Here is a 57,772-nt window from a genome sequence, read left to right as displayed (position 1 = left end):
AGACATAAAGGGTTGCAAGTGGGAAAGGTCTAAGAAGTGCTATTTTATTTTTTGTTTGTATTTGAGCTAAGGTCTCATTCTAGCTCAGGCTGACTTGGAACTCACTCTATAGCTTAGGCTGGCCTCAAACTTACAGTGATCCTCCTACCTCAGCCTCTCCAGTGCTGGAAAGAAGCCATTTTACTTTTAAAAATTTATTTATTTGTGTGGGGGAAGGAGATATGAGTACACCAGAAGGCATTCCAGACATGCCATTTTTTAGGGCTGGAGAGATGGTTTAGTGGTTAAGCGCTTGCCTGTGAAGCCTAAGGACCCTGGTTCAAGGCTCAATTCCCCAGGTCCCATGTTAGTCAGATGCACAAAGGGGCGCATGCGTCTGGAGTTCCTTTGCAGTGGCTGGAGGCCCTGGTGTGCCCATTCTCTCTCTCTCTCTCTCTAAGTGCCTCTTTCTCTCTGTCACTCTCAAATAAATAAAAATACGCAAAAAAAATTTTTTTAATTTTTTTAAATGTTTTCTTTGGACTGGAGAGATAGCTCAGAGGTTAAGGCACTTGCCTGCAAAGCCTAAGACCCAGGTTCGATTACCCAGTACCCACATAAGCCAGATGCACAAGGCGGCACATGTGTCTAGAGTTAGTTTACAGTGGCTGGATGCCCTGGTGTGCCTATTCTCTCCCTGCCCCCTCCCTCACTCTCTTTCTGCCTCTTTCTCTCTCAAATAAATAAGTAAAATATTTTAAATGTTTTATTTATTTATATGTGAGAGAGGCAGAGAGAAAGAGGCAGAGAAAGAGAATGGGTGCACCAAGATCTCTAGCCACTGCAAATGCATTCCAGACACATGCCACCTTGTGCATCTGACTTTACATGAGTACTGGAGAATCAAACCAGGCTTTGCAGGCAAGCACCTTACCCACTGAACCATCTTTCCATCTGCCTTTATGTGGGTACTGGGGAAATAGAACCTGGGCTATTAGGTTTTGGAAGCAAGCGTCTTTAACCACTGGGCTATCTCTCTAGTCCAGAGCCCTGTTTTGTTTTGTTTCATTTTTACATTTAAATATTTATTTATTTGAAAGAGAGAGAATGAGACAGATAGAAATAGAAAATGGGCTCACCAGGGCCTTGAGCCACTACAGCAAACAAACTACATCGCCTTGTGCATCTGCCTTTATGTGAGTACTGGGGAATCAAACCGATATCCTTAGGGTTTGCAGGCAAGTGCCTTAGCCACTGAGCCATCTCTCTAGCTCCAGAAGCTCTAGTTTTGTTTTTTTTTTCTTTCAGGGAGAGAGAAAGGGTGCTCCAGGGCCTCTAGCCACTACAAATGAACTCCATATGCAGGCACCCCACCGTGCATCTGGCTTTACATGGGTACAGGGGAGTGGAACCTGGGTCATTAGGCATTGTAGGCAAGCACTTTAACCACTGAGACATCTCTCCAGCCCCCAGAAGCCCTGTTTTAAGTACAATTAATAGGCACTGTTTAATGACAGACACTTTTTGTAAAGTAAGTTGTTAGGTGATGTTGTCATTTGTGAACATCACACAGTGCATGTGCATAAGTCCGGATGGTGTATGTCAATCCCCAGACATGGTCCCTTGAAGCAATCCAGAGCTGAAGAAAATACAAGATGTAAGAAGTAACGTAACATGGCACATTGTTTGCCAGTAAAATATCCTTTTGAATAAGAAGAAATGTACTCTAACATAATAATAAAAAGTGTAATATGATGTAACATGTAAATGTGTAAACCAATAACATGGTCATGTATTGTCCTTGCACAGTCGTACGTTACATTCCATGAGTGCAGTAGGTTTATTTACACTAGAATTGTCACAACTCAGAGTCAAACATTGTGCTATAGTATTATTACAACTATGCCAAAACTAGCTAATGGGAATTTTTCAGCTCCATTACAGTCTATGTTACCATTACGTGTGGCCCAACATTGACAGACACATTGTCATGAGGCATCAGATGGTATCTAAATCTTTATTGCAAATGATTCAAAACATGAAGCTGGGCATGGCGGCACACACCTTTAATCCCAGCACTTGGTGGGAGGCAGAGATAGGAGGATCACCGTGAGTTCAAGGCCACCCTGAGACTACAGAGTGAATACCAGATCAGCCTAGGCTAGATAGAGCAGGACCCTGCCGCAAAAAGCCAAAAAAAAAAAAAAAGATTCAAAACAAAAACATAACAGTATCTTTTTACCACCTTTCTAGTCCCCAGGCTCCAAAGCTGATAACCATTTAGCTGGACATGGGCTCTGCCAGGCATTTCCTTGCCCTGCACACATTTGCACCCAGAATAGCATGACACAGCATCCTCAATGCAATGCGGTGCTGGTTTGCGTAGTCATAAGTCCCTTCCAGATCTGACATTTTCTGCACTTGAGTGTGGCGCTTCCCTCTCTCCCTGGAGAGCAGGCCTTCACAGAATTGCCCTCAACTCTAGACTTGGGGCAACGCATAGTGGGACAAGATCGCCAGGGAATGTTCTTCTCACCATGAGACATACTGACCCAAGTGGTAGAGGCTGCTTTTTCTACAAAAAAAAAAAAAATTATTTATTTGTGTGTATGTGTATGGGCATGTCAAGCCAGCTTTACGTGGGTGGCTGGGGAATTGAAACCAAGCTAGCAAGCTTTGCAAGCAAGCGCCTTTAACTGCTGAACCATCTCTGCAGCCCTCCCTCCCCCATCTTTTTCTTAAACGTGTGTGTATGTGTGTGTGTGGGAGGGGCACGTGGGTACTTGTGCACACGTGTCTTCGTGCGTGTGGAAGCCAGATGACAACATAGGAAGTCATTCCTCAGGAATGCCAGCCGTCATTATTGAGATGGGGGTCTCTCATTGGCTCGGAGCTCACCAAGTAGGCTATACAGGCTGGCTAGCAAGCCCCAGGGATCTTTTGGTCTCCTCCTCCTAAGTACTGGGATTGCAAGAGCATACCACCATGTTCAGCATTTTTTTTAAGTCCTCCAGATTTTTATTATTTATTTCCAAAGAGAGAGAGAGAGATAATAGATTATCAGGGTCTTCTGCCACTGCAAACCAACTCCAAATGCATGTGCTACTTTGTGCATCTGGCTTTGCATGGGTACTGGGGAATTAAACCTGGGTGGTTAGGCTTTGCAGGCAAGTGCCTTAACTACTGAGAAAGCTCTCCAGCCCGGCATATTTTTAAAATATTTCATTTATTTATTTTATTTTGAGAGAGAGAGAAAGAGGCAGTTAAACAGAGAGAGAATGGTTGTATCAGGGCCTCTAGCCACTGCAAAAAAACTCCAGATGCATGTGCCACCTTGTGCATCTAGCTTCTGTGGGTACTGGGGAATCAAACCTGGGTCCTTAGGTTTTGCAGGCGAGCACCTTAACCACTAAGCCATCCCTCTGGCCCCCAGTATACTTTTTACGTGAGTTCTGGGGACAGAACTCAGGTCCTCATGCTTGCATGGTGTGGTAGTTTGAATGGATGTCCCAAGTAGACACATGAGTTTTATTCACACTTAGATTCTCTCCCATAATCTGTGTCTGGTTTGGAAGTTCAATCCAGCAACATGATGCTGTCTACTACACATGGCAAGCACTTTACCAACTTGACCATCTCTCCAGCTACAGGGGTTCCATTCTTGGCATCTATTCCCCATCCTCTCTGCAAGGCAAGAAGGGACGTGACATAAACAGTGGCTCTTAAAGAGCTCTAAACAATCCGGTAATCTTAGCACTTGGGAGGCTGAGGCAGGAGGATTATGAATTAAAGGCCAACAATCTCAAAAGCAGAAAGCAAGATATTCTGTACAAACCAAGCATGGTCACACTTGTAATCCCAGCTACCCTGGAGGCTGAGGCAGGAGATAGCTCTATACAGAAATGACATGAGTCATTTTGGTCTCAACTTAAATAACAGAGTAAGACAGATGGCCATGCCATATCTAACTTGAAGAGAGGAGAGTGGAGCGTGGTGGCGCACGCCTTTAATCCCAGCACTCGGGAGGCAGAGGTAGGAGGATCTCCGAGAGTTCGAGGCCACCCTGAGACTACATAGTGAATTCCAGGTCAGCCTGAGCCAGAGTGAGACCCTACCTCAAAAGAGAAAGCTGGGGGGAGGTGGAAATACAGGATATCTGTGAACAGCCTTAAAGGATCGGACATGGTGACTGCCTTGGAACCAGTGGGTCCCTCCAGGAGACAATGCCACTGGAACTCCACTTCACACCCCTCATGAGGAGCAGCAACTGCCTGGGCCCAGACCCAAGGCCCTGGGCCTTATGGAGAAGCCAGGCTGAGGTCACCAGGATAGCCGTATAGAAGGCTCAGGGGCAGGCACTTCAGAAATGACGCAAAGGCCGGTCCAAGCAGGGAAAATGCCCACTAAATGCTATATTCAGGACAATCCACTTGCTGAATTGTCGTGGCTTTTGGAGCGAGTCTTCCTAAACCCATAAACTGAAAACATCAGAGTTGAGTGGGTCATCCAAAGCCAGCCTGCCCCTGCGTGGTCTCTGGATTTGTCCAAGTGTCAGCACCGCCTTCCCCTGGGAGCTTGTGAGAGACATCCGGTCTCAGGCCCCACCCAAGACTACTGAACGAGCATCTGCATTTTACAAGATCCTGGGAGATGTGTATGCACATTAGAGCCTGGGAAGCACTTCCCTAGAACCAATTGAGGCCAACATTTCCATCTCACAAGTGAGGCCCTGACACACAGAGGGGAGGAGGCTGGCCAAAAGTCACACAGCTGGTTCCAAGCCCAGCTCTACCACTTGCCAGGGACTTAAAGTAAGTCACTTAAAACTTCACTGAGCCTCACTTTCTTCTCTATGATGAAGGGTACCAGAATCAGCCCCAGTGCTTATGTGGGCATCCTAAGGCAGCATCTAGACCAGACACATGCTTCATGCATGTCAACTCTTACTACAGTCCGAGCTCACTATTCAAAGGCCACTCCTCAGGACTGGAGGGGTCTTTCCAAGAGTGACTCTCTGCCTTGCCCCGTGCATGTACCTCAAGTGTCCAAGTCTCGCCTTTTTCAGGTGTGAGGATTGACCCCAATGCCTCACATGCGAGGTGTCTTACCACCGAGTGATACCTCCAGCCTCCCAGTCTCCTCTCTTCCTCAGCTGATGAAACAAATCCACAGGCTTGTGGTGCCTCCCTCAGGAACCATCGAGAGGCTAGATGTTTGGGTCTAAGAGGAGCCCACTTGGGCTGCAGAGCACCTGTCTTCAGACCTTTGAAGGCTGTCAGACAGGAGAGGTTTAGGCCTGCTCTGGCTGACTTTGGGGGACAGAAATAGGAAGTGCCAGGAAGCCCTTTCCAGTCACTTGAACTGTTTGGAGTCCCAACGGCTTACAGTCCTCGGGTGTAGAGCTGCTGGCGGTGGGCTTCCTGGCTAGAGGGTTGGGCTGGTCCAAGGTTCAGCCTGGCTTGTCCTGAGTGTTAGAATTATCTCAGGCGCTTTTCAAATACATATTCCCAGGCCCCTCCCAGGCCAACTTGATCAGAATCTCTAGAGGTGGGGCTGGGATCCATTTTTAAGAACATCTTCCTCCAGTGGTTCTCATAACACGAGGGTGGGTTTGGGCTGAGAGGAAGGAGCCAGAACCATCCAGTGGCTGGTCCTCAGGGGTCACTCACGGGGCTCCACTTGCCACCGCTGTTTTCACCAGAATCTGAGGGCACTAGCTTCACTGGCTTTCTGTCCATCTCAAGCAGTATGTGTATCCTCAACTCGGGGTTTCTTGCACAACTAATAGCAACCCTAACACACACACACACACACACACACACACTCCATCTTCATGCTGCAATCTGGCTCCTTCTCTAAATGCCTCTAGGTGACCTAAAAGGATTGCTAGGGCTGGGAACATGGCTTAGCAGTTAAGGCGTTTGCCTGCCAAGCCTAAGAACCCCGGTTTGATTCCCCAGGACCCACGTAAGTCAGATGCACAAGGGGGCGCATGAGTCTGGAGTTCGTTTTTAGTGGCTAGAGGCCCTGGAATGCCCATTCTCTCTTCTCTTTCTCCCTAATTGCCTCTTTCTCTCTCTCTCTGCCAAATAAATACATAAGCAAATATAATTTTTTAAAAAAGACTGCTGTTCGGGCATGGTGGCGCAACCCTTTAATCCCACCACTTGGGAGGCAGAGGTAGGAGCATCGCCATGAGTTCGAGGCCACCCTGAGACTACATAGTGAATTCCAGGTCAGCCTGAGCTAGAGTGAAACCCTACCTTTGGGTCAGTCCCACACTTTGTTGCACCATAGGGCACTAGAAATGCACAAATCCTTCTGGAGAGATGCTATCGGTGGGGATTTGGCGCGTGCGCAGAAGCACAGCGTCCTCCTGACCCTCTGGGAGCAGAGCAGAGCGCGGCATGTTTGGACGTCTGCCTTTTGCCTTGACTCTACAGCGCCACCTGGTGTCTCCCAGTGCCGCGCAAGAGCTGCTCCTGCGGAATCTTAACCCCGACTCGGGGCTCGGCTTTTCTCTGCTCTGCGCTGTGGAGACCTCTCCGCGCAGCCAGCAGAGGGCAGCCTGTCTCCACCTTCGAGCCCCAAGGGCGCTCATCCTGGCCACTCCTGTGACTCTGCCCAGCACAAGGAGCCACTTGTTTATGGATCCTCCCGGGGCCACGCCCTTTGATAGCAGTAGAGGAGGTTCCAAAGTGAAAGAGACCTTGACCCCACCCGGGGAACTCACAGACAAGGCCCCGTAGGGGGAGTGGAGTTACCTGATCTATAGCGCTTCTGCCTGTCACCTTGCACTTTTCCTATGCTCTGCACCATGGATGGGATATATATGTGTGTGTGTGTGTATATATATATACATATATATGTGTGTATATATATATATACACACATACATACATATATCATATATATATATATCCCATGGGGGCAGGACTGTGCTGGAGACTGGCCACCTTGGTAATACATCAACTAAAATTTGTTCTTAACGCTTCTGCCCACTGCTTTGAAAAAAACAGTGTGGCCAGTTTTGAGGACTGAGGTAGAGGTACCCAGCCTCAGGTGCCACAGGTGTGCCTAAGATGAGGGACGTGTAACGTCTCAGACAACCCTACTTCCAAAGTCCAGCCTTCCATGGACTTGGCCACCTGGCTTTAACAGAGCTTCTAGGCCTCTCCCCCTCACCTCTTAGGCAGAAGTGAGCTTTCTGGGTGTGACATGAAATTTCTTCTGGCTGTGTTTCTTCCTCACGGGGGCTTTCCAAGTTGGAAGAAGTTCTGAGCACAATGCTGGAACCTAACAGAGCCCCTCAAGGCCTAAAGTCCACGGAGATCCCATGTTCAGAGAGGGGAGTGGGGGCCAGACAGAGGGCAGTGACATTGAGCTGGCTGAGTCACTTCAGCAGTGTGATCCCCTTAGCACTAACGCTGACAGTGAGCCTGCACCGTCCTTAGTAACAGCAGGAGTGACTGAGTCCTCTCTTTCATTTCCACCAGGCCTCCAGCTAATCTGATTGCTCTGATCTTGTTCCTGACCCATCCCTACAGTATGCCATGGCTCCACAGATACAGATCAGGACAACAGGGTTCTCTTCTGAACTGCTTTATTGACCGACCAGATGAGAAATCAGCTTGAACCCAGCCCGCACCCTGCAGCCCTCGCTGCGAAGAGTGTTGTCCTCTCGGTCCTGGGAGCATCAGGCCCCAGCCTCTCTCCTGCTGATCCTGACCTGGCAGCCTGGAAAGAATAGACAAGGAAGGTCCCTAGACAAGGGTGGGGTGAGAGACAGTGTCTTGATTGAAGGAAAGTGAGGACCGGGGGGCAGGGGGGCGGGCAGAAGGAAAGGAGGTTGGATACACACAGACCATGTCTGCCTCCTTCCGCATTGGGAGGAACAATTAGGAGTGGCCCGGGCTACGTTGAGACATGTAAGGAGCCTGCTCATAGCAGTTGCAGGATCCAAGGTTAGGGCCTAGCACTGACTACCTAAGATCTGGACCACTGATAAACCTGAATATATAGTAAGTGTTTCATTAGGGTTCCCCCGTCAAACAGGAACCTTGATGTTTAAGGGAGTCGCATAACCTCTAGACATTGCAGTCCTCAGACTGCGGCTGCTCTCCAATCCTAAGTGGGGTAATACCAGTTCCCCCTTCAAAGGCAAGATGCCACAGAAACTAATTCCCATGGCCCACGATCCTGTCTTCACACCTCACTGTCTTCCATGGTAACTCCCATAAAAGGGAAGGATACCAAAAAGCCCACCTCTTTCCCAGAGGAGCCCCTCTGGGATCCAGAAAAAAAAAAAATAGCCTTCCCCACCCTGTCTTGGTCTTGCTTCCCTCCCTCCCCTGGCCTGCGGCTGGGCTCCTCTGGATTCCAAGATGGGGACTCAGGTGTCTTGGCTGGATGATGACACGCACTCAACCTAAGAACAGAGGTCTGTAGGGTGAAGTATGGGGAGAAGGGCTTGGTCCAACTAGTGGTGGTGTAAGATGCCAGGCAGGAGGAGATCCTTGGGGGGTGGAGGTTCTCAGGCAGGCCCCCAAACCAAAGGAAGCCAGGCACCCAAGCCCAAGTCATTAGTGACATGCAGCAGAGTGGAGTGAGACAGAGATTCCTGGAGGTGTCCAAGGCTGCTGAGAAGGGAATGGCAACGGAAAGCGAAGGAGTGACAGGGTACGGTGGGCGGTGGCCACCTCACTCTGAGTGGACCAAGGCCCCTGCTCCTTGTCCGAAGCCAAAACCCTTGGGCCCAAAGTTTTTAGCATAGCATCCTGTAATGAGAGGAGAAAGTCAAAGTCACACTTCCGTCCCTGTATCGGCTCCTCCTGCCTCTGGAGGAGAGTTCACCACTGTACACCCTCAGCTCTTCTCCAAGCCCAGTTCAATAGTGGAAGGTTCTAAGAACTACTCTGGACCCATTTCCCTGCCACTGACATGAGGGAAGTACCATCCTCTGCAGAAGCAGACTGGATGGGCATGAGGACCCCAGGCTCTACCCTTGTCCCCGCGCTATGTGGCCACCTGACTCTGGCCAAGTCACATCCTCCCTCTGGTCTTGTCTCCCCATCTGTGACATGACGGAGATGGTCTGGCTCTTGGAGAGCAAGACCAGGAACTGGTTCATTCAACAAATGGTGGTTTCCCTCCCCACCTTTGCCTCGTTATCTTCAGTGAGAAATCAAAACTACCCACCTTTGCAGTAGATCTCACCATCCTTGTCCGCAAGGGTGGTTGACTCAAGGCCTTTGCCACACTTGGCGCACCGGAAGCAGGACTTGTGCCAGGACTAAGTAGGGAAGGAAACAGTTAATGCTGCTGCCAGTGACTAGGCTGCCCTAGCCCAGTGGTACCTCACCCATGTTGGATGAGCACTTCAGAAGTCAGCTGGAATGGGACTATTAGAATGTGGCCCATGGTGCTGGGCCAAGCACACACCGGGAGTGGTTCCCTGGTTGACTACACCACAAAAGGGGTGAGTTCCTGCCAGCAGGCTATACCCCCAGTGAGCTATCAGCCTAGCCTTCTCCACACCCAGCTAGCCCGTGGAACTGGCTCTGGACACGTCCCCGCTCCACCATGTACTACTTGCTTGGGATCTCTGCTTTCTTCCCCTGGAAACCTCTGTGTTTATCTTGTGGAATGGACGTGAGGACTTGGTATTGAAATATCTTATGCCCAGCCACGGAGCGGGAGGCATTAATTGCTGGGATTTTCTTGAAACAGTCTAGCATATGAAGCTCTAGAACTCGGTGCCTCATTTTCCCCAAAAGCCATCAGCTCTCGGAGTAGCACAGCCATAGCTCCATCACTCGGCAGCTGTCTCATTAAATGACTCCTCTGGTGTCATGCACGGGCCTGGCACAGAGAAGTCCCAAGTCAGTGTTGTACGACTTTAGACGGAGAACCAGGTATGTAATGCACAGAACTCCAAAGGAACAGGCCCATGGGATGTAGCTTCTCTGGAGGCCACAGAAGGCCCTTTGGGATTCTACGAGGTTGCTCTAAGGTTTGCACAGGGCAAACAGCTCCCCAAGAGAAAGGGAGGACACAGGTTTGTGCATAGCAAGAGGGGACACGAACGTACACACGCACACAGCACTGTGTAAACAGTACAACTTGGCAGCCAGCACCCAGCAGCAGCTGAGCGGGCTGAGGTGCTATGTAGACAGCTCTGCGCAACCCAGGCAAAGCAAGACGCTGGCAGGATAAAGCGAGGCTATGTAAGGGCACAAACACTGGCGCCCAGGCTGGCGGGGGAGAAAGGAAGCTGGGGTTCCTCGAATTGCCTGGCCACTGGACCTCACCCACTAGCTGTCTGTTCTTCGTAGGCCCAAGGGACAGTGGAGGCAGAGGGCTGAGACGGGATGATGTCTGGGTCCGAGTCCTCCCTCAGTGCCCTGTGCAACCCCAGCGGTCACCCAGGCTTCCTTCCTCCTCAACAAAGCAGAGGCTGCCATGCCTGCTCCCGGGCTGGACCAGGACTGAGTCAGACCCCGACCGCCGCCTCACCAACCCCACGAGTTCAGTCTCTGCTCATGTGCCTAGCACCTAAGGACACACTGTTTCTCAGTGAGAGGAAGGAACTTCTCCCTGCCTTTTCCTTCTGAACTCGAAATTCTTTTATCCTGTTCTTTCTTACAGCCTTAACTTTACCTTATATTCTAAGTGAGGGAAATGAATATAAAAATATTTTATTTTTATTCATTTATTTAAGAGAGAGAGAAAGAGACAGAGAGAGGGAGAGAGAGAGAGAATGGGTACACCAGGGCCTCTAGTCACTGCAAATGAACTGCAGATACATGCGCCACTTTGTGCATCTGGCTTACATGGGTCCTGGAGAATCGAACCTGGGTCCTTTGGCTTTGCAGGCAAGCACCTTAACCACTAAGCCATCTCTGTAGCCCACAGAGTGTCTTTTTAAAATATAATTTTTTATTCCTACAGTGACACAAAGCATGAGAAACCCAACTTAATGGTAATATTAATGTCTCCCAGTTTGTTTCTATTTTTTTTGGGGGGGGGCTCTAGACACGTGTGACCACGGCTCCTGTTTTCCTGTCACTTAAGGTGCTCCATTGCCCACTAGAAATGCATTCTTATCTCATTAATCTTAAAACCATTTTGTTTGTCAGGAACCATAATGGCTTCACTTTACAGTGTCTCCACACACCCAGCCTACTTGGCAGGTGTAGACTGAGACTTGGGAAGGCTAACCTGACCTCAGGGAATGCAGCTAGTAAATGCAAAACCCAAGACTGGTAGAGGTCCAGGGCCCAGCTGCTAACCACTACGCTGGGATTAGCAAGCTTCCTCCATTTTGCTGCTGGATTCAAAGAGGTTTAAGAGGCTCAGTTTAACAGTTGTAAGAGCCAGAGCTTCAGAATCAGGCAAACTTAGGCCAGACTCCTAGACTCAGAAACCCACCCATATACCCAGAGGGCAAATATCTGGGCAAATTATTTAATCCAAGGGGTTCTTGTTTTCTACATGAGTAAAATGGGAATGCTAATTCTCCTCGCCAAGGGCTGGAGAGATGGCTTAGAGGTTAGGCGCTTGCCTGTGAAGCCTAAGGACCCCAGTTCGAGGTTCAATTCCCCAGGACCCACATTAGCCAGATGCACAAGGGGGCGCACGCGTCTGGAGTTTGTTTGCAGTGGCTGGAGGCCCTGGCACGCCCATTCTCTCTCTCTCTCTCTCTCTCTCTATCTGCCTCTTTCTCTCTCTGTCACTTTCAAATAAATATAAAATAAACAAAAAAATTTTTTTAATTCTCCTCACCAAGCGTGACTGCAGGAGGAAAGCCTACTATGATCCAGACTTGGCTCAAGGGTCAGTTCCATTGCACACCCCTGACTCCCTTTCTCAAGTTCAAAAAGCCTTAGGAAAAAACCCAATGCCTCCAAGTCAAGCAGAACTGGATGCAGACTCAAGGCCTGCCGTGTGCTCATGAAGTCACTCCTTCCAGTTCAGTCCCCAGGTGAGAATGCAAAGTTCTCTTTCGCCACATGGCTTGGAGGTACTGACCCTGTGACTTGCTGATTGCTAGTCTAGAGCCGGCAAACCCCAGGGCAAGAGCTCTCCTGTCCCTCTCCATGTGGGGGCGGAACCTGCAGGACAATGTGATCAGTGGGCTGAGTGGAAGAGTTGGCTAGCTGGGGTGATTCTTACTGGATACAGCTGACTGCTGAGCTACCATCAGAATGCCGATGGGGAAGGGCAGGCAAGGCCAGCATAAACGGTGTGAAAAGCCCCCCAGAGGCTGACAGGCCCTGGGCCTTGATAAATTCTGCCCTCTGGGTATGTGGGTGGGTTTCTGACCACATAAAACCCATGAATCAAAATACGCATTTTATTTACTTATTTGAGAGAATCCAGCCACTGCAAAGTCCAGATGCATGCACCACCTTGTGCACCTGGTTTACTGGGGAATTGAACTTGGGTCCTTAGGCCTCCCAGGCAGGCATCTTACCCACTACACCCAAAATGTGTATTTTTGAGGGGTTATTAAACATTTCTGGAATCAAAAATTCTTTTGAAAAATCTCTTTCCAGAAAGGGAAATATTCCCACAAAACTCAGCATGTATTTTTAATTTGTTTTGTTTATTTTCACTTATTTATTTGAGAGCGACAGACAGAGAAAGAGGCAGAGAGAGAGAGAATAGGCGCACCAGGGCCTCCAGCCACTGCAAATGTGTGCGCCCCCTTGTGCATCTGCTAACGTGGGTCCTGGGGAACCGAGCCTCGAACTGGGGTCCTTAGGCTTCACAGGCAAGCGCTTAACTGCTAAGCCATCTCTCCAGCCCAAAACTCAGCATGTATTTTAAGAGGGAGTTGTGGCTCCTCCAAAATGCCTCCAATGGCCTAGCCTCTGACCTTCAATTCTGGAGCACAGATGGATCTTAGCAGCTCCCTATGAATTGCCCAGAGGCAGCCTGTCAACCCTGGACACGTGACTGTAAGAAGTTAGGTGAGTTCCTGGGAGTCCAGGACAATAAACTCACAGGGACAAAGGTTACTCCAATCCCTGAAAGAGAAAGGGGTTAAAAACCCAATGTTCGGGCTGCTCTGAGCACAGCTAAGGTCACTGCTTGCAAAGTTCTGGAATCCACATTTCAGAAATGTGCTCCCCTCCCCAGCCAGCTTCCTGCCCCGCAACATCTTACCTTCCCAGCACCGATCACCTTCTCTGCAGCATAGACGGCCTGGCTGCAGCGGGGGCAGCGCTCAGAACCACCAATCTTCTGAGCAAACTTAGACGCATTGGGGTTGGTGGTAGGCCTGTGGCCAGGGGCTCTGAACGGGAAAGGACACGTGATAAGGTACACTGACCAGCACAGGTAGGGACTGCTTTATCTCATGCCAGGGCATGGGGCAGCTCTGCCAGCTAGAGTCACCAAAGCTAGGGCTGCCAGAGTCGCCTCTGGGGTCCCAAGGCTCAGTATACTATTAAAACAGCATACTTCCCTCATCACCTCCTTAAAACCCCAGAACCATTTAACACCTCATTTGCTACGAACCCCTCCTCAGTCCCTCATTTCTGCAGCTACTTTTATTATTAGGTTCTTTGCAGGAGAAAGCTGCTGACAGATCATTCCCACTGGGGCAAGGACCTTGGCTGAAACTTGGAAATCTGTCATCATTTCCGGCCAGCCCCCCACCGCAAAAGCTAAAGCACTGGGTAAGCGGACAGTCAACAGCCACCCTTTACCAGCAGGTCAGAGGCAAGTGACGGCTGGAGAAGGGTGTGGGGAGACCCAGTGACACCCTGTGCCACGTCCAAGTCAAGGAAATGACTGCCCTTTGGCAGGAGTGAAAGGTGGCGGGGCTCAGAATGAGGCTAGAGGGGCAATGCTACGCTGAGCCCTGGTCTGTAGGGATCCTCTAGATTTTCTCAATCATAAAATGAGGGGACTGGTCTAAGTGACCTTGGAGCTCCTCCCAGATGACACTTGTAAACATAAGATGCATGCCTTGTGCAGAACACAGCCTGGGGGAAAAAAAAATAGCTGGGCATGGTGGCACACGCCTTTAATCCCAGCACTCAGGAGGCAGAGGTAGGAGGATCACTGTGAGTTTGAGGCCACCCTGAGACTATATAGTGAATTCCAGGTCAGCCTGGGCTAGAGCAAGATGCTACCTCAAAAAAACAAGAAAGAAAGACAGATACACAGAGGGCTGCTCTATGACCACCTTTTTGCTTTATTCTACTGTTGTCTTTATTATTGTTTCTTTTCTTTGGGGGAGGGAGGTGGGCTTCTATCTCTTGAGACACAGTCTCAATATGTAACCCAGGTTGATGCTCAACTTTTGATCCTCCTGACTCAACCTCACTCATGCCAAAAGTGCAGGCATGCACCACTATGCTCAACTCTCCCTTTTATTTTTTTAAAGATTTTATTTTTATTTATTACAGTCAGAGAGAGAGAGAGAGTGAATGAGAATGGGCGCAACCGGGCTTCTAGCCACTGCAAAAGAACTCCAGACACACATGCACCACCATGTGCATCTGGCTTACATGGGACCTGGAGAATCGAACCCGAGTCCTTAGGCTTCACAGGCATGTGCCTTAACCGCTAAGCCATCTCTCCAGCCCTCAACTCTCCCTTTTAAATCAGTTCTCCACTGCCTGATTAAAGGTGGTTCAAATGTGTCCAATTCGGGAATAGGAAGAGGAAGCTCAGGAAAAAGTGGAGAGGATCTTGTACTCACTCCTCATGTTTGATGCCCAGCGACTCCCCCTTGTCCGTGCTCAGCGTGCCTGCGCCCTGTCCATAGCCGTAGCCTTTTGGCCCATACTTCTTGCCATAGCAGGACTTGCAGTAGATCTCCTCCCCATGCACAGCCACAGTGGTACTGTCCAGATTCTTCTTGCACACCACTGTGGAGGGAGGAGGGGCATGGTGAGATGCAGCTAGGGTGAGAAGCTGGCTCGTTCCAAGCCCCCTGCAAATGAAGCTCTCTGGGCACTTTGCACACATGCTATCTTGACCTTTCCGGAGGCGTGTAGAAAGGGAGGTCAGCAGGATGACTAGGGAGCTGGAAGACAGAGGGCTAGGGTCCAAACATCCGACACCAGGTGGCCACGGTCCCGCTCCCAGGAATCTGTTGAGTGTCTCCCTCGTATCTCCCCAGGCTTCAGTGCACCCCAGGATTCAGAGGCAACAGGCTAGGCTGACTTGAAGCCATAGGATGCCAAATAAAGTTCTTTACTCTGCCCTTCACTGAGAGTCCGTGTGTCCCAACAGGAGAGAAAACAGAAACCAAGGGAGAAGGGCAGGGCTTGACTGCCTCCGCCAGTCTTTGCAAGAAGACAGGGCACAGACTGGTGAGGGTAAGGATGAGGGATGTGGGTGAAATGAACTGGCCTGACAAATGAACCATGTGTTAGCTACCCAACAGGGGGGCTTTGAAATGAGGTGCGGGTTTCTAGTATCAGAGAGCACACACGTCTAACCTCCTCTGACCTCTCTCATGAGAAGTATTTCACTCGCTTTGGTCTCATCCTGTAGTCTTTTTCTTTAATTTTTTTGTTGTTTATTTTTATTTATTTATTTGAGAGCAACAGAGAGTGAGGGGGGATGGGCACAGCAGGGCCTCCAGCCACTACAAATGAACTCCAGATGCATGCATCCCCTTGTGCATCTGGCTGACGTGGGTCCTGGGGAATCAAGCCTTGAACCAGGGTCCTTAGGCTTCACAGGCAAGTGCTTAACCACTAAACCACCTCTCCAGCCCTTATCCTGTGGTCTTAATTGGTTCTATGATACTCCCTACATACTGGGGTTCAGTACGCCCAATTGACTTGCATCTTCAAACACTTCCTTCTGAAGTCAGAAGCCCACAGACACCACGGAAGTGGTCAGGCCTGTGAGACAGCTCTGGGCCCAGCTCCTAACTACTTGCCATTCTCTTGCCTTTAATGGGTCCAGTCCTGTGCCAGTTCCTCTTTCCCTCTGAGCCCCAGGTTAGGGACTTCAGACTAAATAAGGACCCTCTTGTCCTACACTTGAAATCCCCACCTCATTCCAGCCCTCAGGGCCACCCAAATATGGAACCTCCCACCGCCTCCCCTGGGGCTTGGCTCCGGGAATAGAGAAGAGGGAAAAGGGAACAGGAACACCAGGCCAAGGGCTTCAACATTCCCTTCTAGGGCAGGAAGCCAGGAACTAGGCAGGAATGGTTTCCTTTAAGACCCAAATTGAACTGGGAAAGGAAGGCAGAAAGCAAAGATAAGAGTAGTTAGGTTTAAAAAAAAAAAAAAAAAAAAGAGGCTGGTGGCTGTCTCCAGCAAGAGGTCCTGGAACTAGATCTAGGGGACAGCAGGGCCGATGCGCTGCCTCCCACAGTGGCTCCCCAGCTGTGCTTGTCAAGACCCCGTGCTCCTTTTTGCTCTGCCTTGGTTCTCTCAGAAGCATAGTCCTTCCTACCATAGCCCACGTTTCATACCCCACTATGGCCCCCTCTCCTTTTTTTTTTTTTGTTGTTTATTTTTATTTATTTATTTGAGAGCATCAGGCAGAGAAAGAGGCAGAGAGAGAGATCGAGAGACAGAGAATGGGCGCGCCAGGGCCTCCAGCCACTACAAAAGAACTCTAGACACGTGCGCCCCCTTGTACATCTGGCTAACGTGGGCCCTGGGGAATCGAGCCTCGAACCGCAGTCCTTAAGCTTCACAGGCAAATGCTTAACCTCTAAGCCATCTCTCCAGCCCCCCTCTCCCTTCTTATCTAACCGAGTGATTACAGGAGGACCTCAGTTCATTTGTAAGATACACCAAAAACTCATTCAATGGAAAAGTGAAATATATCCTATACGCAAGGAAGAAAACCAGAGTAAATTCCTATCCATTGATGTTAAAACAAAATCAGGGGGTTGGAGAGATGGCTCAGCAGTTAAGGTGCTTGCCTGCAGAGCCAAAGGACCTCGGTTCGATTTCCCAGTACCCACGTAAGCCAGATGCACAAGGTGGCACATGCATCTGGAGTTCATTTGTAGTGGCTGGAAGCCCACTCTCTGTCTGTCTTTCTCTCTCACACTCTCTCAAATAAATAAATAGTAATATAAATATTTATTTTAAAAAAAAACAAAAAGTAGAGTGGTTAGTGTACTTGTTGGGACAGTGTTTCTGGATACTACCTGGCTTCTTGGGGCCTCATGTTGCTCTCTGTAAATATAGGAAAGAGGCAGCCCACTCACTACATGGGAAGTTCTGGAAGGAAAACCAAGAACCACAAAAAAAAATTCAAGGTCACATACTCTTCCAGAAGCAGCGCCAGGCCCCATTCCAACTCTGACATCGAGTCCTCACTTCAGCCAGGCCATGGTTTCCCCGAGGTGGGCCAAGCAAGTGAAGCCAAAACGGAACCGCAAGCCTCAGCCCACGGGTCAGAGGGCATGGGAGGCTTCTGCAAGCTTCCTCCGTGGCCCTGGACTCTGGGAAACAGCCCCGGGCCAACCTGCAGGTTTCAGTCCCATTGGTCCCCAGCAGAGACTTAGCATAGGCTAGCCTTTCTTGTGCATAAGCTGGCTGCCCAGCCCAGCCTATCCCAGGAGGGAGCTGAGCCAGTGCCCCTCTGCCCCAGCACACACACACACCTCAGGACAAACCCCAGGCCAGAGCTGGGCTCTCCTATCATGCACGAACTCAAGCTGGACATAGCGCCCACCTGACTGTTACTGGGAACCGGCTGCCCTATGGAGTCCACAGGGGGATTCTGCAGGCTCTGCGGCCTCTCTGCTCTGGGGCCAGGACCAGCGCCAAGCCCAGGAGGATGTGGCTCTCCTGGTGCATCATGCCAGCTTCCTCATACCCATCTAGACTCTCAGGAAAGGGAGCACGGGGTACCAATAGAGTTGAATCCATAGCTAAGGACCAGAATTATCAGGCCTTCTTTGGGGAACCTACCTAGACTCGGCCAACAGATGGCCCCAACTGTCAAACAGGCCCAGACCCTGCTGGCCTCTCCTTCCTGAGAGAAAAATCCTTTGATTCTGTGTGTTGCCCTGAATTCAAGCTGGACGTATCACTCAGTTGACTGAAAAGGGGAAATGATGTTCCTACCTTAACCAAGTCTCTGCCAAGACTCTGGCATTACGCTAAGTGGTAAGTCAGAGACAGTGAAACTCAGAGTGCCTGGACATGCGCAGTGCCGCATGGTCCACTCGGAGCTCTGACACCCAGGAATCTCACAGGCCCCCTCAGAAATGCATGACCATTCCCTAGGGCACCCAGTTGTATAACAGCCTCTGCCACCCGGCTCCTCCACCTGACTTTCCGCAACTGCCTTTAATCCCTGACACCCCCTCGCACCCCGCCCGCCGCAGGCCCTGCTCCTTCCTTCCTAAGACACCCCCTGAATTCCTGACCACCCGCCACGCCCGGCCAGCAGCTGGTCTTCTCCAGCAGGGCTCTCGGGCACATGCTCTGGGCACAGCTGGTTTCTTTTAGTCAGTGATTAAGCAACCTTTGAGAACACAGAGCGAGGACCCTTTGGACCCAGAAGGCTGGACCCCCTACACACACACACATACACACACACACACACGTTTGACAAATCCCTCGGTAATGAACTGCTGATGAGCACATGCTGCTGTCCGCATGCTCCGCAGCAGGCCGGGAGCCAGAAGAGCTCCACCAAGGCCTGTCATCTCCCCATTCATCACTTGAGCCCCGAGGCTGTCACTCCAGGCTGGCTGGGCAGTGTGGGAACCCTGCTGTCCCTGTGCTGTGGCTCTGGCCTGGCACCAGGTAGAGATGTGACTACTGGGTGAACATGGCCCTCCTGGATCTTACTCTGTATCAAACCAGCTGGGACGGACAGGACCCCATTTCCTCCGTCTCCAAGATGGGCTAGGACTTCAAGTCCTGTGAGCTCTCCTGAGAATCCCGTCCCGTCGTCTCGCTGTGGACCCCTGAGCAGTAAGCACATGTGTTGGTGTGTGTGCATGCACATGTATGAGCGAACACCCGGCAGGTACCTAATATTTACTGAACACTCAAAACAGTTTTTCCAGGTGTGGTGGTGCATCCCTTTAATCCCAGCACCTGGGAGGCAGAGGTAGGAGGATCGCTGTGAGTTGAGGCCAGCCTGAGACTACATAGTAAATTCCAGGTCAGCCTGGGCTACAGTGAGACCCTATCTTGAAAAATCAAAACACAGGGCTGGAGAGATGGCTTAGCGGTTAAGCGCTTGCCTGTGAAGCCTAAGGACCCCGGTTCGAGGCTTGGTTCCCCAGGTCCCACATAAGCCAGATGCACAAGGGGGCGCACAAGGGGGCGTACACGTCTAGAGATCGCTTGCAGAGGCTGGAAGCCCTGGCGCGTCCATTCTCTCTCTCTCCCTCTATCTGTCTTTCTCTCTGTGTCTGTCACTCTCAAATAAATAAAAATTTTAAAAAAATCAAAACACAAAAACAAAAACAAACAAGCAAAAAACAATTTTAAGTGCTTCATGTGTTTTATAAGGTCCTTTAATTTCAACTCTCACAGCAACCCCATGCAGTATTAATGAGAAAACTCAAGCAGAAAGCATCTTAGAAACGTGTTCATCACGACACAGACAAGAGAAAGTGAACTGTGATTCCAACCCTGATCACGCTGGCTCTGAAACTGGAGCTTAGCCAAGACATTCTACGGCCTCCCATTCAACCTGTCCTCAAGCAAACACGGCTGCTAAGTCGCGGCTCTGACACAGACTGCTGCTCCAATCACAATGAGCTGATCATTTAGGAATCTGAGGAGTCGCTTCAAGTCCTCAGTGCCTACGCACGTCACCTGGCCCAGGTGCCAGCCAGCATCGAAGAGGCAAGGCCCCTGGAGCAAGCGGACCTCTCTCAGCTGCCCCATGTCTTGTGCCAAGCTTCCTACCCCTCCAGGCAGGCGCCAGAGCATCTCTCACTTGGTATCATTAGGAACAGACAGCAAAAAACCTCGGAGTCCCTTCTTCCTCTCTTTGCAGGCTGTGTGAGTAGGAACTGGGCTGAGGACAAGTGGACACGCTGCCCTGAAAGGAACTGGGCAAGGCAACCTCTACAATCTTCCTCCTCACTGACCTTCACTGTAAGTTTGTGGTCTCTTCTGCATCTAGCAAGACTAGATTCAAAGTGCCTTTCTCTGCAATGATGGGATAGTGGAAGGGAGAAAGACAAAAAAGAGAGTGGAAAGTTTTACTAAGCAAACCTTTCCAACTTGGCTCTTCTTGCCTTCTACCCCCCCACCACCACCAGCCACCCCACCATCACTGGCCAATTCCCCCTTCAGAAACAGCCTCTGAAGGGAACAAAGAGGTCCTTAAGTGTTTCCCTCCCCTGCTGCGGGTTTCAGCCAAATGTCAAGCTGTTTACATCCCTATGGGGACTAATTCCCTGGGGTGCTGACAGCTGAGCCTGTGGAGGCAGGCCGGTCCTGGTCCCCTGGCAGCAAGGGCAGGCCTGGGAGGCACTTACTGCACAGGAAGCAGGATTTATGGAAGCTGTTGCCCTCGCACTGGACTTCCTCAGCAAAGTAGACTGTCTTCTGGCACACCCCACATTTCTTGCCTCCTCCCCAGTTCGGCATTCTGCAAGAGAACACAGAAATGGAAAATAAGTCCACAGGGAAATGGAAGCAGACTGCCCGAGACAGAAAAGCAATACGCAGAGGCTGAGGAGCCAAAGATGAGGGACCCCGTGGGGAGTCCTCGATCGCATCTGACCCCAGGCTCCAGCTACGACTTGGTGGGGGGCGGTCCCTTCTTCCATGTCACCCCGGGTCCTGCTCTATGTTCAGTCCTGTGCTCAGCCAGACAGCACAAGATATACAGGTTTTACAATGGAAGCTGCAGGAACAACGAAAATGAGCCAGCTGGCTACAGGTGCCACCACGGTGCACCAGGGCACACAGGGTGGCTCTAAAGGGGCAGCAGAACCAGAATTCATAAACCTTTAATCTGTGTAAAGTTCACACTCAGGCCAAATGTATATGTCAAGGGATAAAGATAGGATGGAAGAAAGGTATTCCAGAGCAGTAAGGGAAGGAACATCACAAAAAAGTCTTTAAAAAAAAAAGTCTTAGAGGTGACTACCTCTGCATCAGAAAAAGGAGCACAGTGAGATGGGGTCACCTGGGGTTTAACTTGGGTGGTTGACCCATGGGGGCCCTCTTTAGAATCAGTCTCTGAACCATGCACATAGCTATTATACATTCTCTTATTATACAACAGTTGACCAAAAAAAAAAAAAAAGTTTAATGGGGCTGGGGAGATGGCTCAGTGGGTAAAGCACTTTGTTCGAATCCACAGCGTCCACACAAATGCCAGGTATGGTACCAGTACACACCTGTACTCCCAGAGATCAAGAGGCAGAGACAGGCAGAACCCTGGGGCAAGCGGACTACTCAATTCAGCTGAATCGGTAAGCTCCGTGTTAAGTGAGGGACCCTTGATAGAAAGGTGGGAAGTGAGGAAGATAGCGGACATCAGCCTCTGCCTTTCACGTGCGCACGCATGTAAACACACACACACACACACACACACAAGGTTTAAATCAGGCCTGGTGGTACATGCCTGTAATACCAGTACTCATGAAGGTGAGACGGGAGGATGGTAAGTTTGAGGCCATCCTGAGCTACATACAAAGTGAGACCTTATCTCAAAAATACTAAAAACAAGCCAGGCATTGACCCATGCTGGTATTCCCAGCATTAGGAAGACGGAGGCAGGAGGATCAAAGTTTCAAGGTCATTCTCACTGACACAGTTGAGGCCAACCTAAGCTACATGAGACCCTGTCTTGGCAGCTGGCCTCAGAGTCAGGGCTGGGGGCTCTCCACCACTGGATAGTTTCCAGTGTGGCAGTGACACAGTCCCCAGCTCAAGAAGACAGTCCATGCCAGGTGTGGTGGCACATGATTTTATTGTCTTATTTATTAGATACAGAGTGGGGGAGAGAGAGAGAGAGAATGAGCGCACCAGAGCCCCTAGCCACTGCAAACAAACTCCAGACGCATGGTCCACAATGTGCACCTGGCTAATGTGGGACCAGGAGAATTGAACCTGGGTCCTTAGGCTTTGTAGGCAAGCACCTTAACCACTAAGCCATCTTTCCATCCGGCACATGCTTTTAAATCCTAGCACTTGGGAGGCAGAGGTAGGAGGAGGACCATGAGTTCAAAACTACTCTAAGCCTACATAATGAATTCCAGGTCAGCTTGGGCTAAAGAAAGACTCTACCTCAAAAAAAAAAAAGAGCATCCAGATTGTGTTCAATCAAGTCCCTGTGCCCTGCATGGCACCTATGTTCCTATGAAAATTCAAAGTGTGGCTGAGGAATAAGTGAAGGATGTCACAGCACTAAGTGCCCCAGGTGGACCTGTATGTGTGTGTGCTGTGGTACATGTGGCATATACACATGTGTGCAGAAGCCAGAGGAGAACACCAGGCATCTTCTATCACTCATCTACGTAGTTCCTTGAGATGGAGTTTCCCACTGAATCTGGCAATGCCATTTCTGGTCAGACTGGCTAACCAGTGGGCTCCAGCAATTCTCTGGTCTCTGCATCCCATAGGACTGGGGTTACAGGTGTGAGTGGCCATACCCAGCTGTTTACACAGGCGCTGAGGAACCGAACTCGGAGTGAATCTCCCCAGCCCCTTCTGTAAGGTTTTGTCAGAACAGAAGAGGGATATGTTTGCACTCTCACATCCTACAAGCTGGGCTTCCCTCTGGTCTGTCTCTGTCATCTCCCCCCCCCCACCCCCCACCCCCCCCCCCGTGTCCTAAGTTCCTACCTACACGCAGTCACTTCCATAAAAGGAACTCCCACATACCTGAGGCTCTGCCTCTCCTCAGTGCAGCTCAGGCAGCTGATTTCAGGAAGCTTCCACCCCTGAACTGCACACAGGAACATCTACCTGCACCCAAGCCATCTGCATGCAAGCCCCTTCTCTTAAGTCTCATGCACTTTCCTACCTTCATTTTTTAAGTAATGCTTTTATATTTTTGTTATTTATTTGAGAGAGAGAGAGAGAATGGACGTGCCAGGACCTCCAGCCACTGCAAACTACCTCCAGACATATGCACCACCTTGTGCATCTGGCTAACGTGGGTCCTGAGGAATTGAACCTAGGCCCTTTGGCTTCGCAGGCAAGTACCTTAACCACTAAGCCATCTCTCCAGCTCTTAGCTTCATTTTTGCTTGTGATGCTGTGCACCAAGCCCCTGAAATCCTACCCGTCCTCTGATGCTTCTTCTAGCTCCTCTCCCCTCCCCCTCCTCCTCCACCAGCCTGGTTGCCTCACCCCTCAAAGAGGATGCCTGCTGCATTCACTACTCCTGCTTACAACCAGGGCACATGGCCTGGCCAACCCTAGTCAGCCAGCTTGGGAGGGATGAGGCTGGTGAGAGGGGGAGAGTCTGCAAGCTCTGGAAGAAAAACAGTCCTGTCTTTTGGGAGCACTTCCTGGGAGCAAATTCCCCCACCCTCACCCAGAGCAAGAAGAGGAGAGCAAGAGGTTTCGGAATTCAACACCACCAGACAGACAGTCTAAAACAGCTGACAGAAAAAGTAAACTGAGTCTTGACACACATCATCAAGCCTTTGGCCTAAGCCAAACTTACAGCTCAATGTGTCTCAAACTCTGAACTCACTAGACAACAAAGTCCCTTCACTGTTAAACCAGTTAGTTGAGAACCCCAGAGCATGCATCCCGAGGGCAGCCCTGACAGCTGACCACCACCTAATCCCATCCAGCAGCTCTCAGTTTTCTCACTGAGCCCTCCCCTGCGCAGAAACCAAAGATGCCCTTGCCTCTGCCTTTTTGCAGGATCTCAGCTTGCCTTTCCTTCTAGATCCCAGAGTGCCCAGCCCAGCCCAGCCTCACACACAGGAAGCCTCAGGCCACGCCTATACACTGAGCTGGGAAGGCTGAGAGCTGAGGCTGGGCACAGTGTGCCCCACAGAGGGTCTGGAGAGACCACTGTTCAACGCCTACACCCACTTTCTTCCATCCAGGTTCAGGACTGACCTCAGCTCCCAGGCTCATGCGCCCTACAAGAAAGGCTTTCTCTAAGGGCCTCAGACCTCTCTGCCACGTTGAGTAACCTTGGGCCAGAGTTCTTAGCTCCTGGGGCCAGTCTCCACGGGAACTCCTCATGTCCATTGGCCTTTTAGCCCCTTTGGTAACTGCTCTTGGTGAGCAAGGGTTAGGTGCTGCAAAGTCACATAAGGTGAAGGGAGATTCGACAAGGACAGCACACGTATCACACTGCCGCTACCCATCGACCACAACCCTCTTCTTCTCTACTGTGACAACCCCAGTCTATTCGGGCAGCTCCTCCCGGAAGATGGAGAACACATGTCCATTTGACAGATGAGGAAAGCCAAGCCCGGTGTGCTGACTCACACTTTTGTTGTTGTTGTTTATTTTTATTTATTTATTTGAGAGTGACAGTCAGAGAAGAAAGAGGCAGAGAGAAAGAGAGAGAGAGAGAGAGAGGGAGAATGGGCACGTCAGGGCTTCCAGCCTCTGCAAACAAACTCCAGACACGCGCGCCCCCTGGTGCATCTGGCTAACGTGGGTCCTGGGGAATCGAGCCTCTAACCGGGGTTCTTAGGCTTCACAGGCAAGCGCTTAACCGCTAAGCCATCTCTCCAGCCCTGACTCACACCTTTAATCACAGAACTCTGGAGGCTGAGGTAGGAGAATCACTGTGAGTTCAAGGCCAGCCTGGGCTATAGGGTTCCAGGTCAGCCTGGGAAAAGGTCTGCCTCAAAAGAGAAACCAATATAAGGGGAAACCGGCTCAGAGAAGTTAGGCCACTTGTTTGTGACCCACAGTTGGAAAAGGAAGGACTGGATTTGAACCAAAGGTTCAAACAGTTCTGTGTCCCCTGTGACCCCAGCCACCCTGCAGGGGGCGCAGCCTATTTAAGAGGGCTGCATGTGGTTAGCATGCAGTTCCTCAAGGTGGGCTCTCTTCCTCAACCTTCTCCACTCTTTGCGACCCTTTGCACCAGCAGGGGACACACTAATGAACCGCGGGGCACCCCTAAGGAAGGAACACTCCCCATAACCACGTGATCGGGAGCCATTTCCAAGCAGTGTTTTGTTCAGACACAAAGTCCTTCTCCCGCTGGGGGAGACCCACAGCTCCGTACAGGCCTCCCCTTGTTCTCCTGGGCCCTGTGGCAGGGGCCCACATCCAGCAAGGCCCCAGGGAAGCAGGAACTTGGGCGGGGAAAATGGGTGAAGCCCAAAGACCTGTCAGAGAGGGAGATGTGCTCAGGATGCCCCTGGGCTGAGCTAGTTTTTAAAGCTGGTGTCTGGTTAGGGGTCTCTCCTGATGAATACAGCAATGGGGAAGGGTCCCAGATCTACAGAGGAAAAGCAGAGATGCTGCCACAGCCAGCTACTACCCCCTCCCCCTCTCGATGACAACTCAGGAGACCTTGAGTATGGAGAGCCTCGGCTGAAGGGAGCCCTAGCCACCTCCTTCCTGAGTGAGGCTGGGCTGGCCCCTCACCCCACCCCCTCCTTTCTGCCCAGCCCCTTCTTCCCAACTGCCAAAGTCTGGCTGTGGGGAGGTTGGATTGCCTTAAAAGGAAAGCTGTGTCTCAAGTCAGTGACCTGCCTAGAGAAATGTGTGGCTCCTTCTCGATTGCCTTCCCAGGCCTGAGAGACAGAAGACCTTTGGGAGATGGTGGCCAAGAGAGCTCCTCATGTCAGAGGGGCTGTGCAGTTCAATGGTCAGGACACTGGAGCTAAGGTTAAACAGAGCAGATGCACCCCTTCCCTCCCATCTAAGTGACTGAGGCACGCACCTTCTGCTCTGAGCTTCATTTACTTGTCTCTAAAATGGAGCGCCAATTCCCAAAACCATATCCTGAGGCTTAAAATGAGAATGCACAAAAGGGATAGCACACACTCTAGGGGGGACATATCTCTCTCTTATTACCACCTACAGCCTGGCCTAGCCAAGCCATCATATTATCCTGCCAGATATGGGGCCAGATGGTTACCCTCCTTCTCAGCTGATCCACATCTAGAAGGAACAAAACTTGAGAAGCAACGTGCCAAGTAGGGACCAAGAACTCCTGAGCTATCAGCCAGCCCAGATAAGTCTGGGATACAGTACTTCCTGGAGGTTCAGTTCCCCAGTTTCCCTTGCAACCTGAGACTATAAACAAGGACCTGTGACCTGTGTTTTCTATCAGGCTATCTGGGTACTCAAGAGCCATGGTTGCCAGGCCTAGTATCCCAAGCATGTAATCCTCGCATGAGAGGCAGGAGGATTACCAAGAGTTCAAGGCCAGCATGGGTTAAATATTTCCAAGCCAGCCTAGGGCTTCATGATGAGACTGTCTCAAGCAACAGAAAGGTCACTGTTATTTTCTGTAATCACATTAACCACAGCAGGCTCCCTTCAGAGTCGCATTCCTTTTGGGAATGTCGACTTGTGTTCTGGTTCATCCTAACTTCACTCTCTTGATAATCTCGGCAGAACTGGCTAGAAGCTGGAAGCCAAGGGTAGACCTCTTCAAACCAGCAACTAGCCCAAGTTTGCTGCTCTGACTACTTCTTCCATTCACAGCAGCACCCAGAGCTTGGGTCTTAAAAGAAAAGGGGCAAGGAGGTGGTTCTTAAGGCAGCAGATGGAGCAGTGGCCACAGGTAGACTCACAAAGACAGAAGTGATAGATTCAGTGGGTTCTACTTCAAGTCTAAGGAACCATTCAGAGATGTATAAACTTGAACTGCCAGCCACTTCTGCCTGAAAGGAGGCCCTCTCATCAAACACTGGATAAATGATCACATATCTTTCTTCCTCAAGTAGAAAAATCCTATCTCTCCCATTCCATAATCCCTTGTTCCTAGGGCCACTGATGGGCTCAGAGTTTAAGTCCCCACCCTCTTGGTCCAACAGAAACCTGTCAGGTGTTTATCTAGTTGTTAATGTGCTTCTTGGGTGACCTGAGCTGTTTGTCATTTATCTGCCAGGTACAGACAATGCTGTCATCCTTTCCATCCCCAGGGCTCCACCTCTTTCTCCAAGCCTCCATACCCAGACAGCAGACAGCAGGAGGAAGGGTGGCCCTGCTTCAGAGCCTATAGAGCCTACACCTTGGAGGTGACACCTGAGAGGCCAAGGGGCCTCAAGGAGATGTCCCCTGGTGGGGAAAGAGCAGACAACCAAGTAGGCTGGGCCTCAGCTTTATGGGTCCCACCAAGTGATGTCATGGGAATCTTGCACAAGACTCACCTCTCTGAGACATCAACTAGCATCAGAGCTGTCATGACTCCAAGCCCACAGCCCCCCCCACCCCCCAGAACTTGACCGTAACTCCCACTTGGCACGCTCTCTGCATGACATGACCCCTCTTCTCAAGAGGATGCCCCATGGCCCCAGTAGGAGGACTGTGAGCTGCCAAGGACAACACTATGTCTCTCCTTTTCCACTCTTGTCCCCAGTGCCTTTTATAGCATGCTCAAGTGGAAATGGAGGTCCCTAACTAGGTATGTGCTCTGCCGCTGGGCTCCAGCTCCGGCCCTGTGACTTAAGTATTTCAAAAAGAAATCTTACATTGTAATAAGGCTTCCCAAACTACTTAACCAATCTAATTTGCTTGTCTGGAATCATGTCAAGACCCCCACGGTGACTTGAGCCATGTGTTGAACACAGAGGTCGGAATGGTTTTTGATTAATTTTTTAAAAGTAAAAGCAAATGAGCTCTCAACCTTATAAACACAGGTTGCTTGCAGCTGACATCACAGGAAGCTCCATCCCACGTACCACTGAATAAAGAACCTCAAGCCTCCTGGAGTGGGGCCCCCCTCCGGCCCAGGCTGCCTGGCTGGGCTGTGTTCCAGCTGTGAACCTTCTATTTCCCCCTCCCTGATCACCGCAGAAGAGCCAGACGCAGCCTTCTGGTCTTTGGAAAGCACTGGAAATGCCAGAGTCTGAAAACACTAGCTGCCTCCGTATTTACACACTTTACCATACATGGGAATTACTCAATGCTGTCGTCAGACAAATTCCTGGGACGCTGCGTAGTCCAGGCCACGTCATTAACATATAAATTCCTGACAACTGGAAACTCGGGACCCTGCCTCCCCTTCCACAAGCAGCAGCTCTCCCTCCCTCCCTCCCCTCTGGATGGCTCTTTTCCTGTCCTCCCCACCTCGCCCCTTTCCTGCAAACACGGCTCCGAAACTCAAGCATGCACCAGATCAGATGAAAGTGTATCTGATGAGTGACCCATAGGGACCCTTGTCCCCTCGACTACCCAGCGGACTGAAAACCTAGAGCTCAGGCATCTTAATCCCGGTCCCATTCATGCTAAAACCAGGAGACCCTATTTGCTTTTAACTATCCGCCACCACAGAGCATCTTGTGAAGCTAAAGCGCCTCACAGAGGGCCACCATTTCCTCAGTGAGTTGACCCGTAAAGACAGCAGCCGGGCGTGGTGGAGCATGCCTTTAATCCCAGCACTCGGGAGGCAGAGGTAGGAGGATTGCCATGAGTTCAAGGCCACCCTGAGACTACACAGTGACTCCAGGTCAGCCTGGGCTAGAGTAAGACTCTACCTCAAAAAAAAAAAAATTAATTAATTTAAAAAAAAGAAGCGGTGAACATATGTTTGAAGAGCGACTGGAACCAGAGGGCAGATTACTCTCATCATCTCTGAGCCTTGGCTTCTTCATGTATAGAACATCCAGCCTTAGCACCTTCCTCAGGAATTGCCCAAGATGACAGAGGTGAAGTGTTCAGCAAGGGTCAGACAGCTGCTGGTAGTCACTGCTCGCCTTTGAGCCCCTGTCTGCCACTATGCTGTTCAATGAGCGACGGCCGGCTTGGGTGCAGAGGTGTTTCTGTGACTGGCATCTCTTTGGACTTCTCAATGTTTAGTGCCTGCCTCTTTCAGGCTTCCAGCAAGCCAAATTCTCACAATGAGCCACGCTTACATAAATAAACTGTAGCAGCCCACCAGAAAGCCTTCTTTCCAAGTTGTTTTCCCCACCAGGAGATCCACAGTGAATAAAAACTCTGCTCTTTTCCCTCAAACGTTTTGGAACACTGCCCTCCTGAAAAAACTGGTAATTATTTGCAAGGTTTATGACTTCCGTTGGGCAACACAACGGAAAGCCCATTCCTCCCCTAAGTCATTCACGCAGTGTTTTGACTGCTGGTTTAGTTGATGGTTTGGGGTGGTTTTTTTTTTTTGGAGGCAGAGCCTATGTTGCCTAGGCTGGCCTCAAGCTTGTGACTCCCCTGCCTCTGCCTCCCAAGCGCCACCATGCTTCATTTCAATCACCCAGTGTTTACTGATCACTAACTGTGCCCACATTACCCTCCCAGTCTGCAACTCTGACCCAGTAAGGACTGGCTGGCACCTGGAGCCAACTGTGAATTACAAAAGACAGCACCTGAACCAGGAAGGCAGCCTTCAGTTCTCTCTGGCATTTTCCCAGACCCTCCTCTATAAGCATCAGAGGCATTATGGGCAGCTCTCCTTCAGCTCACGCCACACCCTCTGTAGGATAAACTTCCTTCCTGGTCTGGCTGCCCACACGCCCCGGATATCCTCGCCAAGGCAAAGGATCCTTCAGTGGAAGACTGGGCAGTGCCAGGTTGTACCCTGCAGAAAAGGAATAATGGCTTCTGAGGGAGCAAGCCCCCAAGGGTAGCCCTAATCTCCTCAGCAGGGGACTAGCTAGGAAATCAGAAGGCCTAAAGGACGCTCAGCTCCCAGTTCCCAGATCTCTCCCGAAGGAAATGCCCAACCAGGCTGTGAGCTTACAAGCTGCTAGCAGCTCCTGTCAAACTGCGCAGGGCAAGGACAAGGAAGGCAGGACCTCAATGCCAGTGTGCTGGGGAATCTAACGAGACCCGTTCCCCAAGTTCTATCCCTGAAAGAAACTGAGTTGCTATGTGTCCAGGTCCATCTGTGTGTGAAGTTGCAAAGCCAAGCCAAGCCTTGGTCTGTCTGTCTTCCACACACCCTCTCACCAAGATCCACAGCGACTGCCTCTAAGACGTTTCCCCAGAGTCAAGTGGACTTTCTCCAGGCTGCTGTGACAGCATACCAAGGCAGCGCCCCTAAGCTTGGGGAGGCCAGGAGCAGGGGTGTGGGTGATTGGAGTCCTAGTGTAGGGGACAGCCTGAACTCACAATCCCAGCCTAGAGTCTACAGCTTACTAGATCACAACAGCACATGGGTTGTGCAAAACATGCCTGTGTCACTTAGATAAAAAAAACACCTGTTGCAAGCGTTGCTAGGTGGGTGACACTTTGGGACTTAAGTATGCGCCCCTTTCGGTTCCTCAGCTTTCAAAGGAGACCACAAAACACTCCCTGTAACCAGTTCCCCACCTAGCACCAAGACTTGGGTGGAGAGGCTGTCTCAGAAAAAGGAAAACCAGGCCGGGCAGTGGTGGTGCACACCTTTAAGCCCAGCACTGGGGAGGCGGAGGTAAGAGGATCGCCGAGAGTTCGAGGCCACCCTGGTACTACATAGTGAATTCCAGGTCAGCCTGACCTAGACAGAAAACTCTACTTCAAAAAACCAAAACATGAAAGAAAGAAAGAGGAAAACCTATGCCATGGGGCACAGATGCCCAAGGTCATGTCCCCGAAGCCAGATGTTCCCCCCCACCGCTCCGCCCCGCCCCTCCCGCGGGCACTTTCCCCCAGAGGAGGAGAGGGAAGGCAGGGGTGGCACGGATGCCCTCATCTCTCTGCTGCACAAAGGGCGTCAGTGGCCCACAGAAGTGCCGATTGTTCAGCTCAACCTGCAGGCGCTTGGGTGGGGGAGGGAAGCCGGGTCATCCTGGGTCGGTGGGGGGAGGGGGCACGAGACTGTCCAGGCAGCACCCGCCCCCCAACCGGGGAAGGAAGGGAGCCCGCTGCTCTAGGACACAGGGGACGCTCTTCTCGCCACTCCCGTCGGGAGTCACTTTCCCTCCAAACTTGTCCCCCACGGTCAGTCGCCAGGGCCGCGGCTGCGCGGGAAAACGCAGGGTGTGTCCCGGACGGCCGGGTCGTGCGGTGCGAGGTCGCGGGGGGCGCCGGGGAGGGCGGTGGTCGGGGGCCCGAGGGCTCGCTCACCTGGCAGCTGGGCTGGCGCGGGCGGGCGGGCGGGCGGTGCGGGCGGGCGCTCTCGGCGGCGGCGGCGGCTGGGTGCGTCCCGCCCGCCGGTGCGCCCGCGCGCCGTTTTGTTCCGCTCGGGGAAGGCGTGTCCCGCAGCCGCGCCAACCAGTGGGCTTTGCACACTGCACCACGGCGGGGCTGATGTCACGGCGCGAAGCCCGGTGGCGCTGACCCCGCCCTGCAGCCCCGAGACTGCGGACGCCGGCCTCGGGCGTGGCCGGAGCCCCGCGCTGCGGCCCCACTGTGCGCCACCGCCACCCCCACCCCCACCCTACCACGCGGCCACCCACAGGGTCTCCCGGTCAACCAGATGGAAAGGCAGGGGAGTGACCTGGGGAGCTGGTGGCGCGCACACACACTCACTGTAAGGGACATATCTTGGGTGGCAGAATAAGACAGGTTCCCCCGTGAGCCTCAGATGCTCTTGTTGAAACAGATCATCCCACCACCTCCAGTTCCCCCAAGGGGACTTTCCCTGTAATCTTCAGTATGACAGACGCAGGCTCAGGCCACTGAAAACGACCTCTGAGGTGGTTACCAGTGAGTATGCAAAAAGTCACAAGTTCAAGGCCTGCCTGAGCTACAGAGTTAGGTGAGACCTTGTTTCAAACTACAAAGTGGGGCTGGAGGGTTGGTCCAGCGGTGAAGGCACTTGCCTTGTAAAGCCCAAGGGCCCGGGTTCGATTGCTCAGTACCCACATAAAGCCAGATGCACAGGATGGCACATGCACCTGGAGGTTCCTTTGCACGGGGCTGGAGGCCCTGGTTTGTGCGGGTTGAGCCTCGTTTTTGTGATGGTTCAGAGGAGACGTGGCAGAGCACTTACCTAGCATGTGCTAGGTGGGCTCAATCCTGAGTGCAAATTTACTCTTCCTTCAAGAATAAAGTTAAGCATTTGATGATACAGAAAATGGCATGTTTATTAGGCTTTTCTTGCATTCTCCCATGAGGACCATCTGTCTGTTTTGCTAGAAACAGCATGTAAGGTCTTGCAGGGCTGGAGAGATGGCTTAGCTATTAAGGCATTTGCCTACAAAGCCAAAGGACCCAGGTTCAACTCCCCAGGACCCATGTAGGCCATATGCACAGAGGGGCATAGGTGTCTGGAGTTTGTTTGTAGTGGTTGGAGGCCCTGAATACCCATTCTCTATCTGCCTCTCTCTCTCTCTTCCTCTCTCTCAAATAAATAAAAATACATTTTAAAAAACAAGGTCTTGGGCTGGAGAGATGGCTTAGCGGTTAAGCACTTGCCTGTGAAGCCTAAGGACCCCGGTTCGAAGCTGGATTCCCCAGGACCCACGTTAGCCAGATGCACAAGGGGGCGCTCGTGTCTGGAGTTTGTTTGCAGTGGCTGGAGGCCCTGGCGCGCCCATTTTCTCTATCTCTGCCTCTTTCTGTCTCTATCTGTTGCTCTAAAATAAATAAAATAACAACAAAAAAAAGTTTAAAAAGGAGGTCTTGCAAAATTGGGATGTCTGTAGGAACACAAGCAATTTTTCTTACAGAAATACTGCCATCCTTGTCTGACCCAACCGATGTGTGAGAGGGGGAACCAGAAGAATTACTGATCCTTCCTTCATTAAGCAAACAATACATAAATAGTTACTTTAAACTGCAGAATTAGTCAGTGTTAGAGACCAGGCACTCACTGCGCAAGGATGCCAGCCCTGTGGACGGGGTTCCCCTGACGTTTGAGTGCTCAATATCTGGAGAGATGAGTCTGGGAGTTCTGCCCAAGACTTTACAAGAGAGCAAATGCCTGCATTTCCTTCTTTGGTCTGGGTTTGTCCTCTCAGGAGTTCTGGATCTGCTGATAGGTCTCATACCAATCTGTTCTGTGAAACATTCTTAGGATGTCCAAGGGAAAGGAGAGCAATAATTGCAAGCACGCTTAGATTTCTCCTGAGGCATCTTAAAGAGCTATGTAAATAGTAGTGTGTCATCCAAACTGGAATGGGCTTTTTTTGGGGGGAAGGGGAGTTTAAAGTAGGGTCTTGCTCTAGCCTGGGCTGACCTGGAATTCATGATGCAGTCTCATGGTGGCCTGGAACTCATGGCAATTCTCCTGCCTCTGCCTCCCAAGTGCTGGGATTAAAGGCGTGCGCCTGGCTTTGGAATGGTTTTGATAGTGCACAATATGATGACAGTCTTCACAGCTTCTCTAAGCCAGCAAGGCCATGTCAGACAATGTAGGACATGCCCATGTACGGTCCCTCTGCCCATGCACACAAGGACTGTGTCTACAGTCATGTCTGAGAACTGTCTAGGCAGAGGTGGAAATACAGGAAGGCAAACAGGCCTTACCTTCTCTGCTGTTTTTGCCAAACACTCACCTATTTTGGTAATATTGCCCTCCCTGCATACTGCAAACCATGCGCATGGGTCTGGTCTTCGATAACCCATGGGCAGATAAAAAGAAAATGCTTTGGGATTGAGCTGAGTCAATGATAATGTTGGGGGCTACCAATCATGCAAACAAGCCTCATGTTGGATTCACAGAAAGGCCAGTATACCTCATCAATCTTGGCATGTCACATGTGCCTAAGTTCTCTTAGAGGAGAGACGCTCACTCTGGGTAACCTCAGTCATATACCTATGCCTGGCTCCATCCAGTGAGCAGTGCCTGCGTCTGTGGATGATGGGAGCAGAGCTCATCTCCTCATCTCCAGGAGATTCTCTATGGGGTGCTTTAGAAGGGCTAACTCCTCACGGTTAGGGGACATTTTCATTAGACTTGAACTTCTTGGGACCATCCACGGGCAGTTGTACCACAGAACAAAAGAGGGACTGAGGTTGGAGATACAGATTTGGAGTTTTCAGTCTGAGTTTGGGAAGGGCAGGTTGAGAACCTCAAGGGACATTAATATTTGAAGTAACTCAGAGCACACACAGGAAACCGAGAAGCAATGACCAGAGCTGTTAGGACAGTACTCATGACATGGAGGTCAACAGAGAGGTATTTTCCGTGAGGAGGGGCCATAACATGCACAGGTTGAGCCTCATTTTTGTGATGGTTCAGGGGAGACCTGGGCAGCATGGACACGCCTAGGGAAGAAAATGAATGGAGAGAAAAATAAAGGCGACTAGGGGACAGCATCTTGTACTCCTTGCCTCAGGGGTACGCATCCCTTTACTAGTAAATCATTTAGGAGTCCTTCTTCTTACCCATAGCCCTTCCCTCCCCAAGTATGAATTCTTGGAGCATTTAAGGACTCAATAGAGCTGAAGAAATGAAGTTGGGTCATATGATAACAATACCTTGCCACACAGTTTAACTACTTTCCATTAAGCATTCATTGTCTTACATGCTTCTCAGGGAAGATTCAGAGCATTTCAGAGCTGAAATGGACCCCAAGAAAAGCAAAGTCCCAGGCCGGAGAGATGGCTTAGCAGTTTAGCGCTTGCCTGTGAAGCCTAAGGACCCCGGTTCAAGGCTCGATTCCACAGGCAGGACCCACGTTAGCTAGATGCACAAGGGGACGCACGCATCTGGAGTTCATTTGCACTGGCTAGAAGCCCTGGTGCGCCCATTCTCTCTTTCGCTGTCTGTCTGCCTGCCTGCCCCCCTCCCCCCACTGTCACTCTCAAATAAATAAATAAATAAATAAACAAAAAAAATTTAAAAAAAGAAAAGCAAAGTCCCTGAGATCACCTGGAGCCTCCATGCTTTGAAAGATCCAACTTAAACTTACTGTTTTCATCTCAGCTCTGCTGTCAATCATAAAAGTATTGTTAATAATGATAAATGTCAAGCACCTGATACAACTGTCTCCTTTATACTTCACAGCCACTTGGTGGTTTGTTCATTTTTTTTTAATTTATTTATTTGAGAGCGACAGACACAGAGAGAAAGACAGATAGAGGGAGAGAGAGAGAATGGGCGCGCCAGGGCTTCCAGCCTCTGCAAATGAACTCCAGACACGTGCGCCCCCTTGTGCATCTGGCTAACATGGGACCTGGGGAACTGAGCCTCGAACCAGGGTTCTTAGGCTTCACAGGCAAGCGCTTTAACCACTAAGCCATCTCTCCAGCCCCACTTGGTGGTTTGAATGTGAATATGTGTCCCCCATAGGCTGAGTTATTTTTGGTTACGTTTGCTGTTTAAGTTTGCAGCAGCCTACTCCAGGATGTGTTATAGGGAGAAGGTCTTAACTCCAGCCTGAGGTGTGTTCAGAGTAGTCTGAGCTCTGGCTTTTTGGTGGTGTCTCTCTACTATAAATCTATGGAAGTGAGCAAGCTTCTTATACCATTGATGATGTTTCCACTGGACTCTATAAGCCTGAAATAAACCTTTCCCTCCCATAAGTTGCTTCAGATTGGATGTTTGTCCTAGCAAGGATCATGTAACTGCAACAGAGAAATCTGACCATGTGGGTTTTGGTCTTTTGGAATTTGTGGGTGGGAGGCATTCCTTTCTCTTCCCAATTCCCTGTAATTTCCCTTTTGGTCCTTTCTTTTTTAAATTTTTATTATTTATTTATTTGAGAGACAATGAGAGAGAGAGAGAAGGAAAGAGAGAGAATGAATGTGCCAAGGCCTCCAGCCACTGCCAATGAACTCCAGACACATGTGTCCCCTTGTGCATCTGGCTTACGTGGGTCCTGGGGAATCAACCAGGGGTCCTTTGGCTTTGCAGGCAAATGCTTTAACTGCTAAGCCATCACTCCAGCCTGATCTTTTCTTTTTTTAATGGAAAGAAGTGATTTATTTCAGGCTTACAGATCCAGGGGAAGTTCCATCAATGATGGCAGAAGCTGACTCCCTTTAAGATCCAAGCAAAGAGACACCACCAGTAGCCAGCACCACCAGCAAGTACCAAAAAGTAGCAAGTATGAACTGCCAGAGATCAAACTGCTCTATTTAAAACTTTGGACTGGAATTCCTTCTTTAAAAAAATATTTTATTAGCTGGGCGTGGTGGTGCACGCCTTTAATCCTAGCACTCGGAAGGCAGAGATAGGAGGATTGCCGTGAGTTCAAAGTCACCTGAGACTCCATAGTGAATTCCAGGTCAGCCTGGGCCACAGTGAGACCCTACCTGAAAAAAAAAATCAAATAAATAAATAATTTTCTTTTTGTTTTTGTTTTTCAAGGTAGGGTCTCACTCTAGCCTAGACTGACCTGGAATTCACGATGGAGTCTAAGGGTGGCTTTAAACTCATGGCGATCCTCTACCTCTGGAGTGCTGGGATTAAAGGCTTGCGCCAGCATGCCTGGCAGAGAGAGAGAGAGAGAGAGAGAGAATGCTTGAGAGAGGGAGAATGGGCACGCCAAGGCTTCCAGCCACTGCAGACAAACTCCAGACACTTGCACCACCTTGTGCATCAGGCTTATGTGGGTCCTGGGGAATCCAACAGAGGTCCTTAGGTTTTGCAGGCAAGCGCCTTAACCGCTGAGCCCCCTCTCCAGCCCATGGGCTGGAATTCTTGATTCTTTCTTAACACAATATGGACTTCAGATGTAAGACTCATGCCTTCACATGGCAGGAAGTTCTGCGTGTGAGAGAGAGGTCACACTATGAGAGAGGAGGGGGAGATGGACAGGAACCATGCCTGCTCTTTTAAAACAACCTGGGAGACCTAACCCACCCCATGAGACCTGCATTAATCCCTTCAGGAGGGCAATTACAACCCAATTACCTGCCACTAGGCTGTATCTCAAAGGTCCCACCCCCTTTCAACAATGTGACATTGGGAGCCAAGGTCCCAGAACACCAACTTTGAGGAACAAGCCATATTGAAACCATAGCAATAGCTAGAAGAAAAGGCAATGTGTGAGTATCGCAAAGCTAAAAGAGTTCGAGGCAAGGAAAGAGGAAATTCATATGAGGGAAAAACCGAAGTGGACAGACAGTACAGGGGAACTGATCAAGAGCAAGTTCTGATTTTCAAGCTGAAGTTTGCATTGTGAAGCACAAAGAACATTCCAGAAGAACTCAAAACTCACATTCAGAAACTCATAGAGGTGGCTCGGAGGATTCTCAAGAACATTGTGAAACCATTTAGATAACTTTTTAAATGACCACTTCCTCTTTTCCTCCTCTGTCCCCAACGACCTGGCATCCACACAGGCCACTGCCCTCCTGCCCCATGGACAGCCTCTGTTCAAAATAACCAAGACTGCGGCTTGAGGCTCACAGACAGTGTGGGAGGGGATAACAGGAGGGACTGGGAGAGAAAGGGAAGGTTCCTCCACAGAAGCCAGGGCAACAGCAAGGGAGCAAGGGACAGGAAGTCCCTATCTGTGAACTGGGTGCTGCTCTCCCGCGATCTGGGGCCACAGCACTGGCTGAGGGTTCAGTAGGCCCAGCCCCTCTTCTTGCTTCCAAGCCAACTCTGAATCCTCTCCCTCAGTCCTGCCCCCACCCCACCCGCCACCTCTTCCAAAGCAAAGCCAATCCCAATCTCCACTGCAGCTCTCCTTTGCTCCTGATCGGTTTGTTTTCTTTCTGCTTTATAGTCTGGTTCTCCCTGTTTCCTGACCTAGAACACCTCACCCTCCTCACCCTGCTCCCCACCCCCGCTTCCTTAACATCTTATCTATTTCAAGCACTGAAATGAGCCCGAGTTGACCCCAACACATTTTTCTTATTTTATTATTTATTTACTTATTTATTTGAGGGGAAGCAGATAGAGGAGAGACAAGGCATGCCAGGGTCTTCAGCCACTGCTGATGAACTCGGGACACATGTGCCACCTTGTGCATCTGGCTTACATGGGCCCTGGGAAATCAAATCTGTGTTCTTAAGCCATCTCTCCAGCCCAGATGTGTGTTTTTTTTATTTTATGCTTATTTATTTATTTATTTATTTTTCAATTTTTATTAACAACTTCCATGATTATAAACAATATCCCATGGTAATTCCCTCCCTTCCTCCCTTTCTCCTTTGAAACTCCACTCTCCATCATATCCCCTCCCCTCTCAATCAGTCTCTCTTTTATTTTGATGTCATGACTTTTCCTCCTCTTATGATAGTCTTGTATAGGTAGTGTTAGGCACAGTGAGGTCATAGATATTCAGATGCATTTTTTAAAAACATTTTATTTATTTATTTGCAAGCAGAAAGATACGGGGTTGGGGTGGGGCGGGGGACATATGGACACACCAGAGCCTCTTGCCACTGCAAACCAACTCCAGATGCATGTGCCACTTGTGCATCTGGCTTTACGTGGGTCCTGGGGAACTGAATCCCTTTTGTTAGATTTTGCAGGCAAGTGCCTTAACTGCTGAGCCATATCTTCTTTCAGCCCACCAGAACGTTGTTTTTGTTTTTGTTGTTTTGTTTTTTGTATGTTGGTTTTTGAGGCAGAGTTTCACTCTAATCCAGGCTGACCTGGGATTCACTATGTAGTCTCAGGGCGGCCTTGAACTCACGGTGATCCTCCTATCTCTGCCTCCCAAGGGATGGGATTAAAGGTGTGCACCACCACGCTCAGCTTGCAACTTTTTTTGGCAAGACCTTTGACCCCTCTGCTCCATCGGGGTGGCATGCATGGTGTCACAGACAAAAGGACTCCATAACCTTTGAAGTTTATTTCACCCAAAAGACAAGCTCAAGAAGTACGGGGCTTGCTAGCCTGCAAGATCCCGGATGGCAGGAATTTCAGTTTACTTCCTGCTTTGTAGCTCACAGGGTGCCTCACCTCAGGCAGGTGGTGGGCCAGCATTTTCTGCATGTGCACACAAGTGACTGGAGTCTGCGAGGTGAGGACTTTGAGTAAGGTTGCCCCCTGCTGGTGAATATAATAAAGACTCCTTGTAGCAGCTTCAGCAGTCCAAGGAACCACATACATTTTAACTGTAAGAAACTCCCTAACTTAGGGGAGTATGTTTTAAATTTTTAATTTTTATATTTTATTTATTTAGTTTTGCTTTGTTTTTCGAGGTAGGGTCTTGCTCTAGCCCAGGCTGACCTGGCATTCACTATGTAGTCTCAGGCTGGCCTTGAACTTACCATGGTCCTCCTACCTTTGCCTCCAGAGTGCTGGGATTCAAGGCGCGCACTGCCACGAAGGGCTACAATTTATTTTTAATTGTGAATTTTAGCATATGAACATAGTACAAATTGGTCATATTCCCATCAGGTTATATTCTTAGCTTTTTCTCTCCCCTGTTCCCATTCCCCCGATGACCCCCTTAGGTGGGGTATCTGGAGTCTGTGCGGTGGGGGGGGGGTCATGGATGCACCAATCAATTCCTGTGGAGAAGACAAGACCCTCCCCAAGGATGCCTTCACCCAATGTGGCTCTGCATTCTTTCCACCCCTCCTCTGCAATGCCCCCTGGTCCCAGAAGGGCATGTTAGATACCTACCTTGGTGTCGGGCTCCCAACAGCCTCTTATTTTCTGCTTTGATGAGTTTTGTATCTTCTCACGGTCTATTGCTATCTCCCTGACCCCGTGTGTGTGTGTGGCGGGGGGTGGGGGTGGGAGGAGCGTGCCAGGGCCTCTCATTGCTGCAAACAAACTTCAGAGACTTGTGCCACTTTTTTTCTGGATCTGGGGGCTGGCCTTGAACCACTGAGCCTCCTGCCCAACCCCCACAGGCAAGCATTCTTACCAGAGTCACTTGATACTTAGACTCCTCATTGTTGGTGGTGGTTTGGTTTTGTTCTGTTCTGCTCTGTGGTTTTTTTGAGATAAATTCTCATGGTGTAATCCAGACTACCCTGAAACTCATTATGGTGTTTAGGCAGGCCTGTAACTCTCTCTCCTCTTGTCTCAGCCCCCAGAGTGCTGGAATGACAGACCTGAACCATCACACCCTGTTGATACTCAAAATATCCCAAGTCCACAGAATGAGAACGTAAGTGTTTGGTGACACGGGTTGGAGAGGGGCTGTAAAGGGGGTAGAAGTTCTGATTGGCAGCTCAGGATCCTCTTGTCTCTGTTGGCAAATAATCTCCTCTCAAGATCCCTTTCCCTGGCACCCATCTAGACAAAAGAAACGGTACTGAGCCCCCACTTTGTGCCAGGCATTGAGCTAGATGCCAAGGGGCTATCACGGAACTTGACAGGGATAGCTGCGGTGGGGGTGGTGTGAGTATTCAAGATTGGCGGAATTGGGGCTCCCCAGAGGGGGAGCACTCTAAGAACTCTACAGTGGGTATCTGATGGCTATCAGGAGAGGTGACATGCCATTGAGCTAGACTTGTAAGAATCCTTAGGGGGTCTGTGGCTTTGACTCAAAGGCAGAGCATGTTGCTAGCACATAAAGCCCTAGGTTCCATCATCAAGGCTGAAGAAAACAAAAAGGATGGATGGTTAGGCTTGTGGCACAGGGAAAGGGTCCGAATTCTCCTTATCTATGTCTGAGCAACCATGCTTTAGTATTTAAAACAACAGCCTTGCCAGCATGGTGCTGCCCACCTTTAATCCCAGCACGCAGGAGGCAGAGGGAGGAGAAGCACTGTGGGTTCGAGGCCAGCCTGAGACTACATAGTGAATTCCAGGTCAGCCTGAGCTAGAGCGAGACCCTCAAAAAAAAAAAAAAAAAAGCCATTCATTGTTGCCTTTCATGTTTCTGGGTCTTGCAGTTAAATGGTGGCTGGCTGGTACTGTTGTTATGGGGTCTGGGGTCGCACAAGTAAGACCATCCGCTCACGGAATGTGAAGCAAAGTTTTATTGGGTAAAAAGAAAGAAAAATCTGATATACCAGGGCCCCACTCCAGACTTTGAGTGAAGCCCTGAACTATTCAGAGTGTCAGTTTTTATAAAAAAAAGAAACAGGATGGCAATTAAGCCATAAATCACGATTTACTTGCAACAGTTACAGCCATAAAAGTAAAAAAAAAAAAAAGGTCTATTGGTCAGTTAGTCAGTTACAGGAAGCGCCACCTGGGGGGTGTGAAGTAGGCTTGTGACCAGGAGTCCTGCTTATCCTAAGGAGTTTGCTCAACATTGCAGGCCCCAGGAACCGCTATTCATCCCCGCAGAGCCTCCTGTGTGTCTGCCATCAACAGAGCCTCCCGACTTCTGTATTTCTCTAGGCTAGGTATAAAGAAATGTAGAGAGCCGGGCGTGGTGGCGCACGCCTTTAATCCCAGCACTCGGGAGGCAGAGGTAGGAGGATTGCCATGAGTTCAAGGCCACCCTGAGATGACAGAGTTAATTCCAGGTCAGCCTGGACCAGAGTGAGACCCTACCTCGAAAAACCAAAAAAAAAAAAAAAAAAAAAAAAAAAGAAATGTAGAGAAATGTAACATTCTGCTCTTTTTGTTGTTGTTGTTGTTGTTGTTGTTGTTGTTTTTGAGATAGGGTCTCATTCTAGCCCAGGCCAACCTGGAGTTCACTATAGTCTTACGGTGGCCTTGAACTCATGGTGATCCTCTACCTCTGCCTCCAGAGTGCTGGGATTAAAGGCTTGCGCCACCACACCCGGCTTCGTTCTGCACTTTTTACATTGTAGTGAGGAATTCCTTGATCCCATGGCTAACAGTTGAGACTGGTTACCAGCTGACACCTCAGATAGAGCTGTAATCAGGAATCCCTAGGTATAGTCACTCCATGAGGTTCAGGCTCTCTCACAGCATGGCAGCCGAGTTATAAAGACAAGTATCCTGAGAGAGCCAGGAAGGCACTGACTTGCACCTTTTGAAACAGAGGCACCAGGGCTCTAGCAGAACTTGCCTGAGAACTCTACTGATGGAGACCTTCACAAAGACTACAAGATTTTAAGGAACGATGACAGAGCTTGTGGAATGGGGAGTATTAATGCAATCATTCTGCAAAATACAGTTTGTCATAGAAAAGAAAGTCATTTTAAGTGGTACCTTTGCAGGTATGTTTTCTAAGATCTAGCTTATTCCGTGGTTCCCAGGTCATGTAACTGAATGTGGGGGCTGAGAAGCACTTGCCAACAATAAAAAGTTTCTGGACGTACAAGATAAAAAAAAATTTTTTTTGAATTCAAATGAGAAATGAACCCAAGGTGTTTCTGGCATTGCTCACTTGTATTACATCTTGAGGCTTCACTACAGCCAAGATGCAGTCTTTATGTTTGAATAAGCAGGCATATCCATTTCATCAGTATGCAGATTTGCTTTCATCTTTTAAAAAAAACTTATTCATTTATTTATTTGACAGAAAGAGGAAGAGAGAAAGGGACAGAGAGAGAGAGAGAGAATGGGTGTGCCAGGGCCTCCAGCCACTATAAATGAACTTCAGACACGTGCACCCCCTTCTGCATCTGGCTAAGGTGGGTCCTGGGGAATTGAACCTGGGTCCCTTTGGCTTTTCAGGCAAACACCTTAACCACTAAACCATCCCTCCAACCCTGCTTTCAAAAAATGGTAGCACTATATATATATATATATATACCAAAAAATTTTCAATAAATTTATTTATGGTCAATAAATGTTTGACTTGTATACCTATTTTACATACCTATATACCCAGAGGCCATAAAAATTTCTCAGGCAAAAAGAGGTCATGAATGCAAAATGTTTAAGAAGCCCTGTGCCTGGCTTTTGCCTGCAAAGCCAAAGGACCCAGGTTCGATTCTCCAGGTCCCACATAAGCCAGATGCACCAGGTGGTGCATGTGTCTGGAGTTTGCAGTGACTGGAGGCCCTGGTATGCCCAATCTCTCTCTCTCTCTCTCTCTCTCTCTCTCTCTCTCTCTCTCTGTCTCTTTCAAATAAATAAATAAAAATAAAATATTTTTTAATTTAATAATAAAAAAAAGCCCTGAGATAAGATAGCAGTTTCCATAGGCTAGGCATTGTGGAGAGAAAACCGTGAAATTCTAGAAGAAATCAAGTATCTTTTTTTGTCTGTACCCCCTCCCCCAAGGTAGGGTCTCACTCTTCCCTGGGCTGACCTGGAATTTACTATGTAAATTACTATGTACTCTCAGGGTGGCCTTGCCCTAACTCATAGCGATCCTGTTACCTTTGCCTGCCGAGTGCTGACATTAAAGGTGTGTGCCACCATACCCAGCTGAAATCAACCATCTTCACTAAGACTCGTGAAAATCATTTCTCTGAAGAGAAGACTTAATAAAGAAGAATACCAGGTGTGGTGGTGCACGCCTTTAGTCCCAACACTCGGGAGGCAGAGGTAAGAGGAGCGCTATGAGTTTGAGGCCACCCTGAGTCTACAGAGTGAATTTCAGGTTAGCCTGAATTAGAGTGACCCCCTACCTCAAAAAAAAAAAAAAAAAAAAGGAAGAACGAAACAAAGGAAGGAGAGAGAAAAGAGATAGATGCTGCTGAAGTGGGAGGTGAGAGGCCAAGACGGATAACCGGTACCAGTTGGCCGAGGCAGTGGAATAATGTCCACTGAGGGGGCCAGCGTCTGAGTTCTGCCAAGCCTGGCTCTTGGTGGGCTCTTGCTGTCAGTACAAGTGACCAGGAAGAGCTAAAAGCTTGTTTCTAGGAGAGTCACAGTGGAGAGCTGAACCAAGAAGGCAGTTAACAAGAAGCTTAATGGAGCAAGAGAGATAAGATGTGCCCACAAATAACCACAGTGCATGGTAGCTGTCAGTTTGGGGTACAGCAGAAGCAGTTATCAAGCGAAATCAAGAGCTGGGTCAGACCCAAGATACAGCTTTAGGGTTAGAAGGCAGGTTGGCACAGCGCTGAGAGGAATCAGGAGTGAGCGGTGGGAACACAGCCCGAGGGCTCTAGGCTCTGGTGGGACCAGGACCCAGTGCTCAGGAGCCTCCGCGTCAATCCAGCCTTGTAGAGAAGGACGCGTGCGCCTGCGTGAAAGGCTGGTGAGTGAGGGATGCTAGGAATTCACACGTGGCTATTTGGGAAAGGGGGCTTGCTAGACAGCCCCGTGCTATGTCTGAGCCCTGAGACCAGAGGGGAGCTAGAGACCATCTTCCTTCTCTGTGAGTACTGTGTGACCCAGAGTGGACAGGAGGAGGACTTGCTATGGCGCCCATGGGGGTTAAGTGTGCCACTTAGGCTGTATGAGTTGAAATTAAATCTTCATTGTGGCAAAAAAAAAAAAAAAAAAAAAAAGAGGGTAGAAATTGAATAACCCAACTCTGATTTAGAGATGGAGCCTTTAGGAAGTGACTTGGATTAGATAAGGTCATTAGAATAGAATGCCCATGATAGAGTCCCAGTGTTTTCACAAATATACCCACCTGTGTCCTTCCATGCGGTGCCCTGGACTGCTGCAGGACCCAGCAGGAAGCCATCAGCAGACAGGCACCTCCAGAACTATAAGGCAAAAGAAATCCTTTTCCTTCATAACTTGCCCACTCTGGGCTAGTGGCAACAGAAAGCGGATTAATACAAGAACTAAATAGCTGTAAGATATTTTAGTTTGTGTGTGTTTTTCGCGAACTTAATGAATACCGGAGCGCCATCACGAAAGTGCAGATGTTTGAGACTGTGGAAGCCGAGGTTTTCTCTTCATAGCTTCAAGCGTATTCAGGTGGTCCCAGAAAAGCTTCCTTAGTTACAGGTGGGGAAAGACAAGAAAGAGGTCTGAGCGCGTGAAGGGCAGGGTGAGCTGTGGTCGTCTTGAGTAAGCTAGTACCTGGCTCAGCACAAAACTGAGAAAGATATGGGGGGAAGGAAGATGAGGGAAGGAACGAAAGAAGGAAGGAAAGCAGGGGAAGGGAAGGGAAGAGTCAGGTGATATAAAGAGCTATGCTGTGATGTCTTAATCATTCATACCTTATCTGGTTATCACGAAAGTTGTGGACGTTTCTGGAAACCTCAAGTTGCCTGTACAGACATATGGTATATGATAGCATTTCTTTAATAAAAAGAGAAGGGGGGGCCTGGAGAGATGGCTTAGTGGTTAAGGCATTTGCCTGCGAAGCCTAAGGACCAGGTTCAATTCCCCAGAACCCACATAAGCCCGATGCACATGGTGGCACATGCATCTGGAGTTCATTTGCAGTGGCTAGAGGACCCAGTATGTCCATTCTCTCTCTGTCTTTCTCTTTTGTAAATAAATAAGTAAATATAAAGAGAGAAAGAGAACAGCTTTACAGAGATATTATCCACATACCTTATAATTTTCCCATTTAAAGTACACACTCCCACAGTTTTTACTATATTTTTAGTATATTCACAGTTTTACAACCAAAATCCATTTTAGAACATTCCATCAAGCTAATAAGAAACCTGTACTCATTAGCAGTCCCCAACCTCCCCATCCCTGGTGATCACTAATCTATCAATTACCTATTCCAAATATTTTCTATAAGTGGCCCTATACAATATGTGGCGTTTGTGACTGATTTCTTTCATTAATGTTTTTGAGTTTCATCCATGTTGTAGCTTGTATCCATTACTTCTTTTTCCTTTTCGTTTTCAAATAATGTCTCACTGCATAATATACAACCTGGCATTTAGACACTTATGAATTATGGACATTCAGTTTGCTTGGGTTTGGGTCATTTGAAGATGACTGCTGTTGATATTCATGCATATGTTTTATGTGTGGATGCGTGTTTTTCTCTTGAGTATGTAATAAGGAGTATAATAGCTGTAACATATGACATTTCCATGTTTAATCCTTAAAGAGTGCCCAGCTGTCCCAAGGCAGTTGCTACTTTTTCCATTCTCACCAGCAATATGTAAAATGTTCTTATTCTCCAGCTCTCACATATCAGTATCATTCTTTTACCCTGTACCAGCCAAAATGCATCTTTACAAATCAAGGCAAAGCTGGGAAGATGGCTCAGTGGTCCAAAGGGCTTGCTGTGCAAGCCGGATAGCCAGGGTTCAGATCCCCAGAACTCACGTTTAGCTGGATGCAAGTGGCACCCACATGGTAAACCCAGCACCCAAGACAATGGGAGGTGAAGTCAGGAGAATCCTGAAGCTCACAGACCAGCTAGGCTGGTGTTTGCTCTGACAAAACAGTAAGAGAGCTGTCTCAAACAATGTGGAGAGTGAAGGCTGATTCCCTCTGACCTACAAACACACACACACACACACACACACACACACACGTGTAAATAAACATTTTTAAAAATATTTTTTTTTATTTATTTGAGAGCGACACACAGAGAAAGAGGCAGATAGAGATAAGGAGAGAGAATGGGAGCGCCAGGGCCTCCAGCCACTGCAAACAAACTCCAGATGCGTGCACCCCCTTGTGCATCTGGCTAACGTGGGTCCTGGGGAGTTGAGCCTCGAACCGGGGTTGTTAGGCTTCACAGGCAAGTGCTTAACTGCTAAGCCAGCTCTCCAGCCCGAATAAACTTTTTTTTTATTAATTACGGACATACTTAGTGGGATACATCATGTGTTGGTACTATCCTTTCCCTCATCCCTGCCTCCATTCCGCTGGGGGCCCTCCTCAGTGGGGTTGCAGGTTTTCTCTGTGGGGTTGTGTAAACACATTTTAAAGTGGTCTTTATAAAACTGAATTGCATACTTTCAGTGGATGAATTGTGTGGTTGGTATGTAATTTATATCCCAGTACGGTAGTGATTAAAATACTAAAGTGAGAGCCCAGTGTAGTGCACACGCCTTTAATCCTAGCACTTGGGAGGCAGAAGTGGTAGGATTGCTATGAGTTTGAGGCCACCCTGAGATTACATAGTGAATTCCAGGTCAGCCTGGGCTAGAGTGAGACCTTACATTGAAAAACCAAAAAAATAAAATAAAATAAAGTGAAATAAAGGAATTTTCAGACATGAAAAGTAAAATAATTCAGAATTTGCAGACCTGTAAGAAATGTTACAGGAAATCCTAGTCCTAAAACAGAAGAAAAGAATAGATATGATGAGATTAAAAAATATTTTATTGAAAGTGGGGGGGAGGGTGTTAACCTGGGATATTTTTTATAATCATGGAAAATGTTAATAAAAATTGTGAAAAGATAAAAAAAAAAATAAATTTTTTTAAATATTTTATTTATTTACTGAGAGAGGCTGAGAAAGAGGCAGATAGAGAAAGCGAGGAAGACGGAGAGAGAGAATGGGTATGGAAGGACCTCCATCCACTGCAAATGAATTCCAGACACATGTGCCACTTTGTGCATCTGGCTTTATGTGGGTACTAGGTAATTGAACATGGATCCTTAGGCTTTACAGGCAAGTGCCTTAACTGCTGACCCATCTCTCCAGCCCATGATGCAGCTTTATTACTCAATGTAAATAATAAAAGCAGGAGACCAAGGAGCAATGGTTTTTAGGTAGAAGAAAAAAAAACCATCAACATAGAACTCATAAAATTCTGTATTTAGGGAACTTTTTTTGGTTTTCGAGGTAGGGTCCCACTGTAGTCCAGACTAACCTGGAATTCACTATGTAGTCTCAGGGTGGCCTCAAACTCACTACAATCCTCCTACCTCCACCTCCTGAGTGCTGGGATTAAAGGCATGTGCCACCACACCTGGTTTAGGAAACTTTTTAAGGGTTTTAAAGATTGTTATTTATTTACTTATTTGCAAGGAGAAACAGACAGAGAGGGAGGGAGAGAGAAAATGTGCACACCAGGGCCTCTAGTCACTGCAAATGAACTCCAGATACATATACCACATTGTGCATCTGGATTTACGTGGGTTCTGAGGAACTAAACCTGGGTCCTTAGGTTTTATAGGCAAGCACCTTAACCACTAAACCATCTCTCCAGCCCTAGGAAATTGTTTTTATTTTATTTTTTGTAACTGTTTTTTAATTTTTATTTATTTGCAAGCAGAGAGCCAGAGAGATAAAAGACAGACAGACAGAAAGAGAATGGGCACGCCAGAGCCTGTAGCCACTGAAAACAAACTCCAGACACCTGTGCCCCTTGTGCATCTGGCTTACATGGGTCCTGGAAATAGAACCTGGGCCCTTTGGCTCTGCAGGCAAATGCCTCAACCACTAAGCCATCTCTCCAGCCCAGAAATTGTTTTTTAAAGACAAAGTCAGTCTTGTCTTGAACTCCTTATGTAGGCAAAGCTTTCCTTGAACTCCTTTGATTTTTCTGCCTCCACCTCCCAAGGGCTGGAATTATAGGTATATACCACCGTATCTAGCTCTAGAAAAATAACTTCAGAAATTAAGAATTACAGAAAATTAGCTAGATGTGGTGGCACATGCATTTAATCCCAACACTCAGGAGGCAGAGGTAGGAGGATCACCATGAGTTCAAGGCCACCCTGAGACTACATAAAGAATTCCAGGGTAGCCTGAGCCAGAGTGAGACCCTGCCTCAAAAAAAAGAGAGAGAGAGAATTACAGGAAATTTTCATTTTAATTTTGAGAGAGAGAGAAAGAGAAAGAATTGGTACACCAGGGCCTTAAGCCACTGCAAAACAAACTCCAGATGGGAGTTCCCATGTGCAACATTGCATGCTTATATCACTGCGTCTGGCTAAGTAGGATCTGGAGATTTGAACATGAGTTCTTATCTTAGGCTTTGCAGGCAAGCACCTTAACTGCTAAGCCATCTCTCCAGCCCCAACATTATAGATATTTTTAACAACATGAATATATCTACAAGATTTTTTTTCCAAGGTAGGGTCTCACTCTAGCCCAGACTGACCTGGAATTCACTATGTAGTCTCAGGGTGGCCTTGAACTCATGATGATCCTCCTACCTCTGCCTCTTGAGTGCTGGGATTAAAGGCGTGTGCCACCACACCCAGCTGAACACCTTGTTTTATTTTATTTTTATTCAAGAGAGAGAGACACAGAGAGAAACAAAGAGAGAAATTGAGAGTATAGGCATGCCAGAGCCTTCTGCCACTGCAAAGGAATTCCAAACATATGCACCACTGTGTGCATCTGGTTTTATGTGGGTACTGGAAAATCAAACCTGGGCCATCAAACTTTGCAAGCAAGTGCCTTTAACCACTGGACCATCTCCCCAGCCCTGAACACCTCATTTTATTTATTTATTTACTTATTTATTTTGTTTTTCCAGGTACGGTTTTGAGCTCTAGTCCAGGCTGAACCTGGAATTCACTATGTAGTCTCAGGGTGGCCTTGAATTCATGGTGATCCACCTATCTCTGTCTCTCTTCACACCTTATTTTAAAGATAGAGATTGCTTAATTGGATTTTTTTTTTTTTTCTTTTTGAAATAGGCTGTTACTATGTGACCAGGCTGTTCTCAAACTCAGACTATTCTCCTCCTTCAGCTTTCTGGCAGGTGTCTGCCGGACTGGATTATTTTTTTTTAATGACTCAATAATTTGCTACCTACACGAAAAGAACTTTGGGCTGGAGAGATGGCTTAGTGGTTAAGCACTTGCCTGTGAAGCTTAAGGACCCCTGTTCCAGGCTCAATTCCCCAGGACCCAAGTTAGCCAGATGCACAAGGGGGCACAAGTGTCTGGAGTTCATTTGCAGTGGCTGGAGGCCCTGGAGCACCCATTCTCCCCTTCTCTCTATATATGCCTCTTTCTCTCTCTGTCACTCTGAAATAAATAAATTAATTAAGTTTTTTTAAAAAGAGAAAAGAACATTTAATACCGGGTGTGGTGGCACATGCCTTTAATCCAAGCACTCAGGAGGCAGAGGTAGGAGGATTGCCTTGATTTCAAGGCCACCCTGAGACTACACAAAACCAAAAAACAATAACAAAAACAAGCAATGAACTTTAAATATAGAAAAGATAGGAAAGAACATAGTATGCTAACACTGGTTTAAAGAAAATTGGGGGCTGAAGGGATGACTTAGTGGTTAAGGCACTTGCTTGGGAAGCCTAAGAACCCAGGTTCCATTCTCCACTACCCACAACCCAGTAAGTCAGATGCACAAGGTGGCACATGCATCTGGAGTTCATTTGCAGTGGCTGGAAACTCTGGCAGCCTGTCTTCTCTCTCTTTCTCTAGAATAGAATAGAATACAATACAATACAATACAATACAATACAATACAATACAATACAATACAATACAATACATAAAATAAAAGTGGCATGGCAATACTGGGTATGGTGACATATATCTTGTTGTAGTTACCTTCTTATTGCTGGGAAAATAAAACACCTGACCAAAAGCAGCTGATGGGAGGAAAGGGTTTATTTTGGCTTACAGTCTCTAGTAAGGAAAAGCATGGCATGAGCAGAGGCTGGATGTCATCTCTGCCACAGGTAGGTGGAAAACAGGCACAAGAGAGTGAGTTAAGCTCTGGCAAGGGAGAGCTGCCATAACATCATATAGCCCACACCCAACAACACACCTCCTCCAGCAAGGCTCCACCTCCCAGATTGCCACCATCTGGGGAACAGGCTTTGGGAACCCATGATTTCATGTGGGACATCAGAGTCAAACCACCACAGGCCTACCATTCCAGCTTTGGAAGGCCAAGGCAGAGAATCATGAATTTGAGTCTAACCTGGGTTTCCTATGGAGATCCTGTCTCCAAAGATGGAAGGAAGGAACAAAGGAAGGGAGAGAAAAAAGGCAGGAAGACAGGCTTTCATCCATGCCTCAAGTCCCTTCCCTTTCCAGGGTGTGATGGCCCTCCTGCAATCTTGGTACATAAACAAATTGTTCTATTAATGGCATAGCTCGTTCTGCATCCCCAAAAATCCTGCCTGCTGCCTCTATCATACAAGCCACAAAATCTGAAAACAGTTCAGTGGCTCCTTGAATAATCTTTGTCAGATTGCCTGACACTTCTCCTTTATTGGGAAGTGTCCTCCATGCTTTAAGAGCAATGTCATTTATCTGTCTATAAACTTCAAGGGGATATGCAGTTTGATTATTAACCCATTGTCCCTGTCCTAAAAGCATATATGCATTCCAAGCAGGCTGTCCATTAGCAGCATTGGTCCTAGCCTGATGCTGTGCTCCATCATTGTAGATAGATTTCCAGTCTAAATATTGTCCCATACTTAGACATGCTTTGGCAACTCCCATCCAATCTGTTGGCGTCATAGCGGAATGCGTTAAGCGCTCCACCAGCACCAGAGTGAAAGAGGCACTCACTCCATAAGTTCTAGTGGCCTCAGCAAGATCTTTGATCTGCTTGTATCCTACAGGCTCATGATATCTCTCATTTGTCTGTTGATTCTCAAACACAGGATAGGCACTCATTAATTTACTCCAAGTGCCGGGTCTCACCAGACTACATCTGGATGAAGCACACGCCCCAGGCGGAAGTAGGCCATCTTGCTTACACCTCCTGCTCGTAGAGGCATAAGATGGCGGAGGAGCAATGACACCAACTTCTCCGGGTCCATAACGTTCCCGACCGCATTCGGCCACTGCTTCCTCAAGATCCTGTTCTTCCTCTGAGGTTAATTCTTCTCCCTCAGATTCACTAGAACTTTCTATATACAAATTTGCAAGTTCTGTCAAATCTGGATATAGCTTCGGACCTGAAATTGGCCCTCCCTTTTGCGTTTCACTTTTATTCTGTTCTATCTGAAACCTAGGTTCTCTTTTAATTTTAACCTTTTTTTGTTTTCCCCTTTTATTTTCTTCAGACTCTGACATGCTATCTTGATGATGTGCTAATATGTGTTGGCCTTCCCTGATCACCTCTTCACAATGTTTGTCCTCCAAACATGATCGCACCAAGCGCCATAAGGGCTGTGTACCTGCACGCAACTTTTGCGTTTCTGCCTTGCGGTCAATGTCTCTGCCTAGCTTATCCCAGCAGGTCAAATTTAATCCCCCAGTCAGCTCAAACCAAGGCGCTATCATATCCACCTCTTCCAAAAACCCCTTAATAGTCTTATCTGATATCTTAAGTTTGCATTGTTTTAATAATTCCTGTAGCGGCTCCAAAAAGGTGGAGTGGTGGTGTCCCATTCTGCAACCTTATATACGGTCTACCTACGTTTGGGGCGATCAGCTGACTTATCTATGTCAGACTTACAGATCAGTTACAAGCCAAAAGTTATCATATAGCACATCCTTAAAAAGGTGAACTTACCGGTACTGCCGCTCTGTGTGTTGAGTTCAGACTCCTCCCTCGGAAGTATCCTCGGGGGTCCTCTCAACTGGACGTTTGTTGACAATTCCCAGTTTCGGCACCACTTGTTGCGCCCGTCCCGCCAGCAGGAAGAACGACAACAACAGGATTCTTCTCAGGCACACTTTATTGGGAGCTCCAAGCTGAAAGAGAGAAGGACCCCGACCCTACAGAGCGCCAAGCTTATATACTCGTAATCATGTGGATGTGCAGCATCATCTGATTGGCTTAAGTCTCATCGGACGACTTTGCATCACCCAATTGGAATAGGTGAGCAGCCATATTAGGATAGTGTCATATGCTCATGCACAGACGATTAGGATACAAAAGCAGTAAACAAGCTGATGTGGCAAAGCCTGACGAAGCCAGCGTGGCTTCCCACACCTTGGTTAGGTTTATTCCAAGGTACTTTATTTTTTTGAATGCAATTGTAAATGAGTGATTATGTTTTCACCCTCTTTGTGTTTGTTGTTAGCATATATGAAGGCTACTGATTTCTGTGTATTTATTTTGTATCCTGCTACATGGCTGTAGGTTTTGATCAGCTCTAACAGTTTGCTAGTAGAGTCTTTAGGGTCCTTTATGTATAGAATCATGTCATCTGCAAATAATGAAAACTTGTTCTCTTTTCCAATATGTATCCCTTTTATGTGTGTCTCTTGCCTTATTGCTATGGCTAAGACTTCCAAAACAATATTAAATAAAAGTGGGGACAGTGGGAAAAAAAAAAAAAAAGAAAGAAAAAAGGCAGGAAGAAGGAAAGAAAGAAAAAGAGAAAAGGGATGGAGTGAGGGTTCAATTCCCCGGCACCCATATAAAGCCATATGCACAAAGTGGCCCATGTGTGTGGAGTTGGTTTGCAGTGGCTAGAGGCCCTGGTGTACCCATTCTCTTTCTTTCTCTCTCTCTCAAATAAATTTTAAAAATACATAAAAAATAAAGGAGTCATGCCATCAAGCAGGACCTACATTTATATATGTGGTGGTTTGATTCAGGTGTCCCCCATAAACTTAGGTGTTCTGAATGCTTGGTCCCCAGCTGATGGAGATTTGGGAATTAACGCCTCCTGGAGGGAGTGTATTGTTGGGGACAGGCATATGGGTGTTATAGCCACTTTCCCCTTGCCAGTGTTTGGCACACTCTCCTATTGCTATTGTCTACCTTATGTTGGCCAGGGGGTGATGTCCACCCTCTGCTCATGCTATCGTTTTCCCCCTGCCATGGTGGAGCTTCCCCTTGAGCCTGTGAGCCAAAATAAGTCTTTTTCCCAGAAGCTGTTCTTTGTTGGGTGATTTCTACCAGCAATGCGAACTGGACTGCAACAATATACCTTACCCAAAAAGCAGAGGACAGAACTAGCACTTCCTGGGAAATTAACAGAACAAAATATATTTAATCTCACTATTTTATATTTAAGATATTAAAATGCAAATTTCACATGACATAAGAACAAAACTGTTGCCCAAAGCCATAAGAAAACTGGACCTTAGATGATATAGTTAGAGAAATTAGCAAATGAAAGCTTTTAAAAATATTTTTAATATATTTTATTTATTTATTGAAGAGGCATGCCAGGGCCTCCAACCACTGCAAATGAACTCCAGATGCATGCAGCCCCTCATGCATCTAGCTTATGTGGGACCTGGGGAATTGAACTGGGGTCCTTTGGCTTTGCAGGCAAATGCCTTAACCACTAAACCATCTTCTCTAGCCCAATAAAAGCTTTTAAACAACTATTATAAATAATATAAAGCAGGCATGTCCAACCTGTAGGCTAATAAATCTGAATGTGAAACAACACTTGTGGATGACATCATGTCATAATTTCAAAAAGCAAATCTTTTATCGTATAAAGAGAAAAACAGACACAATGGCAAAGTCTTTCAGGAGAAATGAACACCCTTAGAGTTGAATGGAAATTACAAAATTGAAAATTATAACTTCTATTTGAGCATGGTGGTGAACACCTGTAACCCTAGCATCTAGGAGGTAGAGGCAGGAGGCTCTGGATAGAATTTAAGGTCAGCCTTGACAGCAAAGTGAATTTGAGGTCAACCTGGGCTACATGACATTCAGAAAGAAAGAGAGAGAGGGAACAAAGAATGAAAGAAGGAGAGAGACAGAAGGAAGGAGGGAAGGAAGGAAGGAAGGAAGGAAGGAAGGAAGAAAAAAGGAAAGAAGAAAGAAGGAAGGAAAGGAGGAAGGGAGGAAAGAAAGAAAAAAGAAGGAAAGAAAGAGGGAAGGAGAGAGAGGGAGAAAATAAGAAAGAAAGAGAAAATTTTAAAATAAAATAATTTGGGGCTGGAGAGATGGCTTAGCGGTTAAGCGCTTGCCTGTGAAGCCTAAAGAACCCAGTTCGAGGCTCAATTCCCCAGGACCCACATTAGCCAGATGCACAAGGGGGTGCATGCATCTGGAGTTCATTTGCAGTGGCTGGAGGCCCTGGCATGCCCATTCTCTCTCTCTATCTGCCTCTTTCTCTCTCTGGCTGTCGCTTTCAAATAAATAAATTTTAAAAAAAGTAAAATGAAATTAAAAAAAATAATAAATAAATAAAATAAAATAAAATAATTTTTATTTATGGAGATTCTCCTACCTCTGCCTCCCAAGTGCTGGGATTAAAAGCATGTGCCACCACACCTGGCAAAATAATTCTTGACTGGATGATCTTACCAGTAGATTGAATACTACAGAAGGAAAAACAAGTAAATTTGAACATAGGCTAATAGAAACATTAAAACTGGGGGCTGGAGAGATGACTCAGTGGTTAAAGGTGCTTGTTTGCAAAGCCTGCTGGCCTGTGTTTGATTCCCCAGTACCCATGTAAAGCCAGATGGACAAAGTGGCCCATGAGTCTGAAGTTTGTTTGCAGTGGCTAGAGGCCCTGGTGTGCCCATTCTCTCTGACTTTCTCTTTTCTCTCTCTTTGCTTGCAAATAAATAAATTTTTTATATTATTTTATTTATTTATTTGCAAGCAGAGAGAAAAAGAGAGAGAGAGGAGATAGATAGAGAATGGCTGTGCCAGGGCCTCCAGCCACTATCTGACTTACATGGGTCCTGGGAAATTGAACCTGGATCTTTTGGCTTTGCAGGCAAGTGCCTTGACTGTTAAACCCTCTCTCCAGCCCCTAAATAAAAATATTTTTAAGTTAAAAAAAAATCATGGCTAAAATATTGAGGATGAAAACTAACAATGTAAAGCTGGAAATGTGGCTCAATTGTTAAAGGTACTTGCTTGCAAAGCCTGATGGTCCAGGCTCCATTCCCTGACACCCATGCACTAAGGAGCACATGCATCTGGAGTTCATTTGTAGTGGCAGGAAGCCCTGGATCACTTGACCTCTCTTGCATTCTCCAATAAATAAACAAAAATATTTGTATTAAAAAAAAGAAAACTACACCGGGCATGGTGGCACATGTCTTTACTCCCAGCACTAGGGAGGCAGAGATAGGAGGATTGATGTGAGTTTGAGGCCACCCTGAGACTACACAGTGAGTTCCAGATTAGCCTGGGCTAGAGTGATACCCTATCTCAAAAAGCCAAAAAAAGAAAAAGAAAGAAAGAAAACTGTGCTAGAGATAGTTTAGCAGTTAAGGCGCTTGCCTGCGAAGCCTAAGGACCCATGTTCAATTCTCCAGATCCCACGCAAACCAGAAGCACAAAGGTGAGGCAAGTGCAAGGCTGCACATGGCCACTAGGTGGCACAAGCATCTGGTGTCCAATTGCAGTGGCCCTGGTGCAGCAATTCTCTCTCTCTCTCAAATCAAAAAATAAATAAACTAAAGGGTTAAAAAAAGAAAGAAAGAAAACTGACAATCCACAATTCCAAAAGTTCCATCAGTCTTAAGCAGAATAAATACAAAGAAAATAACACTTACCACATCATAGTGAGACTGCTGCAAACCAAAGATAAAACTAGCCAACAGGAAAAATATGGACACATTACACAAAGGAGAACAAACAACTGTAATAATATGTGAGCCAGGATCTCTCACCCTCTTTTCTTTTCTTTTCTTTTCTTTCTTTCTTTCTCTTCCTTTACATATATTTTTTGAGACAGGTTCTTGCTATGTAGTAGCCCAAGCTGGCCTCAAACTCACAGCAATCCTCCTGTGTCTGCTTCCTGAATGCTGGAATTACTGTGGTACCACATCTGACTTGAGATGTGCTTCTTATCACATCTAAGATAAGCCAAATATTCATTAACTGGTAAACAAAATGTATTATATTCATGTAATGACTACTGGCCTGCAGTGAAAAGAAATACGAGTCCCACTTTGGCCCTAATAAATCTTAAAAACACTATTTGAAGTGAAAATTGCCAGATGCAAGAGACCATGCTGCATGATTTCATTTATAGGAAATGTCTAGAAAAGCAAAATCATAAGACTGAAAGCATATTAGCGGTTGCCTGTGGCCAGGGTGGAACTGAGATTGGCTGCAAATGTGTGGTGGGAATTGCTTTGTGGTGGTGAGACAGTGGTGATCATTATACAACGTCTTACATTTGCTAAAATATCTTGAAGTTGAAAACTTAAAAGTGGGTGAGTTTTAGGTATACATATTATACCTCAGCAAAACATCAAAGTGGTAAGAGACAGAAACCACAAACAGGGAAAATAGGTTAAAAACATCAAGTTGAAAAAGGAGTATTAGAGCTGGGCGTGGTGGCGCACGCCGTTAGTCCTAGCACTCAGGAGGCAGAGGTAAGAGGATCGCTGTGAGTTCAAGGACACCCTGAGAATACATAGTGAATTCCAGGTCAGCCTGAGCTAGGATGAGACCGTTTCTCGAAAACAAAGCCAAAGCCAAAACCAAAAAAAGGAGAATTAGTCACAATATGTAGTTCTTCAAATTAAAGAGAAAAAGAAGCCGAGCGTGGTGGCGCACACCTTTAACCCCAGCACTCTGGAGGCAGAGGTGGGAGGATTGCTGTGAGTTTGAGGCCACCCTGAGACTAAATAAAAGATTCCAGTCAGCCTGGGTGACAGCAAGACTCGACCTCAAAAAATTAAACAGAGGGCTGGAGAGATGGCTTAGCGGTTAAGCGCTTGCCTGTGAAGCCTAAGGACCCCGGTTCAAGGCTTGGTTCCCCAGGTCCCACGTTAGCCAGATGCATAAGGGGGCGCACATGTCTGGAGTTCGTTTGCAGAGGCTGAAAGCCCTGGCGCGCCCATTCTATCTCTCTCCCTCTATCTGTCTTTCTCCCTGTGTCTGTCGCTCTCAAATAAATAAATAAAAAATGAACAACAAAAAAAAATTAAACAGAAAAAGACCCACAGTATAATTTTTAAAAGCTTAGGAGATGAGCCTGGATGGCAATCCTAATGAAGAATAAACTCAGGAAAGATGACCCATCCTGCTAATATCATTGGTGACATACATGTTAAAAATCACAATGATGGGGCTGGAGAGATGGCTTAGCAGTTTAGCACTTGCCTGTGAAGCCTAAGGACCCCGGTTCAAGGCTCAATTCCCCATAACCCACGTTAGCCAGATGCACAAGGGGGTGCACGTGTCTGGAGTTCGCTTGCAGTGGCTGGAGACCCTGGCATGCCCATTCTCTCTCTATTTGCCTCTTTCTCTCTGTCTGTCTCTCAAATAAATAAATAAAAATTAAAAATATTTTTTAAAAATCACAATGATGTATAATCTCATTACCATTTGGCTATCTAAAATGGGGGGGGGCAATAATGTCAAGTATCAGCATAGATGTGCCACAACTATTAATCTCACTCCCGCATAGATTACTAGAGAGTACAAATGTGCACAATAAGAGTTGTGTAAGAATTTCCAAAGGTTGCGGATATAGCTTAGTGGTAG

The 57,772-nt window shown here is 48.0% G+C and overlaps 1 protein-coding gene across 1 annotated transcript; it reads right to left on the bottom strand.

Annotated features, from left to right (window-relative positions):
* Positions 1–7,565: 7,565 nt before the first annotated feature.
* Csrp1 (cysteine and glycine rich protein 1) lies at positions 7,566–31,105 on the bottom strand. The gene is made up of 6 exons (XM_045142234.1): positions 31,068–31,105; positions 20,432–20,544; positions 14,696–14,864; positions 13,150–13,279; positions 9,178–9,271; positions 7,566–8,756 (listed from the first exon to the last, which is right to left on the bottom strand). The coding sequence occupies exons 2-6, from the start codon at positions 20,541–20,543 to the stop codon at positions 8,680–8,682; spliced, it is 582 nt and encodes a 193-aa protein (XP_044998169.1). The 5' UTR covers position 20,544; positions 31,068–31,105; the 3' UTR covers positions 7,566–8,679.
* Between the last annotated feature and the right edge of the window lie 26,667 nt (positions 31,106–57,772).

This window comes from Jaculus jaculus, chromosome 1 (assembly GCF_020740685.1).
Source record: "Jaculus jaculus isolate mJacJac1 chromosome 1, mJacJac1.mat.Y.cur, whole genome shotgun sequence".
NCBI classification, from domain to species: domain Eukaryota; kingdom Metazoa; phylum Chordata; class Mammalia; order Rodentia; family Dipodidae; genus Jaculus; species Jaculus jaculus.
The sequence above is the reverse complement of the archived record's forward strand: the minus strand, read 5'-3'. Positions and strand labels throughout refer to the sequence as shown.

What these genes read in the sequence shown, in the direction of transcription:
- Csrp1 (XM_045142234.1), bottom strand. Translation starts at nt 20,543, where the DNA reads ATGCCGAACTGGGGAGGAGGCAAGAAATGTGGGGTGTGCCAGAAGACA. An exon ending in AGGTGATCGGTGCTGGGAAG is followed by an intron (nt 9,272 to 13,149) that starts GTAAGATGTTGC and finishes TTCCCTACTTAG; the next exon opens with TCCTGGCACAAGTCCTGCTT. An exon ending in TGGTGAGATCTACTGCAAAG is followed by an intron (nt 8,757 to 9,177) that starts GTGGGTAGTTTT and finishes CTCTCATTACAG; the next exon opens with GATGCTATGCTAAAAACTTT.